At 45.1% G+C, this 70,976-nt stretch overlaps 1 protein-coding gene and 1 long non-coding RNA gene across 6 annotated transcripts; one reads left to right on the top strand and one right to left on the bottom strand.

The window, feature by feature from the left end:
- The first annotated feature begins 12,339 nt into the window (after positions 1-12,339).
- Kmt5b (lysine methyltransferase 5B) lies at positions 12,340-64,919 on the top strand. Of its 4 annotated transcripts, none has more exons than XM_059263633.1 (11): positions 12,340-12,781; positions 31,656-31,891; positions 39,162-39,309; positions 42,480-42,548; positions 48,515-48,680; positions 49,313-49,422; positions 51,008-51,174; positions 51,419-51,438; positions 51,520-51,656; positions 54,096-54,292; positions 60,755-64,919. In XM_059263633.1, the coding sequence occupies exons 2-11, from the start codon at positions 31,732-31,734 to the stop codon at positions 62,224-62,226; spliced, it is 2,646 nt and encodes an 881-aa protein (XP_059119616.1). In that variant the 5' UTR covers positions 12,340-12,781; positions 31,656-31,731; the 3' UTR covers positions 62,227-64,919. The 4 variants fall into 4 exon arrangements, with proteins under 4 accessions (XP_059119616.1, XP_059119644.1, XP_059119636.1 ...); XM_059263661.1 differs by lacking the exon at positions 60,755-64,919 and adding an exon at positions 55,265-55,494 and having other exon boundaries at positions 12,343-12,781; XM_059263653.1 differs by lacking the exon at positions 12,340-12,781 and adding an exon at positions 13,003-13,127.
- Positions 48,152-59,549, bottom strand: LOC131911528 (uncharacterized). 2 transcript variants are annotated; one of them, XR_009379389.1, is made up of 5 exons: positions 59,414-59,549; positions 58,470-58,546; positions 58,161-58,319; positions 56,440-56,537; positions 48,152-48,437 (listed from the first exon to the last, which is right to left on the bottom strand). It is a non-coding gene; the product is annotated as an uncharacterized LOC131911528 (long non-coding RNA). The 2 variants fall into 2 exon arrangements; XR_009379388.1 differs by lacking the exon at positions 58,470-58,546 and having other exon boundaries at positions 59,398-59,540.
- Positions 64,920-70,976: the final 6,057 nt, after the last annotated feature.

Raw genomic sequence — 70,976 nt, 5'->3', positions numbered from 1 at the left:
AGAGGGTGAGCCTGCTTTGAAATGCTGTGGAGCCTTTGGGAGGTGGGGCCTGGTTGGAGGAAGAAACCTTGGCGGGCAGCTCTTACCGCTCACGGTCCAGCCAGCTTCCTCTCCCCTCTCTGCCGCCCGATCCACCCAGACATGAACAAACAGCCTCATACTCCAGCTGCCACCGGCGAGAGCTGCTCTGCTGCCATGCCCTCCCCTATAATAGACGGGAGACTCTCAAACCTTGAGTGAAAAGAAATCCTTCCTCCCCAGGGTGCTTTTTATCAGGCATTTGGACACAGTAATGAAACAAGTAACCAATTCCCGGGCCCAAGCTGTAGGGACATAGCTGTCACGTGACGCTTAGATTCCCTTCCCCAACCTGAAGCCCTTGCATCGGCAGGAGCTGTAGGCAGCCCTGCTTCAGGTCACACACTCTGAGGGCCTGCACCTGATAACAGACTGGACCAGGATTTTCGGGGGGGGGGGGGGGGAGGCTCGGACCCCTTCCAGCTCCACAGCTTGTAGTGGAGACCTGATTCCTACCTCTGCCCTCATTGAACATCTCTTCCTTCCTCTCATCAGTCACTTGCCTGGAATCCAGCTTAAATCAAGCATGCCTGAACTAGGCAGAGTGGCAGCTACCCGAACAGAGCATCCGTCCTGTGTTCACGGGAAAGCTCTGAGCTTTGACTGCTCTGGAAGAATAGGGCTGAATGGGAGACGCGGGACCCATTTCCATGGGACACTTCCACTCTGCTGGATCCACCAGCTGTCCCCAGTGGGGCCACCCCAGTACCTGTGATTTCAATGGAGGCTTTCCTGTCCCTGGCGGCTGCAGCCAGGCAAGCAGACCATGCTGGGCGTTAGTGATAGATCAGCGCCCCAGCCCTTTGCTTCCTTGCTGGGACAACTCTACTCTGAGGTGTTTCCCCACTGACACCCAGATGCCTGGTAGCCCTGAACCACAGTTGCCCACAGACTTCCCCAAACCTTCCTACCAGCTTCTTGCTTCCTTCGCTGCTTCCCTGGATCCTCCATGCTGGAGCTTCCTGGGCTGGTCTCTAAAGTCTTTTTCTCAGGGACGACTGCTGGAGAACCCAGCCTGAGAGGGATGGTCTGGGATATGACTCCAAGAAGGAGCCTGTATCCGTCAGGGTTCTCTAGAGGGACTGAAGCAACATGGATATGCACCTTAAAGGGGGGTTATTAGATTGCCTTGCATGGTACAGACGAGGGCGTCCAACAACTGTCTGCACACTGCATTAGAGCCTAGTTCAGTCCGTAAAGCTGGACACCTCAGCAGTTCTAACTTGCCACTGAAGGCCTGGAAGATTCCTAGAGAGCCACTGGTTTCCATTTCAGGATGCAAGCTGAAGCAGCTGGGTTCCAATGCAGCAATGTCGGCAGGCAGCAACAGAGTAGATGTCCTCACCAGCAAGGGCGGACACAGGCAAAAAAAAAAAAAAATCTGGGCTGGTGAGAGGGCTCAGTAGGTAAAGCCACTTGCTGCCAAGTCTGAGAGCCTGAGTTCAATCCCTGGGACCTACATGGTGGAAGGAGAAAAATGGCTCCCACAAGTTGTCCTCTGGCCTCCACACCCGCACCATGGTATGCAAATGTGTGTTCATATGTGTACAAACACACACACATATACACACAAATGAATGTATGAAACAGGTAGGTTTTCTCTAAGGTTTCCTTCTATCTGGGCCATTGGTAGAAGGCATCAGTCACGCTGGGGCAAGGTCACCCTCCCTCAGTTAATCCGTCCAGGAAATAGTCTTACACACTTGCCTATAGGCATGTCTTTAATTAATTCCAGATCCAATCAAGTTGATAACTGTGGTGGTTTGAATAAGAACGACCTCTATAGACTCTCAGATTGGAATACTTGGTTAGAAGTTGATGGGACTGTTTGGGGTTAGGAGGTGTGGCCTTGGCAGAGGAGGTTTGTCACTCAGGGTAGGCTTTGAGGTTTTAAAAGCCCATGCCATTCCTAGTTAGCATGCTCTCTCTATGCCTTGTGCTTGAAGCTGAGTTGTAAGCTCTCAGCCAGTGCTCCGTTGCCATACCTGTGCCTGCGCCTGCACCTGCAAATGCATCTGCACCTGTGCCTGCACCTGCACCTGTACATGCACATGCACCTGCAAATGCACCTGCACCTGCACCTGTACATGCACCTGCACCTGTGCCTGCACCTGCACCTGTGCCTGCACCTGCACATGCACCTGCACCTGTGCCTGCACCTGCACCTGTACATGCACCTGCACCTGTACATGCAGCACACATGTGAGGTTGCACCTCTCCTCTCAAATACATACACATGCATATACAACACATACAAAACAAAAGAAAGGAAGGAAGGAAGGAAGGAAGAAAGAAAGAAAGAAAGGGAGGAAGCGAGGAAGGGGGGCATACTCAAACCAAGTGTAGAGATTCTTTCCCACTTGACAGCAACCAGCAGTTCCTTCCTTGTTTACAGAGGGTCTATCTCAGGACCAGCAGCTCCTCCCTTGTTTACAGATGGTCTATCTCAGGACCGCAGTTCCTCCCTTATTTATAGAGGGTCTATCCTTGAACCTAAAGTGGGTGCCTGAAACCTCTGCTAGTACCAAACCAAGATAGTATATACTTTGTCCTTCCTTCCTTCCTTCCTTCCTTCCTTCCTCTCTCTCTCTCTCTCTCTCTCTCTCTCTCTCTCTCTCTCTCAGGTTTATTTTGTTTTTATTGATGTGTATGTGTGCACATGCATATAGGCACCTGAGAGGCCAGAAGAAGAGAGTATCAGGTCCCCTGGAGCTGGAGTCACAGGCAGGTGTGAGCCACCTGACATGGGTGTTGAGAATTAATTATATTCCAGTCTTCTGGAAGAGCAGGAAGCATGCAGTCATCCATCTCTCCAGCCCCTAAAATGGAACAATTCAAATATACCAGACTCTCATAAAGGTGACCTAACATCCCATTTGTGCCCTCCATGGAGTAGATGATGTCGCTCACCCCAGGGAAGGTTGCTGTTGCTCTCTGTCCTCTGATTCACTGGCTTATCTCTTCTAGAAACATCCTCCACATGCACCAGGAAACAATGTTTATCCAGCTATCTGTGCACTCTGGGTCCAGTAAAGCTAACAAATGATATTGACCGTGGCATACAAAGGACAACTTAACCCTTCTTTCTGCCCTGGTGAGTCAACTCTTGACTCAGTGGTGATATATTGTGTACCCTAATAAACTTGCCTGAGGATCAGAGGACAGAGACAGCCACTAGATTAGACACAGAGCCAGGCAGTGGTGGCACACACCTTTAATCCTATCACTTGAGATCTCATGCCTTTGCTTGGGAAGCACACATGCCTTTAATCACAGGAAGTAATATGGCAGGGCAGAGAAAGCTATATAAGGCATGAGGAAACAGGAACTCACTCTCTTTAGGCTGAGGATTTCATAGAGGTAAGAACTAGTGTCTAGCTGTTCTGCTTCTCTGATCTTTCAGCTTTCACCCTGATATCTGGCTCTGGGTTTTCTATTAATAAGACCATCAAAGATTCGAACAACATGACTCCTTACCTGGGAAGTCATCTCCACTGGGGCCAGCGGGAAGCACTCTCTAACTTCTCAGAATATGATCAGGGGAAATCACTTCAGCTTCTGGTTCAGGAATCACCACTCCTTGGAATTCACCAAGAGACAAGCCGCCCACCTGATGTGTACCCCTATGAGGACGAGAGCAAAGGAGGATGGCACAATCCATCCTGGCCAGAGACTACCATGCTTAGCTCAGAAAAGGTAGAACTCTTAGTCCATGCAGCAGCAGGGAGGCAACTTAGGAAAGTCTCAAGTGTTTGTAGAAGAAGGTTCTAGAATAGTGTCCCTCCTCCTAAATGTCCCCCAGGAATAACTGGTATCAATAGTACCCTGGCAAAAGGAACTGGAATCTTCAGGTTTTACCTTGCACCTGGAGTCAGCCTGTGGACTTGGGTCAGTCCTGGAAGTAATGACAGGAAACACGTCAGAGGAAACTATACTGCAAAACTCTCTAGGTCAAAGACACACCATGGAAGACTGCAGATGTTTTTATTGAGTGGGGGCCAAACTCAATTAGGTTTTGGTTGTTGTTGTTTCTAGCTTCACCCTCTATTTTGAGTACATAATTTGCACAGAACTTAGATTTCAATTTTAGAATTTTCAAACATACTCTCCTGAATAACTGGACCCCAGAGATGCTTCCATCTGACCTAAAGTCTGGCATCTACATGAGTGAGCCACCTACCAGGGGACAAATGACTCTTTAGGTCTCTTCCTACTGAATAGGTTTTTAGTTCTAGGACACGATGTAATTTAAATAAAACTTTAAAAAAAAAACTGTGGCTCATGGCTTCTTTTTGTAAACATGATGTTTGTTGAGCTCACCCATGCTGTTTGTAATAGTAGCTCATTCCTTTGTGTCTGAGTGGCCCCATAGATAGACCACAATGGTCAGTCTGTTCATTATTTCATTGACTGGCATTTGGGTTCTGTTTGTTTGTTTGTTTTGAAATGAGGTTTCTCTGTGTAGCCCTGACTGTCCTAGAACTCTTTTTGTAGACCAGGTTGGCCTTGAACTTAGAGATCCTCCTGCCTCTGCTGGGATTAAAGGTGTGCACCACCGCTGCTTGGCTGGCATTTGGGTTCTTTACAGTTTTTGGCTAAAATAAATATAACCACAAATAAAGATGAATACAAAAAAAGAAAAAAGGCTAGACATGGTGCTCCATGTCTGTAATCCCACTTGGGAGGCTGGGGCAGGACAAGTGCATGTTCCGGCAGCTAGGCTGCATAGTAAGATACTACCAGAGAGAGAAGAGGGGAGGGAGGGGGAACAGCCGGGAGAGAAGGAAAACAGAAGAGAGGTTGAGAAGAGGGAAAGGAGATAGATAGAAAGGAAGGAGAGAGGAATTTGAGAAGAGGGATGACAGAGGGAGAGAGAGAAGGAAAGGGGGAGGGAGACAACTTAGCTTTCTGATACTATAACAAAATACCTGAGACATCCAAGAGAAAAGGTTGCTCACTTTTACAGTTTCCGTCCACCTTTGGTTATCCTGTTGCTTTTGGATCTGATGAGGCAGCATCAAGACCAGAAGTACTTGGTGGAGCAAAACCTCACTTACTCCATGGCAGGGAAGCAGATGAGAGGGAAGGAGAGGTCTTCAATCCCCTTCAAGGGAGTAACAATAATGCCCCATCTTTTAATACTTATTATTATTATTATTGTCATTATTTTTATTATTTTATTATTGGTTTTTCAAGACAGGGTTTCTTGTGTAGCCTTGGTTATTCTGGAACTCACTCTGTAGACCAGGCTACTCTTGAACTCACAGAGATCTGCCTGCCACTGGCTCCCAAGTGCTGGGGTTAAAGACGTGTGTTCCACCACCTGGCCATCTTTCAATAGTTCTACCACCTTCCAGCATCGCAAACCTGGAGACCAAAGTCTCACCACATTGCAGACCGGAAGAACAGGATATATAAATTATTACATCTGGGTGTGGTGGTGCACACCTTTAGTTCCAGTACTTGGGAGGCAGAAGCAGGCAGATATGTGTGCGTTCTTGGCCATCCTGGTCTACATAATGAAACCCTGTTTCAAAAACATAAAAATAAATAAATAGCCTAATGAGGAAAGGAACACTACCTCCTCCCAAGTTCCAAGCTCCTGAGACCTAAGAGGAAAAATAAATGATTTTCCAGGTGACATTGCATCAGGAAGAGACTCAACAGAACCAACCTCACCAGGAAGGGACAAGCTGAGGCCCTTTGCCAGCCTCCAGGATGCAACCAGAAGACATCACTTCTGAGACCTTTTGGCCAGAGATCCCTGACCTTGATCTCATCATGAGTAAACATGAGACACCCAAATTGAAGGGCATGCTTCAAGATGGCAGATGAGGTTGCTCAGGGGGTAAAAGCAGATCTGATTTCTATCCCTGGGAGCCACACGGTGGAAGGACAGAAACACCTCCTCAAGTCGTTCTCTGACCTCCACATGTGTGCCACAGCATGCACACATCCTCTTACGCTCATTGTACACACGCATGCACGCACACACGCACATATGCACCCAATAATAAAATAAAATGAAATGTGGAAAAATACAATGTCAAAGCTCTGTTTATTTTTCATTTGGTTGGTTGGTTCTTTTGAGACAATTGTCACACTGTATTGTGGACCAGGACTGACGGCAACCCTCTTGCTTCAGCCTCTTGAGTGTTGGGATTACAAGTGTGAGCCCCACGTTTAGCTCTGCTGGTCCTTGGGTGTTGTCCTCTGTTGCTGTGATAAAACACTGGCTAAGACAACTTGGGTGAGAAAGGATTTGTCTTACACTTCAAGGCAGAATGTTGAGAATGTGAAGGAGCGGAGGGGGGGGTTGGGGGGGATGGGGGCGGCGCTCGCCTTTAATCCCAGCACTAGGAAGGCAGAGCCAGGCAGATCTCTGTGAGTTTGAGGCCAGCCTGGGCTACAGAGCAAGTTTCAGGACAGGCGCCAAAGCTACATGGAGAAACCCTGTCTTGAAAAACAAACAAACAACAAAACAAAACAAACAAACAAACAAATAAAACAACAAAAAAAAAAAAAAAGGAAAGAAAATGTGAAAGAATGCTGCTAACTGGCTTGCTTCCAGGCTTGCTCAGTGTCCCTTCTTATACATCCCAGGGCCACCTGCCTAGGGGAGCACCACTCACAGTGGGCTGGTTCTTCTTACATCAATCATTAATCAAGAAAACGTCCCCACCGACATGCCCACAGGCCAAGGTATGCTTTATTGTTTCTGAGACAGGATTTCTCTGTGTAGCCCTAGCTGCCCTGGAACTGTCTTTATAGACCAGGCTGGCCTCGAACTCACAGAGAGTATGCCACCACTGCCCAGGAATCCCACAGGCCAATGTAATGGAAGCAGTTCCTCAGTTGAGGTTTCTCTTCCCAGGAGTGCCTAGGTTTGTGCTAACAAAATTGACAGGTATGTTTACCTGAGTCCATGCATTAGAAACTTAATCTTCAAGGTCACACTTTCACTGCATTGGGAGGTGTGGATTTGGGACAGTTAGGATTAGAAGAGGTCTATGATGACATGAGTGGCTGTTTTTGTTTGTTTGTTTGTTTCATTTTTTTAAGATTTATCTATTTATTATATATACAGTGTTCTGTCTGCATGTATCCCTGAAGGCCAGAAGAGGACACCAGATCTCATTATAGATGGTTGTGAGCCACCATGTGGGTGCTGGGAATTTAACTTAGGACCTCTGGAAGAACAGCCAATGCTCTTAACCACTGAGCCATCTCTCCAGCTCCGAGTGGCTGTTTTTGTGCATGTGTGTTTGCATGTGCATGTTTTTTGCATGTAGAGGACATTGACAATCTCAGGTGTCATTTTTCAGGAATTGTCCACTCTTTTTTTTTTTTTTTAAACAGGGTCTCACTATGTAGCTCTGGCTGTCCAGGAATTCACTATGATCAAATTTGGCCTAGAACTCATAGAGATCAATCAGCCTCTGCCTCTCAAGTGGTGGGACTAAAGGCATGTGCCACTAGGTCCAGCTTTTTTGTTTGTTCATTTGTTTGTTTTTGAGACAAGGTTTCTCTGTAGCTTTGGAGTCTGTCCTCGCTCTGTAGACCAGGCTGGCCTCGAACTCACAGAGATTCACCTGTCTCTACCTCCCGAGTGCTGGGATTAAAGGCGTGTGCCACCACGACCCCACTCCAGCTTTTTTTTTTTTTTTAAGATTTATTTTTATGTTTATGGGTGCTTTATTTGCATGTGTGTCTACGCATGACATGTGTGCAGGGCCTTCACATGAGTGAGGTCACAAGATGGCATCAGAGCCTCTAGAACTGGAGTTACAGATGGCTGTACACTGTCATGTGGGTGCTGGGAATCGAACTTGGGTCCTCTGGAAGAGCAGTCAGTGCTCTTAACTATTGAGCCATCTCTCCAGCCTCCATCTTGTTTTTTGAGCCAGAGTCTCTCACTGACCTGAGATCTGTTAAGTGGTCTACACTGGCCAGTTAGCTCCAAGGATTCCCCTGTTTCTGCCTCCCATCCATGGGGATTGCAATCCAATGACCATTCCTAGCCTTTCACACAGCTCCTGGAGGTTAAACTCGGGCTCCCATACTCCGTCGCGGGCATTTTACTGACAGGGCTTCTCTCCAGCCCATGAGGAGCTCTATAAAACGTGGATCAGAGGGGCTGGAGAACTGACTGAGTGGTTAAGATCACATATACTTTTCCAGAGGACCCAAGTTCAGTACCCAGTACCTGTCAGGTGGCTTACAACAGCCTGTTAACTGCCTCTAGAGATCTGGTTTCTTCTGGCCTCCAATGGCACATACTCACATGCACATACCCACAGAAGTGTTCACAATGAAAAGTCAATCTTGAACTAGCAGTGTTGTCCTGTTCTACTGAGTGAAGAGCCATCCAGAAGGCAGATACCAGATACTAACATCATGGTCTCAGATTTGCCAAACTCCAGAACCAGCTAATAAACTCTTATCCTTGTCCATGACCTAGATGCTTAGCCACAGATATTTTGTTATCATAACAAAAGAAGAATCAATAGAGCCCTCTGTGCTTACTTCTGGGTGTGTGAGCTAAAAAATTGATTCTTACTGAAAATAAATTCATAAATTTTGGAAATTAGTATGACAAATTGCTGCAAAGGGTCTAGATTTAACTGTGTGGGGACTGGGTGTAAAAGATGCTGTGTTGTGGGAGCCTTAAGAATGACATCTTTCAGCCACACTTAGTTTGGTGTCTGATTATCCCAGGTGGATGCCCTGAACAAAAAATCCAATGTTGCTCATTCGTTCCAAGCTCATGGGTGTGAAAAAGAAACGTCATCAACTGAACAACTTTGAACCCCAAGAGCTGGGAGAGGGGTCAGCAGCTGGGAGAGGGGTCAGCAGCCCTCTTCATCCTTGAAGCCCACCTTATCCCGAAGCAACTCTGGAAGGTTAAACAGCTTCTCCCCACTCCCTTCCAGAAGTCAGAATTGAAAGAGAGTCTGTCCTCCACATGGCTTTCCAGGGCGGCTTTAAAGGCTGGAGAGGCAGCAATGAAGAGGACAAGGTCCCTTCTCTGAGAGGACGTCCAAAAAGAGTGCCAGCTGACAGAGTAGTAAGTCAGAGAGGCAAGGCGCTGAGCCACTGCAGGCATCCAGGGAGGAAGAAAGGGGACAGTACTGGAGCTGAGAGACACCAGGGTCTGAGGGGAGCAGTCCAGGGAACTGGTGGTGCCCAGACCCATGACCAGGAAGCCAGCCAGTCACCCAGAGGGTCCCCAGAATGCCCAACTCTATCCTCCATTTCCCCTGCAGTTTCAGATACCTGCTTTCAGCAGAGTGGTCTCCTATTTGTTGGGAAAGAGGCTGGAGAGGTGGGTGGAAGCGTCCAAACACCCAGCTGGCGCATGCCTTTAATCCCGGCACTCAGGAGGCAGAGGCAGATGGATCTTTGAGTTCATGGCTAGCCTGGTCTACAGAGTGAGTTCCATCCAGGACAGCCAGGGCTGTTACACAGAGAAATCATGTCAAAAAAAAAAAAAAAAAAAAAGCCAGACATGTAAACTACTTTACAAGTAGATGTTGAGAAGTAACTCCCCCAACCTGAAATTCCAGGGTCAGCCCCATCCGCAAAGACTCTGAGGGAGTTCAGGGTCTCAGTGAGCAATCCCCTGCAGGCAACGGGGAACTAGTGAAGCTGACATTTGGAGAAGGGGTACCATGGGAGGTGGACCAGGCTGGGTGACTAGAATGCTCTCGGGCACACCAATCCCACCCTGCTGGGGCCACCGGAACTGACTTTGTGGCTTTGGCAATGTGCTGGCAAGGGTACAGCTTGCTTAGGGGACCTGTCAGTTGGGCTGTGGCTCCCACTGGTCAGCCTCAGGGTGCTTCTGATAGGGCTCACTGAGACCCTTCTGCCAACTCGGCCTTTCTTTAGAGTTGCTAAGCCTTCACAGCCAGCCAGTCTGGTGGGGGCCCAGGCTCTGTGGCTGGCTCTCCCAACATAGAGCATCCAGAGGCTTCACATTGTAAATGGCAAGGCTCCTGTCATGTGGGGGCCCAGCAGGTGCCTGGCCTTCTATTTCCTAACCCTACTCCTTGCCAGCTGGCAGGGGAGCCTCTATCTGGCCTCTCTCACTACAGGGAAGTCTAATTTCCAGTTTTCCCCAGGAGGGCAGCTCCCAGCTGTGGCAAGGGCCAGCTTGGCCATGACCTCCATAGACCAGGACTTCTAAAAGTCCCAAGCTTTCACCATGGCTCAACAAGGGTCCTGAGTCCAGCCCAGTTTCGCCAGTGATGGTCTGCCTAGACCTCACAGCTGCCACTGGAAGGGCAGCAGGTGTTAGGGACTTGGGGGACAACCCAGCACTGGAGAGACTGAAAGGCTGTGCTGGGCTCGTTCGTGTGTCTTCCATGCCAGGCTGGAATCCCGGCCCACTCCCTTGGAAGGCAATGCCCGTAATACCTGGCCTGGCATTTGGCAGGGAATAAATGGAAGCCTTGGCATTTTGGAAGGTTAGAGCCTTACAGAGTTGGGAGTTTTGTGAGCCTGGAGGGTCATGTACTGGGTTGGGGTGGAAAAGACACGGGCACTTGGGGCCAAGGGATCCTGAAGTTTAGCTGGACTTGGAATCTGAGCATCACACCTCTGAAAGCCAGCCTAGGGCCATAGGTGTCCATCGGAGGTAGATGGTGCCCCATGTGTGCTCACCTCCTTAGCATTCAACATCAAAGGTGGCAGAAGCAACCTCAGTGTCCCTGGCATGTATTTGGAGCCAAGTCCTACAGAAGTCTTAGGGGGAAACGTCTAGTAAGAAACTAGAAAAAAACAAAACAACTAAGATCAAAGGAATTGTTAGCTGTGTCAGCAAAAAGGGAACACAGCATGACAGATCTGATGCCACAGGTGACTGGCTGCACTTGGAATGACAGGGCAGGAAGTAGACCTGGGCGTGTCAAGACCTGCTTCCCCTGTGGCTGGTCCGGCTAGGCCCACTGCCCACTCCCAAGATGATCTGTAGAGTGAGTACAGTGCAGGAGTTCTGGTTCTGAAGAACTACACCCTCCCAGGTAGGTGTCCTCGGCAGGTCACCAAGCCTGTTTCCCATCTGTGGAAGGGGATAACAAACGTCTAGTCTACTACTCAAGATCAAAGAGGAAGCAATGGGAGGTTAGTTGGTATTGGCTGGACTTTAGGACCACGTCCCCCGCTGAGCTATCCTCTAGAAAATGCCTACTGTGCCACAGTATGTGAGCGGGCGCAGGGTTGGTGTTTGCAGGGGAACCAAGGCAGGCTGGTGCTCTCCTGGAATCGTCTCAGCTGCCTGCCCTGTCCGATGCGTCTGCGGGATCTGCATGCTTTCTTCTCTTCCACCGCTGGAACATTTTCGTACGTTTCCCTAACACCCTCCACCTCACTCAGAGGCGCTTGCTTCTGTATGCATGTGGCAACCTCAAACGTCTCCTTGCAGGTCCCAACCACCAGCTTCACTAATTTAAAGCCTGCGTTTTCGGCAGAGTAGTGTGTAAGAGGCTCCGGCTTCAGCCAGTTGAAAAGTCACCTAACCAGTCCGTGCCTCAATTTCCCTATGTGTAAATTAGGACCCACAACGCTCTCGATCCCTGGGGATTACCCCGAGGAGTAAAAAAGGCAGTGCACCAGCTCGCTGGAAACGATGCCTGGATGGGGATGAGGATGTGACCCTCGTTATTGTTGCGTGGCACCCCTTATCCGACTGCAAGATCCAAGGGGTGGGGCTTCGCCATACCCCAGGCGTGGGTGCAAGCCACTCCGGATCTTCCGCCCTAAGCTCCCAGAGGACCAAACCGCCTTCCTCGTGCCGGTAGAGCCCGAGGAGGGTGAGGAGTGGCCGCGTCGGGGAAAAGGTTGGCACTCAGTAGGTGCTCAAGGAGCAGCCGGTGACAGCACGGGCAACCCCACGCACACTCCCTCCCTGCCTCCCGCGTGGTAACGCTCCGGTGGCCCACATGGTCTTGAAGGGTGTTTCTGCTCCCAACGACACCCATCCCCACAACAAAGAAACTCGCCATCCCCGGCCGCCTCCCCTCGGTGCACCCCGGAGGCACAGCGGGCCCGGAGCGCCGCGCGCCGGTAGCTGCCCCCCGAGATCGCGGCTCGGGAGCTGTCCCTGGTAGGTGCAGGTGCGCGCGGGACGGGGGCGGGTGCCGACCCCGCGGGGCAGCGAGCGGCCGGCGAACTAGGAGGCGCCCGCCGGGCGCGCGGCGACGCCGCCTCCACCGAGATTTAAAGGGCAGCTGGGCGGAGGGATCTTCGAACGACGCTCGCTGCGATCCCTCCGCCTCGAGGCGCAGCGACGGCAACGACGCGGCTCCTTCTCGGGAAATCGCTCTTGTGCCTCCGCCGTCGGGTGGCGCGGAGGGGAACTCCATTCTCTCTGGCGTCTCTCCGCCTCCTCCCACAGAATTCCGTCGAAGCCATCGCGGCGACTGGCGCGGGGCAGAGGAGCGCGTACGCTCATAGCCTGCGTGGTGTCCCTCCGCCGTCAGCCGTGGACTTTTTTTCGTGTCCTTCCACCGAGCCCGGGCGGTGTCCGGGTGGCTCACCGGGGGCGGCGACGCGTCTGCGGCGCGGCAGCGAGGCTCGGGGGCTATGAGGTGAGGACGCCCGGGGACCGGAGGCGGCACCCGGCGCTGCGCGAGAACGCAGGACGCGAAGCCCCGAAGCCGGCGGATGCCTCCCAGACCCCGCGGCTGCGCGCGAGGCGGAGGTGAGGCCCGAGGTCTATGAGGTCGTGATGGCCCAGCGCTGCGAGCCAGGGCTCGGGGACCGGGGCTGGGCGCGGGGCGCGGTGGCGGCCGCGGCGGCAGGGTTGGGGGGGGGGCGCTCGGCGGACGCGGACTCCTTTCTCTCCCCCCCCCCCCCGTCAGCGGAGGCAGCGGGCGGTGCTACGTCCGTGCCGCCATATTGGATTTTACTCTCCAGTTTTTTTTCCGAGGAGATATTTTTTTGGTGATTAATTCTCTGGAGGGACGGGAAAGTGTAGCCAGACGCTTCGGGAGCCCGGTGGCGGGGTCTTGGAGGGGCCCGGTACGGGAAGGCTGGCCGTGCTGGCGGTGAGCCGCGGAGGGCGTGCGTGCGTGCGTGCTTGCGGGAACCGGGCCGCGGGGCGGGGCTGCGGGGCCGGGGCGGCCGGGCGAGCGAGCGAGCGAGCGCGGCCTGCAGTTGTGGCGGCGGCCGGAAGGGAGCGGTAGCGGTCGGCGGGGGCCGGGTCGCGGCCGCACGAGGGGAGCTGCCCGGCCGCTCGGGATTGGGGGACTGTGTTTTGCCTCTTCTCCAATGGGCGGCCGTGCAGCGTCTCGCCCAATCTGCTCGCGCCGCCGCGCCGAACTTTCGGTTGTTTTTGTTTTGGCCCGAGCCTCGTTTCCTGTCGCTCCAGGCTCAGCCTGTCGCTCTCCAGTACGCGCCCTCCTCCCCTCGGTGCTGTCCCGCGGCGTCGCGGGGCCGGCCCCGCACACGGGCCTGGCTCGGAGGCACTGGCGTCACCCGGTCTGTCATCCCGATCGTCGTCCGACCAGGGAGTAGGGAAACTTGTGAGAGGGAGACGGGAAGTTCGTTTCGAAGAACTTCCTGACGAGTTCCCTCTGAGAGAATCTTCTCTCCAGAGGAGCGGGCAAGATGAACCACCTGGATTGGTGAAGACTCTTTTAACCTGCTTTCTAGACTTAAAAACTGTTTGACACAGTGGCCTGAGGGGGTCGGAAGACAGCTGAGTGGATGGATTCCTTAGGGGAACGCGCTTCCCCTGTAACTGTTCCCCCGTTCTGGTTTTTTGTTTTGTTTTGTTTTGTTTTTAATTGACAGCAACGCCCGTCAATTTTGGTAATTAGTAGACAGAATGTAAACCCTTTCAGGGGCGAGGAAGAAGTTTTTTTTTTTTTTAATTTTATTATTTTATTTATTTATTTATTTTTTGCCTGAAAGTACCACAGGTGATTTGTAGGTGAAGTCCATGCCTGAAGAGTGAATTGCCAAAGACACACCTTTACTGTATAGATACAGGTTTGACCGAGTCCCTCCAAGGAGCTCTCTGTGGTCCAGGGTTAAAGTCTGCAAATGCCTTAATGTTGCACGTGGGGAAACACTAGGCAGTGTTGGAGTCTGAAGCCTCTCGACATTGTACATTCCACTCCCTCTCCCAGGCTCATCTGTGCTTTTTTCCCAAGCCCCTTCAATGCCAGCATATGCCCATCTTCAGAAAAGGCCCAGGAGAATGTAGCCTGCTGGAACAAGCTTCCTGACTGGCCTGCACAGAAAGCACGGTTCCTCTGTTCCCTGAGCTGTCTTTGCATGCTGTGTGAGATTGGCTGTACCCTTGCATACCCCTTAGCTGTCTTGTGAGCCTGTTGAGATTTATCTGGTCCACCTAGGGGCAGATGCTCAGTCACTTAATGAAAGAGATAATTTATTAATCTCCAACTTGTCCAGCTTGTTTGTAATTTTTCAAAATGTATCTAGTCAATGTCATTGAAAGTATTCCTTAAAATTGTGTTTAAAAACAACAACAAACCAGAAACAAAACCCTTACCTTCAGAGTATTCATACTTCAGTAGAATAGGACTCTATCCTTTCGCTGTGATTGAAACCAAACTGTTTCCAAGGACTCTTTCTTTTTCCTTTCCCTCCCAAGTGTTCTCTTAAAGGTGTTGGACTCACTATGATGACACTGGGCTGCTACTCTGAGCTCCCCACACTTGTAGAAGATACCAGTGGACCATGCCCAGGAAGGCTGGGTGGCAGAAATGTATGCAGATGAGAGGGGAGTGTCTTGGGAGTTTGTGTGGTTGAGCAGGGGTTTTATAGGTGGGTGGGGGCAGTCCGATTAAGTTTCCCTTTAGACCATCCTCTGATCTGAGTTCAGATGTGATTTTCTTCTCCATAGGTATTAACTTGTAGGTTTATAGGGCCAGCTATGTGGCTGGGTTGTATAACACTGTGTATAGATTCTGAGTAGCTCCCTGTCTTTAGGAGTACTTTTCCAGTGGCTTGCAGAGTAAATCCTCTTAGATAATCTCCACGATTCCATTATTTTGTGCTTTTGTCTATCACATGTGAACTTTACCTTCTCCTCATTCACCAAGACCCTTCTCTCTGGTCAGAAGGCCTAGGACTTTGTTAGCTCGAGAGCATTCTTTACTTGTAAAAACAAGGGACCATGTGTCATCCCTCTATGGGTCACATTATTGGCTATCTAGCATATATTGAGTAACTGTAGGGAGAGACAGCATGGGGTGGTTTTATCTCAGGTAGAGCTTGCTCTGTGTACTAGAGACTAGCTTTATGTATATGGTGTAACCTTTACTTTTTCTGCCTTATATTTTATTTTTAGTTTACCTCTTTGGGGAGTAGCTAAAACACTTGTTTTGCTGGCATGTTAATGTAGAAAGTGGATTTAGTTGTGGTAAGTCCACAAATCAAAGTTACTACAAGGTCAGATTTCTGACTAGCTGATGGACTTCGGTGCAGCAATTTGCAAAGTAACTGATTTCTTGGTTAAGCTGTCAGTTTTGAAATCTTAAAACATGGGGCTGTGCCAGGTGGTGGTGGCACTCTGGAGGCAGAGGCAGGTGGATCTCCCAGTGTGAGGCCAGCCTGGTCTATAGAGTGAGTTCCAAGACAGCTAGGGCTATGCAGAGAAACCCTGCCTGCCTCAGGAAAAAAAGCAAAACAAAAATGAACTATGGGGCTGAAGAGATGGCTCAGTGAGTTCTGCTCTTCCAGAGTTCCAGAATTCAGTTCCCAGAACCCACATCAGGTGGCTCACAACCACCTGTAACTTCAGCCCCAGGGAATCTGACACTTCTGGCCTCCCAAGAGCATCTGTATTCATGTATACATGACCACACACACACATAATTAAAAATAATAAAAAAGAAGGCTCTTAAGCTTGAAGTGTGAAGTAAAACCCCTGCAGATTTTAAGTATATTTTAAAGTTATATGTATGAGTTGTTTTGCCTGGATATGTGTGCCTGGTGTCTCCAGAGATCAAAGAGGGCATCCAGTACTTTAGAACTGGAGTTACAGATGGTTAGGAGCTGCTGTGTGGGTTCTGGGAACTGAACTTGGGTCCTTTGCAAGTATAACAAGTACACAATCATAACCACTGAGCCATCTCTCCAGCCCCGAAACTTAGCAGCTTTGAATGGCTGAATTCCATAAACTTACTGTACAAACAAGGGTTTCTAGTGAGCAAGTCAGAAGCTTTGCGGGGAGTGTGCTGCTTAACAGACAGCCTCCTTTAAAATCCATCCTCCATGTCTACATTCTTCCTCCTACTCTAATAGGAAATTGTTACAGATGTATTTTACATAGGTCTCATTGTAATCTCTACCCCCCAAGCAATTGCATGCTTCCTAAAGATTAGAAGTACCAATTGAGAGGAGAGGTGCCTCATCAACATCTAAACTATTTTTTGCCTATTAGTATGTTCTGAAATCCACTTGTTCCTAGTTATACACTTTCCAGAACTGAGCGTGGTGGCTGGAATGTATCAATAATCCTAGCCCTCTAGAGACTGAGTTAGGAGGCTCTCAAGTTGGAAGTCAGCCTGGACTACATGGTAAGACCCTGTTTCAAAAAGCCAAAACAAATAGTTTTCAGTTATAGATATAACTTGTTTTAGTCCCCAAATTTTAGTTATGTGCATATTATTTTAAATGTATTGCTGGGTTTTACCATTTTAAAGGCATGTTGTAGGGATTCTGTCTGTACAATAAAGAATCACCCTAGTCTATTTTTATAAATCTGTATTAACTTCTTTTTGTTTTGTTTTTTTACATAGTTTTCTCTGTATATCCCTGGTTGTCTTGGAACTCTCTCTGTAGGCCAGGCTGGCCTTGAACTCATAGATCCACCTTCCTCTGCCTCCCAAGTGCTAGGATTAAAGGCATATGCTATCACTGCCCAGCCAATCTGTATTAACTTCTAGTGGTAGATTTTTTTTTTTTAAACTTTCTTGGGGAGCAGAAAGTTAGAGTAGCTAAATTCTCTCATACCTGAAGCCTCTTACAGCCTAGTATCAGCCTTCATTACCTCTAAATAGGCTCACAAAGAGGGAAAATAGTGTCTGCACTCAGTGAGCCTCTTAAGGGACATTTTTCTTTGCCATTCTCTTCCATGGTGCCCAAGGACAGCCAAACCTGTTAGCATCTGTTGCCTCTGGCCTCATGCCCTGAGTTGGGGCTAGCTGGTGTGGGAATGGGACACCTTGTAATTCTAGGGTTGTGAATAAAATTGTGGTGCTGTTTATAAATCTAATTTAGGGACTAGTCAGAGTACTGTTGACGCAAGAGTCGGTGGCTGTGCTGTAGACTTTGCTGTCGCTATATTTAAGGCACTGATGGGGCCAAGTCTTTCTGTAAAGTGAGTAGACATTCTCAGTGAAGTTACTTGTAGTCCTAAATTCTACTTCATCTTTCCATATCTTCTAAGAACAATCGTATTTAACATCTCTAGTTGGTTTACTTAGCTCATCTGTAGGCTTCATGCGATTTTATGTCTTTTGAAGTGTCACAAGGGGCTTTACAGTCCAGGTGGTTTTTCAAATTGAGGTACTAGCATCTATCAGTGGTCTGAAAATCTTGATATTTAAGCCCCATATGGCTCTTACTGGCCAGTTACATCTCTGCAGCATCTCTTCATTTGTGTTTAGTAGGGCACACTAAACAAGTAAACAGGCCCAGGAGGCATTTGTCTGTGATTAGCTTCTTTAGGGTTTTGTGTGTGGCTCAGCCTGGACTAAATTTAGACAGGAGTTTGAGACCCAGCATTGCCACCTAAGAACAGCTTTATTTGAACAGCAAAATTCACTCCTGAGCCTTGTTTGTGATACTAATACCCACATAATAGGGTAGTTGAGCCATGAGTCCTCAGTCACACATACTAGTGTGAACACTACAGCACTTTGTACAGGTGTTAGGGTACCTACATTCTAACTGTGCCCCCACTCCATCCCCAAAGAAACCTGGTCAGCATTTTTCCTAGTCAGCATTTTCATTTTATTCTATTTATGTGTGCCTATGTGTGGATGTGTGCATGTGAGTGCAGGAGTTCATGGAGTCCAAAAAGAAGGCATTGGATCCACTGAAGCTAGAGTTACAGGAGGTTGTGAGCTGCCTGATAATGGTTGCTGGGAACTGAACTCAGGTTCTCTGAAAGAGCAGCAAGTGTTCTTAACCACTGAACCACCATCTTTTTAGCCTTTGGAGCTGTGGCTCTGTATGATTTCTTTCTGAAAGTGGAAGCTCTCGGGGGCCCTCTAGTGTTCAATGGCCACAATAGCTATTCCAGCACCACGAACAGTGCCTCAAGGCTCCCAGCAGGCTTGTGCATTGTTTGTGGAAGTGAGTGGATTCCAGGTCTGCGGAATGAATCATTTCATCTGATTTATAGGACTTGAAGGAGTATCTGATGTGTTTTAATGACTCAGTGATCTCTGAAGAGTATTTTTGTTTTCAAGGCAATGCTTATGTTGCATCATGGGGAGTATATATTTAACTCTTAGGAGTGGAGCCCACACACTGAGAACAAAGGGTCCTTGAGCCTTCAGCCAGTGAGCTTGTGGAGTCTGGGGGTAGAGAGGCCATAGGAAACCTCTCCCCTTCAAGAAAGAAGCAGAAGCAGGCCTCACTCGGGGTCCTAAAAAGTTCAGACAAAGTTAGTTGGCTCTTTTTTTTTTTTTTTTTAAGATTTATTTATTATGTATACAGTGTTTGCTTGCATGTATGTTTGCAGGCCAGAAGAGGGCACCAGATCTCATTACAGATGGTTGTGAGCCACCATGTGGTTGCTGGGAATTGAACTCAGGACCTTTGGAAGAGCAGCCAGTGCTCTTAACCACTGAGCCATCTCTCCAGCCCCGTTAGTTGGCTCTTAAAGGTGTTTGGTGGATGGACGTAAATAGCCAGAGTGCTTTCCCCACACCATGATCCTTTCTATGTTTTCATTTCTTTCTTTTCTTTCTTTTTCTTTTTCTTTCTTTCTTTTCTTTTTTTTCTTTTTTTTTGGAGACAGGGTTTCTCTGTGTAGTTTTGGTGCCTGTCCTGGGTCTCGCTCTGTAGATCAGGCTGGCCTCAAACTCACAGAGATCCGCCTGGCTCTGCCTCTCGAGTGCTGGGATTAAAGGTGTGCGCCACTGCCACCTGGCCATTTTTCTTTTTCTTTTTCTTTTTTTTTTTTTTTGTTTTTTGTTTTTCGAGACAGGGTTTCTCTGTGTAGCTTTGCGCCTTTCCTGGGACTCACTTGGTAGTCCAGGCTGGCCTCGAACTCACAGAGATCCGCCTGGCTCTGCCTCCCGAGTGCTGGGATTAAAGGCGTGCGCCACCACCGCCCGGCCATTTTTATTTTTCTTAATTAAAGTCTCTTAGTGTAGCTTTTGATTTACTCAAATCTTTGTCGCTCTTACCAGATTGTGCTTATTTAGATTCATTCCTACATGTGTAGTCTTTTCTTCCCACACTGAACTCAGCTCCATGAAGGCAGAAGACACTACCATTCTGTCCTAGAATCTTCACATATAGGACAAATATATCCAAGAATTGTTTGCATTGAGACTGTATTGTTTCTTTGTATGATACTAAGAGTGTATGGTTTTTCAGTCTGACCTTGGCTTAATCTTGCCTAATCCTGGCCTTGTTCTCTTTAGTACATTGGGGATGACAGTGGTAGCATTGTGCATGTGTTACAGGGTTGTACATGGACACATGATGTGCTGCCCAGTTCTTGGCACAGCTCCTTTTTTTTTAAAATTATTTTTTAAGGTTTTTTTTCACTTTTTAAAATTTATTTTCCTATTATCAGCTTGATACAGTATAAATTCTTATCCTAATTGTGAAATGTTTCATTGAAGTTTGCCCAGTAATTGAGTAAAACCAAAACTTATAAGCCACAGTCATCCTAGGGTCCCCCCTGCTATATAGCCTCCCTGGTTCTATGGGTTGCTGTCTGATTGTTCTTTGCTTTATATCTAGAATCCACTTATGAGTGAGTACATACCATGTTTGTCCTTCTGGGTTTGGGTTACCTCACTCAGGATGATATTTTCTAGTTCCATCCATTTGCCTGCAAATTTCATGCTGTCATTGTTTTTCTCTGCTGAGTAGTACTCCATTGTGTATATGTACCACATTTCCTTAATCCATTCTTCAGTTGACGGGCATCTAGATTGTTTCCAGGTTCTGGCTATTAGAAAAAGCTTGGCAGAGCTCTTGAGTCATAGTGACGCCATGGTGTGGAGTGCCCAGAGCACTAGTTAGAAGGTTACTTCTGTTGTGCCAAGACAGCCACATTCAGGTCTGCACTTTCACCTGGAGCTGATGGCTGCTTGTTGGACTTTGAACTAGATACTTAGGCACACAGTCCCTGTTCACTCACTGTAGATGGGGTGCTGCTTTGCAAGGCATGACTCCCTTGCCTTGTGCCCATGTGTCTTGTTCATCCTTATTCCCTCTCTTGTCATTGAACTTCCTGTGGTAAAACTTAGACTATTTTTGTTTTGTTGTGTGTTATGTATTATTGGATATGGTACTTTGTTGGAAGTGAATTACTTTAGTCAAATAACTTACTACTTAAGCCTGTTCAGGTTTTTCATTTATTTTATGAGAATATCTCACTAAGTAGTCTAGGTTAGCCTCAAACCCTAGGTATCCTTGCCTCAGCCTCCCAAGTAGTTGGGATTACAGATGTAGACTAGTATGCCCAGCTGAGCCTCTTTCTGTCTTTGGTTTTTATTTTTACTCGTGATTGTGTGAATTTATACTGTATCTGAGGGTGTTTGCAGAGGTCAGAATGGGGCATTGGATCCCCTGGAGCTTAAATTACAGTTAACCACCCAAAGTGGGTGCTGGAAACCAAACTCTCAGGTCTTCTGCAAGAGCCATCTCCCTAGCTCCTGAGCCTGAGACATTTTCAGTAGAGATGCTGAAATCTTTGTAGAGTAGAAAGTCTTTGTTTTTATTTAGTTAGTGGGGGTGGGAGGTGGGCATAGGTGTGTCATGTGGAGGTCAGAAGGTAACTTGCAGACCTTGGTTCTCTCCTTCCACCGTGTGAGCCCTGGAGTCAGGCTCAAGTTGTCAGAGAACTCATTGGCCAAATTTGTTCCTGTTAAAAACGAGTGACATGGTGTGGTTTTTATTTTTGTGGGAGAGGTAGGAAGATGGGGGCTCTATCTGGCCACCTTTGCTTTTGCCCTAGTTATTTGGAAAGAACAGTTGGGTGCTTTTATTAGTTATTTCTGCTCAGCCTATGTGCCAAACCTAGAAACTGGGCCTTTCATTTTACTTAGGTGTTAGTTAAATGACTTATGCTTGGTTACACTGTTAGTAAGCATGGGGTGAAGCCAGTGTGGACTCCAGTTGTTTTGACTTCAGAGCAGTCTCCTACCCACTGTGTGGGCAGCCTTTGGTAGAGCCCACCTTGGCGAACTCAAGCATAACCCTGAAAGTTCAGCCCAAGAACCACCCTTTTTGCTCAGTAGAAATTGAATACCATTTGGAGCTATGGGCTGTAGAGGCTGTACTTACAGGTATGCAGTGGTTGGTGGCATCTTTTTCTAGAAAGGTGACTGAAAATACAGCAAAAGAAATATTGGTTATATTGGGTGTTACTATTGAGTGAGCCCTGATCAGGTGGGAAGATGGAGACAGTGTGGGTTTTGTGTGTGTGTGTGTGTGTGTGTGTGTGTGTGTGTGTATGTGTTGTGTGTGTGTGAACTTGGATTTTGGTGGTTTGGTTTTGTGGAGTTTCTTTTTAAAAAAAAATTATTTAATTTTATTTTATGTGTATTGGTGTAAGGGTGTCAGATCCCCTGGAACTGGAGTTACAGACAGTTGTAAACTGCTGTGTGGGTGCTGGGAATTGAACCCGGGTCCTCTGGAAGAGTAGTCAGTGCTCTTAACCATCGAGCCATCTCTCCAGCCCCTTGTGAAGTTTCTTTAATAGCTAAAACCTCTATTTTAGAAATACCTGCTGAGGCTGTTAGAGTCAAGCAGTCTCTCTTACATAAATCATGGTCAAGCACTCAGATGTGGAGATAGAAGAAACTGTCAGTCAGTTTTCTCTGCTGAAGCATTTGAAGAGGACTGTATTTCAGATCCAACCTGTAGATCGGCAGCCGAGTACTATAGCTACCTGTTAGAACTTACCAGTAGAGGGGGTTTTATTGTTTAAAATGTTTTGATAAATCAAACTTTCTATCTAAATAGGCTTTCCATGAATAGGACAGTGTCAGTCATGACACTCTAAAGGAATTGTGGTTGTGTGGCTTAGCACACACCACTTCAGTACCTAGATGTGTGCTTGAGAAGCCAGCTGTAGTTACCTCATAAGCCTGTACCTGTGTCTCACACCTGTACTCACAGGGGACAATAACTTTGACGGTGTTTTCTGTCTGTTGTTCTGTAAGAACAGTCTCTGATCGTGGTGGGATTTTGTATGCTTCTAGTCTGATGACAAGAAGTTTTTACTTTGGTGTACTTTGTCGTGGTCTTTGTAGCAGCTTCCTGTGGCTGCTGCAACAAACTACTAGGCTCTTGGTGGCTTAAAGCAAGAGTGGTGTGTTGTGGTATCACCTGGCTCAAGCCAGGGTGTGGAGAAGAGCTAGCCTTAGCCTCTCCTCAGTCTCTCATTGAAGGACATCTCACTTGGGTGGTTCAGGATGAAACTTGTCATAAAGCTCTACATTCAATCTTCAGAGAACCTTTACCTCGTAACATTCACAAATTCCGGAGGGTAAACCGTTAACAAACATTGCATCCATGTTCAGTCCTCTCCCTTACTCTTTAGAGTAAATCACCCTCGCCAACTTACCACCGTCAGTGCTTTTCAAAACTAGCCTTGGTATTAGCTTGAAAAGGTGGTAGGTAAGGCTCTGCAGAGGAGTTCTTGGCCTCAGACCTGATTGATTCTTTTGGGTCCAGATGAGGATATGACATCTGAGGTACCTGGGGAGAGCTGTTGTCGGCAGAGATTGGTGCATCTGAGCTTAGTTGTACAGAAGTTAGAAACAGAAATTAGAAAGAAATTGCGTCCTGCTGGTGTGTGTGTATCTTGTCTTACATTTAGAGACATTTTAGAGATTCTTTGACTGTAGGTGTTGATAAACACTTGCGTGACAGTGCCACTGTAGGTGGAAGCATCCTGTGAGTTTACAGAAACAAGTATCTCCTAAGCTTCCTTCTTTGGTTTCCTAACACTCTTACCAAGTCACCTGGCTTCTCAAACAGGATGCTTTCCAACAATACAGTCACAGAAGCGAGAGTTGGCCATAAATTCAGAGTTGCTTCCTAGAAAATTGTCAACTGTATTTGTCCCGTCAAACTGTCTGAAGTCTCTATAAGAGCATCCAGTGCCCTTAACCTCTGAACCATTTCTCCACCCCTCTGCAGAATTTTTACAAGCAGTTTATGTAAAACATTAAACAAAAAACTCTACCATCTTGGAGTTAAAAAGAATTGGAAGCAGAGTCCTCCAAGACTGTCAGCTCAGGAGCACTGACCAGCACTATGCTTTCATCCAAAGACTGAGTGGGTCCAGTGTTGGTGGACATAGGGCACATACTTCCTGAACCAAGTACATTTCCTGAGACAGCTGTGCTTTCTTCTGAAACTGGCTAAACTATCAAAGCTTTGGTATTTTTCTGAATATAAGTAAATAGATTCATTACAGTTATTTAGGGAAAACAATCCCCCCTCCTCTAAAGGCAACTGTAGTGTTCTCTTGGGAGCGGCCTGTGGTAGTGGATGGGTGTTCTTTTCCTTAATGATGGTATAATACGATAGCATTACAAGTTTCCATTTCAATTCTTTTGGAAGGGTGGAATTATTTTATACTGTTTTTGAGGTGGGGTCTCACTATGTAGCTGGCCTCAAATTCATGATTTTTTGTTTAAGCCTCTAGAGTTCTGAGATTACACGTTGTCGTGCCTAGCCTTCCTTTTTTTTTTTTTTTTTTCCCTCCCAAGACAGGATTTCTCTGTGTAACCTTGGCTGGCCTAGATCTCGCTTTGTAGACCAGGCTGGCCTCAAACTCACAGAGCTCCACCTGCCTCTGCCTCCCAAGTGCTGGGATTAAAGGCGTGCGCTACCACCACCACCCTGGCAGCCTTCTTTTTAATTCCCTAAATACTTTCCTTATTTTAGCAGTTTTGTAATGTTTCACACTGGTCCTAAATAACCGCCCCCCCCCCCCCCAATCTGTTTCATCCTAGAAACTGAGAAACCTTCCCTCTTCTCCCAGTTGTTGATCCAGTCACTCTTTTTCCCTTAGTGTTGGTGAATCAGCCTCTGGGGAATGATGCTGCCCTTTCTAGTACAATCACTGTATGTTTCCTCAGAACCTAGTTGCATCATTTTTAGATGCAGGGTCACCTCTTGGGACTTCATCATCTTCCACTTAAATAAGCATGTCACTCTAGTCCAGAGAACTAACTTTTTAATAGCAAATTCTTGATGTATTCTTTGACAATATCATACACAGAAACAATGTATCTTGACCATGCCCCCAACTCCTCCCTCCACTCTTCCCAGCAACGGCAACACATCCTCTTTACTCCTTGTACCTCCCACAACACATCCTCTTTACTCCTTCTTGTACCTCCCACAACACATCCTCTTTATTTACTCCTTCTTGTACCTCCCTGTCTTTGTAACCCACTGAGTCTAGTTAGTATTGCCTATTACCTGCTGGAATATTGACTGCTGCTGCTGTCTTGAACTTGTCCAGACAACCACAACTATAGTGAGTTCATGAGAGAAGCAGCTCTATTATATCTAGAAGACAGCATTTCATGGCACTCCTCCCCATCATCCTGCTCTTTCGTTCTTTCCACCCTTCCTTCTGATGTTCTCTGAGCCTTCAAGGTCGGAGTAGAGTTTGATACAGCTGTCCCATTTTGGGCTGAACACTCAATAGTCACTTATTCTCAGCACTTTGACCAGTTTTGAATCTTCTGGATTAAGTGCTGACTGTTGCAGAGAGAAACTTCCCTGCCCAAGGTTGAGGGCAACACTGACCTGTGTGTATAAACATAAATATTTAGGAGGCATTTTGACATGCCTATTTAGCAAGTCACCAGTAGTCGGTTCCCCACCATTACCCTCCCCCCTTATTTCCTTTAGACAGGGTCTAATGTGTTCCAGACTGACCTCAAACTGAGGCTGGTGTTTTAACTACTGATCCTCCTGCCTCTGCATCACACGTTTTGGGATCATAGGCATCTATTACCATGCCCACCAGTTGTTAAAAAGTTTAACACAAGAGCTCAGCAGTGTAGAGTATTTATGCTTTTGCAGAGGGTCTCAGGGTTAAGTTCCTTCCCAGTATCCATGTAGCAATTACAACATTTTATAACTCCAGTTCCTGGTGATCCAGTACCTCAGGTAGCACACTCCCTGAAGCACTGTAAGAACCATTATGCAGCCAGGTGGTGGTGACCCCTGCCTTTAACCCTAGCACTCAGAAGAGATCCACCTTGCATCTGCCTTCAGCCTCCCAAATAAATAAATTTTAAGAATTAAACTCAGACCCTAAAAGCCATCTCAAATTAATCAGTCTATTTCTAGCATTCCTTAATCCTTGGATTTAATTTACATACATCTTCCCTAGCATTTGAGACTTTTCTTTTGCTAATCTTCTTCTTTGTCCTGCCATCTTTTTCAGTACATACTCTGTATTCCTCAGTGCATGTTAGAGACACAAATCCATGTGGGATGTTTATTTCTTAGCAGGGCTGTCATCAGTGGCCTGTCCTGACTTGCCTTCTGAATCTCTGCAGCCTCTACCCAAGATGACTCCTCCTTAAAGTGCTGTTCCTGGGTTGCTCTTTGTCCCTCCATCCTGCTCCTTGTCCCGGGGTGCTTTGTCCTCACCTTGACTCTTTTTTAAAAGATTTATTTATTTATTTATTATGTATACAGTGTTCTGCTTGCATGTATGCCTGCACACCAGAAGAGGGCACCAGATCTCATTACAGATGGTTGTGAGCCACCATGTGGTTGCTGGGAATAGAACTTGGGACCTCTGGAAGAGCTGCTAGTGCTCTTAACCTCTAGCCACCTCTCCAGCTCAACTTTTTTTTTTTTTTTTTTTTTAAGATTTGTTAATTTATTATGTATACAGTGTTCTGCTTGCATGTATGCCTGCACACCAGAAGAGGGCACCAGGTCTCATTATAGATGGTTGTGAGCCACCATGTGGTTGCTGGGAATTGAACTCAGGTCCTCTGGAAGAGCAGCCAGTGCTCTTAACTGCTGAGCCATCTCTCCAGCCCCAGCCCTTGACTTTTGATTATTAGCTGGTCTTCTCCGTTCTTAAACTTACTTTATCCACACCCAGGCCTAGAAAAATCTGGTTCTGTGTCTTGAATGAAGTACCATCAGCACCATGCCACCAGATGGTACCCCAGCCTGTTTCTCAGTCCTGTGTCAGTTGCTCTAGTCCACTTGGCTCTCCAGTCAGTAGTCAAGAAATGACCAAAGCCTGAATTCTTGTAGTCTTTGTCAACTGCCTCAGGAGTTTTCTTGTGGACTTAATGAATCCTCATTGTCTCACTTCCACATTTAGTTTCTCAGTAAGTGCAATCCATAAAACCTTCAGAGAAGACCCAGAAGCCAGCCAATTCTTGCTACCTATGCAAGCCAGTGGTTCATCTTTGCTTTTAATTTGTGAGCTCTTTACAGTGGTAACCTGCCAGCATGGTCCTTTAAAACTGAGGTGGATGCTAACACCGCTCTGCTCCCTCTGTTTCTGGAGGAATAAATGCTATCTCTTAGTGGCTTCTAAAGCCCACCTTCTGTTGCCTGTTCCTTTTAGCCTCTCTGCCTTGCCCTGCCCCTCTACCCTCTTGTCTGTCTGCTCAGGCCATACTAGGCTTTGAAGGTGTTTCTGCCCTGGGCTAGTGTTTGCTTTCTCTGTTCCTAGTACACCTTTGATTGCAGCTAGCTTCCTCTCTTCCCTCAGCTTTCTGAGAAAAAGTCATCACACCTGCTTGACCAGAAACACTCCTGCTTACACTTCTTTTCTGTTCTTTAAAAAGAATGTGCTGACTGACAATCTTTTTAAAACAATGCTGTTATGAACATCAGTGTACAGATATCTGTGTAATTCCTGCTTTCAGAGTTTTTTGTTTTGTTTTGTTTTGTTGTTTTTTGTTTGTTTGTTTGGTTTGGTTTGGTTTGGTTTGGTTTTTTGAGACAGGGTTTCTCCGTGTAGTTTTGGTACCTGTCCTGGATCTCACTCTAGACCAGGCTGGCCTCAAACACACAAGAGATCCACCTGGCTCTGCCTCCGGAGTGCTGGGATTAAAGGCGTGTACCACCACCACCCAGCTGAGGCTTTTTCTTAAAGATAAATTTATGTGTATGAGTTTTATGCATACATATGTCTGTGTACTATATGCAAGCCTGTTCTTGAGGCTAAAAGAGGGTATTGGATCCCTTGGAATTTGAGTTACAGACAATTCTGAGCCACCATGTGGGTGCTGGGAGTTGAACCTGGGTCCTCTGCAAGAGCAACAAGTGCTCTTAACTGCTGAGCCATTTCTTCAGCCTCATTGAGTTTTTTGTTTTTGTTTTTTTCAAATTTATTATTATGTATGTGCCATGATGCACATGTGCAGGTCAGGACAACTTCTGCCTTTATGTAGGTCCTAGGGATGGAACTCAGGTTGCCAGGCTTTTGAGGAAACCTCCTTACCTACTGAGCCATTTAAGTTTGCTTTGATTTATTTGTTTATTTGATTGTTTGTCATTTCCTGGTATGTATTTCCCACAGGTGGGATGGGGAGATGGATCAGTTGGTAAAGTGCCTCAGGAGCTGAGTTCAGATCCCTAGCACCCATATAAAAGCTGGATTTAGCAGTATATCATGAAATTAGATAGCAGACCAGCTGGCTGTGGTGGTTCATGCTTTTAATCGCATCTCTAGGGAGGCAGAGGCAGGAAGGTCTCTGTGAGTTTGAGGCCAGCCTTGTCTAGAGAGCAAGCTCCTATGCAAAATCCTTCAGTGACAACAGAGTCCCATTCAGGAGCATCTGCTGAGCTGGAGACAGATACAGACTGACACAAGTGCTTCCTATCCTGTGGACTGTTCAGACAGCAATGTTGGTTGACCACAGTGTACCAGCCCTGTTGTAGTTAGTTGTTCTTTGGCTGTTAACCTACATTCTGTCACAGCCATAGCAGCTTGCAGTGCTGGGATGATTTGCAGTGAGCTTTCCTAAAACTTAGGAAAGATTTCCTTGGTAGAATTTCTGGTAGGTTAAATTTCTGTGCCATTAGCTTTTTTTTTTTATTATTTTATTTATTTTTTTAAGGATTTATTTATTATGTATACAGTGTTGTGTTTGCATTATGCCTGCAGGCCAGAAGAGGGCACCAGATCTCATTATAGATGGTTGTGAGCCACCATGTGGTTGCTGGGAATTGAACTCAGGACCTCTGGACGAGCAGCCAGTGCTCTAAACCTCTGAGCCATCTCTCCAGCCCTCCATTAACTTTCTTAAAAAGAAAAGAAAGTTGTCCTCTCTTCTTTACCCTGGCAGATGGTAGAGTGAAAGAATGATTTAAAGCAATTGTCCTCACACTGACATGTGCACCACACAGAGGTGTTACCACAACTGGGGTTCTTCCTTTGAGTCCCCTGAGTGCAACTCTCAGTTGGAATTTAAAGATTCTGCATAGAGCAATTGCTGCCCTATTGGGACCCAAGTTCTGACCCAGCACCCAGGTCAGGCAGCTCTCAAATCTGTAACTCCAGCTCTAAGGAATATGATGCCCTCTTCTGGCCTCTGTGGGCACTGGCACAAGCATCACATAAATTAAGTCTTTAAAGCCGTATCTGTCAGTCCTGTTCTACAGTTACCCTTAAGGCTCCTAAAAACACATTCTTCAGTCATTATTCGTAAGTGGTGTGTCATATGGAACATCTTGGGACAGATTTCCAAAAGGACCAAAAGACCTTGAGGTTCTCTTTGTCTTTTTTCCTAGAGGTACAGAACTAAACTAAGTGCTGAGCCCAAAGCACAGTAGCAGGAGAAGTAGGGAGGTCATGGGTGGTAGCATCTGTGTGTCCTGATGTATGTATGCTTGAGCCTTAGCACTGGGGGTATCTAATAAAATTTAAAGAGGCCAGGCAGTAACTACTTCACAGTTCAAGACAGTATGAACATATTTTTGCAGTGCAGCAGTTTAGACTACAACATCTACTAATAGCTGAGGGTTCTAGTCCATTGTGTGTTGTCCCAGATGCTGGTGGTGGAGACAAGAAAACTGGATTCTGGGCTGGAAAAATGGTTCAGTGATTAAGAACACTGGCTGCTCTTACAGAGGACCAGAGTTTGATTCTCAGCATCCACATGGCAGCTCACAACCATCTATAACTCAGTTCCAAGGGATCTAAAACCCTCTTCTTCCTCTTTGGGCACCAGGCATGCACATGGTGCACAGACATGCATGCAGGCAAAACACCCATATACAGAAAGTAAAGATATTATTTAATTGGTCCTTTAATTTAAGAAACCTTTATTTGGCTGGGCGGTGGTGGTGCATACTTTTAATCCCAGCACTTGGGAGGCAGAAGCAGGTGGATCTCAGTGAGTTCAAGGCCAGCCTGGTCTACAAAGCAAGTTCTAGAACAACCAGGACTGTTACACAAAGAAACCCTGTCTTGAAAAAACAAAACAAAATAAATTTATTTGGGAGGGGAAATGGTCATGTGAAGCAGTGCTCATGTGGCAGTGAAAGTCATCTTGTTCTCTCCTTTTACTGTGTGGGTTTTGGGGATCAGACACATGTTGTCAGCCTTGGTGACAAGCAATCTCACTCACTGAGCCATCTTGTTGCTCTTATAGAGGACCTTAGTTTGGTTTCCAGCACCCACAACTGCTTGTTAACTCCTGCTTCAGACTATCCAACATCTTCCAAGGGCACTGCACACACATGACATACAGTAATGTAATTCTGTCTTTCTTCCCAAGCTTCAACATTGTACACAGTATTTGATCATCAGTAAAAGGTTACAAAATTCAAGACTGAAGAGGTGGTTTAGTGGGTAAGAGCATATACTGCTCTTGCAGAGGACCTGTGTTCAATTGCCAGCATCCACATCAAGCATCTCATAGCCCCCTGTAACTCCATCTTCCAAGGGCACCAGAAATCTTCAAAAAATTTAAGTTTTTAAACAAAATTTATTGTTTAGATAATATTTAGTTTATATCTGATGTAGTTTGAGCAGGAGCTTTTCTCTGAGTTTAATGAAGATCCTACAAGAACTGAAAGACAAGTACAATAAAAGTTAAACAATACCTGTAAATAGAAACAGACCCAGAGGAAAGTACCTGAGAGACTGTTGTTACCTCAATATCAGCCAGGCATCTTTTACCTTTGCCCGACCCCCCTTTTTCCCTCTTGTGAAGTCATCCACAGAGCTCTGAAGGTACATAGAAATGGATGTTTTGTGTTTGTATCGTTAAAGGTGTGCATTCCTTGATGGCCTTCAGAATTTATCATGAGCTAGGGTTGTGGTTCAGTGGTAGAATACATGTTTAGCCTGTGTGAGACCCTGGCTTTAGTCATAGCTCTCAACAATGGTTATCACTTGTAGTTTTCTATGCCTTTGTGAAGAGAAAGATCCATGTGTGTTATCAATATAGCAGGAGAGCCATGGCTGGAAGTGCTGAGTTGCATTGTTTCTGTAGCAGGCTAGTTGCAGCATTTCAGCTGTGCAGTGATGGGGTTGTGCAGTTACTCACAGACTCCCTTCAGTTTTGAGGTTCTACAGTTTTGCATGTTCTCACTTGTGCTCTTTATTCTGACTAAACTAAAGTGTCATTCTTAGTGAGGTGACATCACAACCAGCATTGTCAGTCATTCATTTAACAGCAGCAGAGGGACCTATCAGACCCTCAAATAAATCCCCTTCCCTAAACCCAGCTCATTAAGGTTCAGATAATGAAGAATACTGTGTACACATTGCTTCCCTCAATTTTCTTACCATTGTGAGGCACAGGAAGGCACATGTTTCCAAATGGGTATGACTCTGGTACTGGAATATGGGTCCTTAATTGCCTTCAATCAGCAGAAAGATAGGAAATTCATGTCATGAGTCTGGAGATCAGAGGACAACTTGGGAGAGCTGGGTCTTTCCTTTCAACCCATGGGGACCTGGGAATCAGGCTTGGTTCCGGTCGGTTTCTTACGCAGTAAGTAAAGAGTTAAAGGTTACAGTAGTCCCTTTGTGGGGTGGACAGAACTTCACCTAGATGCCTTTTCCTAAGCTTATCTAGAGACAAAGGAGATTAATTCTCTTGTAGTTCTCTAGAACTAACAGTTCCTAGAGGTTACCATTGTATTGTGCGTTCTTGAGCTATGCTCAGGTGATAATGGATCTCTGCTCTTGGTAACTGGAAAGGAAATGTTCATGGAGCTGGAAGCCGGCTGTGGGAAGTTTGGGGCACTCCTCTTGAGACTGACATGTGGTGGTGGAAGGGAGACAAGAGTGGTCTGTGTGTCTTTCTTACAGTCTGTTGACATGGTCTTTCATATATTTACCTCCCCGTTTTGTTTTGTTTTTCATGTTTTGTTTCTGTTAGGAGAGAACATTGAAATTATTCTCTAAGCTATCTGAAGAGAGTGACTAAATGCTCCTGGGTCAGGCTGTCTGTGGGTATGAAGTGGTTGGGAGACTCCAAGAACATGGTGGTGAATGGCAGGAGAAATGGAGGCAAGTTGTCTAATGACCATCAGCAGAATCAATCAAAATTACAGCACTCGGGCAAGGACACCCTGAAGACTGGCAGAAACGCCGTTGAGAGGCGGTCCAACAGATGTATGTACACGCTTCATCTCACTGTTTTGATTGTGGTGCGGCTTTGTTCCCTTCAGTGTCCATGTGCCTCTATTCTCACAGTCAGCAGCAGAGTCTTTGCATTCTCAGAAGCCCATTTTAATTCCTTTTTCTTTTCGTGTGTGTGTGTGTGTGTGTGTGTGTGTGTGTGTGTGTGTGTGTGTGTCCCATTATGTTGCCCGAGTTTGACTTAAACTCCTGGGCTCAAGTGATCCTCCTGCTTCAGCCTCCAAAGTAGTTGGGACTACAGATACAATGGCAGTTTTGATTCTTATCATGTAAAATATAAAACTTAAGTTTCTTGCTTTATGTAATATCTGTGTGATGCTCATAACTTGTAGAAGGGTTATCTGTTCTGTAGGAGTTTTAAAATGCTAGCTACTACTGAATTTCTTATATTTAAGTATAAAGAAATGCCTTGCTGTGACTTCCATAAATGCTTCATGGAGCAAGCTGGACCATACAGTCACCTCTTTTACATGAGGAGTGGATGGAGAAGAGATAGCCCTTAGGGTATCCTCATAGTCCTTGTCATCTGTTCAGATTTCATGGACTGCTGAGTTACAGGGTAATCCTATGATAAGAAGTTAATTCTGACTCTCTATGGTTCTTGGTGGGGAAGAGGCTACTTTTCTGAGAGTTGAAGAAATTGTAGGATGGTTCCCATTTCTTAGCTCTCCTCCACAATAAAATACCCTAGAACAAGCCTATGTCTGAGTGTTACAGGAATATTACTCAGAAGTATCTGCCCATGTTAAGGGTGACTCTTTAATTTCTGCTTTTCCTAACATCAGTCAGCCACTGTGGAAGTTCCTCAGTTGTGTTGGGGCTCTCCTGTTTTCTGTAGTTTCAAAAGATGGTGTGAGCTCTGTTGTGTTTTCTCCTTAGCTCTCAGAGTTGATGCTGTTCATTGGGCTCACGTGCCTTTACTCCTTCCAGATCTGTTCAGATCAGTGTTTCTGTGGAAAATTGGGCATAATTCCTGTTTGAAATTAAGAATGTGAGGGAGCTTAAAACTAACTAGCTCTTCCCTGCATGGTCACCAGCTCCCCCCAGGCATCTGTCAGCAGAGGCTGACAACTGTGCCCTCTCAGTGCCATTGCTCTGGTCAGAAAACTAGGCACTTTTGCAACTTACCAAGAAAATTGTTGGCCTCTGCTTATGCATAAAAGTTCTTAATAAAAGGTTTAGTTTAAGTTAAATTGTTCAAGATACAGAATGTGGAGAAGACAGCATCATGCTAAATGTTGTTGGGCAGGTTGAACAGTGCAGAGAGAGCCAGTGGCAGAGGAGAAGGAGCTCAAAGTGTTAGTATTAGAGATGGTCAGCCTGACTTAAAACCAGGGCCCACAACACACAAAGCTAACTGCTGACATGTTGCACTGACGAGAAAGTGGACATGCAGCAGGAAGTGGGGGGGCTAGAGCAATCCACTTTGAGCAGTGGGCCCAGCCATGGGCCAAAGGTAAACAGGCAAAGGGTAGATTTAAACAGCCCTGTTTAAATCTAGACCTATCAGATACTAGTAGAACATTCTGTTCACCAAACAGCATTATATTTATTATTCTCAAGTATACATGAAATATTCTCCAGGACACATCATATGCCAGGCCATGTAACAAAAGTAAGCAAACTTAAAAAGATTGAATTCATAAAAATTTCTACCATAGAGTGAAAATTAGAATCAATACAAATTTACTAGTGTACCCTCATAAATCAAAAAGGAAAGCAAGTTGAGTAAGGTGACACACACTTTAATCCCAGCACTTGGGAGGCAGAGGAAGGAGGATCTCTGTGAGTTCAAGGCCAGCCTGGGAGAAATAAACCCATATAAACTTTTAATAAGTAGTCATTTAAAATCAGCAGAGCCTACCCACAAAGAAAATCTCAGGCCCAGAAGGCTTCATTGGTGAATTCTCTGAGATGTCTCAAGAATTGATACCCATTCTTGAGAAAGTCTTAGGAATGCTTGTAACTCATTTTCTTACCCTGATGCCAAAACTAGATATCACAAGAAAAGTACAGACTACTATTGCTTCTGAATATGAACAAAAGTATCCTTCACAAAAATACTAGAAAACCAGTTTGAAGATGGAAACCAGCTGGTATAGCATTTATCTAGAATCCTATCTCCAAGGCCTTGGGATTTCATTCCCAAGCACTGAAGAAAATGTATGGGAGTGCATGTGCGTGCATTCATGTGTGCACACGGTCTTCTGTGTGCTTGCGCATGTGTGTATATGTTCCTTTAGGTGAGTGCACAAATGTATTCAAATATTCATGAATATGTGTGGAAGGCAGAAATAGATGTTGGGTGTCTTCTTCACTCTCCACTTTTTTTTAAAGGTGCGTGTGTGGTTGTGATTGAATGTGGATGTATAGGTCTAGAGGACAGAGGTTGACATATGCCTTCCTCTGTCACTGTATACTTTTGGAGACAGTGTTTTCACTGAACCTGGAGCTTGCTCTCTTTTGGCTAGACTGGCCAGCAAGCCCCTGGGTCAGTCTTTCTCTGTCCCCATGTCCCCAGCTCCCTCTGGTGCTGGAGTTATAGACACTACACTACACCATTGTACCCAACTTTTATATGGGTATAGAGGATCCAAAATCAACCTACTGAGCCATTTCCTTAGACCATACTTGTATTTGTTTTGATCATGTGGTATGTTTGCATGTGATACACATGTAGAAGCCAGAAGTCTTTTATCATTTTTTATAAGTTTTTAAAAATTTATTTAATGATTTAATGTATGTGTTTGTGTGTTGGTGTACATATGTGCAGTGTCATGCATGTGTAATAGTGTGCATGTAGAGGTCAGAAGACAACTCAGAAAAGTCAGTTCTCTCCAGAATGTAGATTCTGGGGATTGAACTCAGGTTAACCTATCAGGCTTGGTGGCAAATACCCATCTTTTTTTTTTTTTTTTTTTTTTTTTTTGAGACAGGGTCTCTTACTAAACCTGGAGCTCATCAATTTGGTTGACTAGACTGGATGCCCAGTGAGCTCCAGGGATTCTTCTAACTCCACCCCTTCAGCCTATCCAAATGTGTGATACCACCCCTGGCTTTTATGTAGGTGCAGGAGATCTGAATTTAGATCTTGATGCTTGCCCAGCATGCACTTCGCTTAATGAGCCATCTCCCTGACCCCTCAGAGTTAGTCTTTGAATGAGCCATTTAGAAATGAAGTTAATAGTGGCATATGCCTATAATTCTAGCCCTGGGAGATGAAGGCATGAAGATAGAGGTCATCCCAGCTACATAGTGAGTTCAAAACCATCCTGGACTACATGAAACCCTGCCTTCTATACCTTTGTATCCTGCACATACCCAGGGAGTCACTTAGAACAAGCACATTAGACATGTTATCTTACTCTCTCTGAACAGCAGCTGCAGAGTGAATTTAGAAAATTGTTTCATGCGTCAAAAATGAAGTGTGGGGCTGGAGAAAGAAAAATGTTTACTGTTCTTTCAGAGAACCTAAGTTTAGGGTCTAGACCCTCTTCTGGCCTTAGCAGGCTCCCACATGTATGTGGTTTACATAAACTCACACAGGCACACATACATATGTATGAAGTACAGAGCTGGGCATAGTGGCACATGCTTGTAATCTTAGTACCTGCCAAGGTGAGGCAGGAGGATTGCCTAAATTTGAAGTCAGCCTGTGCTATATAACAAGATTCTGTCTCAGAAAACAAGCCAGGCAGTGGTGGTGTACACCTTTAATCACAGCACCTTGGAGGCAGAGTTAAGTGAATCTCTTGAGTTCAAAGCCAACCTGGTCTGCAGATACAGAGTGAGTTCCAGGACAGTCAGGGCTACACAGAGAACCCCTGTCTTGAGGGGGGATGGGGAAGGAAAAGAAGGAAAAAGAAGACAACAGACAAAACATAGAGATAGAGTTAAGGAAATTTCATTTACTAATCCCAGCATTCTAAAGGGTGAGGCAGGGGAATTGCTAAAGTTCAAGACCAGCCTAGACTACATGGCAAGAACCTTGCTTAAAAAATCACAGCATTTGGAAGGCAGAGGCAGGCAGATCATGATGAGTTTGAAGCCAGCCAGGGCTACAAAGAGAAACTTGTCTTGAAAAACCATGGGGAGGTGGGAGAAAATTAAAAACTGAGGATGTAGGTTTGTGATAGAGTGATTCACCTGTCATGTAAGAAGCTCTGGGTTCAGCCCTGAGCACTACTAACAGAAACATCTCATTTACAGTGCCACCCCAAAATAGCAATAAGAGTCTACATAGTATTAAAGGTATAATCTGAAAACTGAAAAACATTGTTGAAAAAAATTGAAGACCAAATAGGCAGACTAACACTTTGCTTGTTCATTGATTAGAAAAGAAATGGGAATACTCTTCAGGTGTCACAATCCCACTGGCATATTTGAAAAAAATGACAAATCCTAAAACACAGAAATTCAAGGAACCCAGAATAGCAAACAATGTTTGGGGTTGGGGAAATGAAGTTAAGAAACTATGGTTCTTTTATTTCTTTTTTTTTTTTCTTTACCTTTTTAGAGCTTTATTAGAAGGAAGGAGAGAGAGAGACAGAGAGACCGTGTGCGCGGAGGGGAAGTACAGAGAGAATAGGAGCCTATGATTCTTCTATTTCAAAACTTCCTTAACAGGCTGGAGATGGCTCAGTGGTTAAGAGTACTGGCTGCTCTTCCAGAGGTTCTGAGTTCAATTCCCAGCAACCACATGGTGGCTCACAACCATCTATAATGAGGTCTGGTGCCCTCTTGTGGCATGCAGGCATAACACTGTATCCATAATAAATAAATAAATCTTTTTAAAAAACAAAACAAAACTTTCTAACTGCTGCAGTAATCAGCACAAGGATGATCCAGTGCATCTGTGGTCCTGGGGTAGTTTTGAGAACCAGAATAAACTGATCTGTCTGCGAAGGTAGGAGGCTTTGCTAGAACTAAAGCTCATGGTTTCTAGATAAGTGCCTCACCTCCCCATTGAGTTGCATCCCCAGCCCTGGTTTTTGTTTTTTAATAGAGGTCAGAAAAAATACAATGAAGGAGAATCAAATCTTTGTATCCAGAGTGAAGAGAACCTGGTACACTATGTGTGTGAAACGTTAAAAGTCCCAGGAGCAAACACAGGCAACATTTTCCTGACTTGACATTAGACAGTGTTCTTTTAAATAGGACATTAAAGACACAAGAAACAAGAAAGAAATTCAAAATCACAAACCACATGTTAAAGGAAATCACCAAAAAGTGATAAGACAACCACAAAGTAGGAGAACTAGTTCCAAATCATACATCTACAAATGACCATCTCCAGAATACACAAAGGTAAAAGACAAAGTCCAACTTTAAAATGGACTAAAGATCTGAGTAGATATGTTGCTCCAGAGATACACAAACAGCCAGTAGCATATTTATTTAGTCAGCACAGAATGCAAATCAAAACTCTGCAGTACCACTTCACTGCCACCTGGACAGCTAGAGTCAAGATGACAGGCAGTACCTGCTGTTGGCAAGGACTGGGAGCCTTTGACTCCCCAACTCTGGTAGAAATGAGATTCCCCACTGGGAGCACTTTGTGGACACATAGTATTTTTATACAGAGGTTTGTGGCAGCATTACCCATAATAGTCCCCAAATGGAAACAGGTCAGATGTATACCAGCTGCAGTGGAGTATTTGAACCATAAGGACAAAAATACTGATAAGCCAATCACAGAGGATCACACATACTTTGATTCCACTATGTGAAGTTTTCAGAACAGGCAAATCGAAAGAGACAAAGGAGATTAATGGTTGCTGCGGTCTGAGCAGTTGGGGAGGACAGTAAGGCTTCTTTTGGGTCAAGATGGGGAGATGGTGATGAGGGAACAATTCTGTGAATCTATTAACCATTGAATTGTTTGTTTCACCTGGTGAATTGTGTTGAAGATCAATTGTATTTCAATACAACTTTGAGAAAATGCAGCAGGTTTAGTCTTAAGGACATATATATCTCAGTGCTTACCTTGCATACATGAAGCCCTAGGTTTGACCCAGGCAACAATTTAGGTTGCTTTTTGTTGTTGTTTTGATTTTTATATGTATGGGTGTTTTGCCTGCCTGTATGTCTGTATATGTGCCTAGTGCCTTCAGAAATCAGATCTCGTGCCACGCAGTGATGGTGCACGCCTTTAATCCCAGCACTCAGGAGTCCCAAACTGAGTTTGAGACCAGCCTAGTTTACAGAGCTAGTTCCAGGACAGCCAGGGCTACACAGAGAAACCTTGTCTCAAAAAAAAAAAAAGAAAAAGAAAAAGAAAAAAAAAAGGGTAGTCATATCTCCTGGGACTGGTGTTACAGACAGTTGTGAGCTGTTGTATAGGTGCTGGGAATTGAACCCAAGTTCTCTGGGAGAGTATCCAGTGCTCTTAATGGCTGAGCCATCTCTCCAGCCTCTTAGATAACTTTTCACATGCCTACATGCAAATATTTTGATTGCAAAAGTCATGTACCTACTCCTTAGCAAGGACTCATGTGTTTATTTTGTGAAAGAATGGATGAAAAGGTTAAAGCTCCCACTGTGTCTCATTCTCCTCAGCACTTTGTAAATTACGTGCTAATTCCAGGAGCAGACTGAACACTGTACCCATCAGCCTTCAACGCTGATGAAGCTTTGTTCCTGGGCATGCCTTGTCTGCATTGCTTCTCGACAGTGAGAGCCAACCACTTACGTTATCCATTATGTTATCTCATTGAGAATTCTCTCAAACAGAAGTTAGGTAGAAATCAGCCTCTCTTTTCATTCCACTTCTTTCCTTGCATCTGTGTAACTCTTAATCCCAGGCAAGTTTTTTAACCTCTGGCTCTCAGTTGCCCATAAAAAGAGGATATTGACCAACTTAATTTCTTCAGACCCATTGGTTCCTGGGATCCATGTTTGTGGCCTTTCCTCATGACTGTCTGCATCCCTTTTGCTTCATTCTCCCTCAGCCCTGTCTGTAATGGCCTGGTGTGCTGCCTTTACTGTTTCTGGAGAGGAAAAGAAAGCCAGCTCTCAACTCCCTTGACCCTGTTCTTAGGAAACCTGATATTGTCAGCTGCCCACGTTCTCTCAGTGGTTGGATTTACTGCATCTGCTTTTCTGTTTTGATAAGGGATGCTGACTTCCTAATCACTAACAGTGATTGACGTAACTCCAGCTAACTATGCCAGTTTGGATGCAGTGGGGATTTTTAAGCAGATTGAGTAGTTTTCACCAAGTTTCTTTCTTTTGCTTTCCACAGGTCATGGTAACTCAGGATTTGAAGGGCAGAGTCGCTATGTGCCGTCCTCTGGAATGTCCGCCAAGGAGCTCTGTGAGAACGACGACTTAGCAACCAGTTTGGTTCTTGATCCCTATTTAGGTTTTCAGACACACAAAATGAATACTAGGTAATTGTAAGTCTTTTTCCTGCATAGAGCCAGTAATGATGTCAAACTTAAGAAAACAGGTGGTATATATATCTTACTTACATTCAGAATTATAAATGACAATAAAAGTAAAGTTCTTTGATACAGAACGGTTTCTTTGAGCCAAGAGAAGCAAGTGGAATCTGGAAAGGTGACCTCCTTTCCATCCTGTGTTGGTGGGTCAGTTCATGACTTACATATTCCATAAGCAGTTGGGAACCTGTTTAGAGTCTAAGATGTTCTGTCAGTCAGAAGCTACTGCAGCAGTCTTGGAATACCTCATCTTTAATATTGGAGTTGTGGGGTCGTGGGGCGGGGGAGAGGAGAGACTGATTCACTTTCTGAGTGCTAGGCGTGCATTACCATGCCCAGTTCTGGTTCTTGGCATCTGAAGTCTCTGACTTTACTCTAGTTCTCTTAAGTACCATCTCTCCTTGGAGAAGACACATCTTATAAGTTCTTTCTCTCTTTGCTTCTGTGGCAAAGGGTTTTGAATCTGATGGAAATGGTGCCACTGGGGATTTAAAGATGAGACGCAGACTAAGCCCATTCCTTCTCATCTCCATGACACACAGGCTTCTTGATGTCCATGACTATCCAGGAAGAATTGGAAAACCAGGTCAATGAGCTCTGATTGTCAGGGGAGACAGGAACTGCAAGGAAGCCTTGCATACCCTTTCCTCTTTAAGATTTGTCCCTTTCTAGGAACTGAAGTGAAACATTGGATTGGAGCTGAGGCTGTTAGCAAAACTGCACCCTGCTACCCACCTGTAGCCTTACTTACACTGCTTTGAGTCCAGTTCCTCCTCTTCTACTCAATGGTATTGGTCTCATTCTCCTGGAAAATGATGCTGATAGGATTTCAGTTACCCTCTAGTTATATCCCTGGCTCTCTTGTGTTTTTTTAAAATAAGTAGATTACTTAAGTTGTCTTACGTTGATAATTTCTTATATGTTGAGATACAGAGGCATATGAAACTTTTCGGAAGGTAATTCTATTAGAATCAGAACAAAAGTTTTAGTGGCTTATGGAAGAGTGTCTGTTCTGAACCCTAGGCTCTGTTCCAGAGGCCGAAGGGGTTATACCTACCACTGGCTCCCCAGTAGGAAATGTTGTGATTTCTTCTCAGCCTATGGATGGAAATTGGGATTCTGTATTTCTAACAAGCTTCTGGTCTGTATTTAGAGTGTTTTAGTCATAACCCAGGTTTCCTGAGGCTCACTTAAAACCATGTGGTCACAAAGTGAAGTTCAGAGTCGGGTGTGGCTCACTGGAGTGTTCACCTATCATGAGGGGAGTGGAGAGAGAAAGAGAAAGAAAATGGAAGGGAGGGAGAAAATCTCAGTATTGTCACAGTTATTAATACCCTTGACCTTGTATGAGAGTACTTCTGACTGAACTGTGTTCTGTTCCCATAGAAGATGAGTGCCTAGAGTCAGTGTTTTTCAGTGCAGCATTTAGTCCACTCAGCTGAGCCAACCTGGGGGAGTGGGCAGGCTTGCTCCACCCCCAACAGCATGCCCTTGGCCTTTCAGGGCTTCTTGTGCAGTTGCTGGCTTTCTCACACAGAGTTTCGCAGCTCCTTGCAAGCTGTGTTGAGGCATGCACTTTCTCTTGTCTCTCTGTCTCTCTTCAATGCATGCTGTGGTTCTGGGGATGACTGCACACTTGCTAACCTATAATCTCCGCTCTACTTCTCTTTCTTCTCCCATTTGCCTCCTCTCGTCATCTTTCTGGGTGCTTTCAGGAATGTGTTTTAAAGCAATAATATAAGTTTTATGATTTGAGAATTTACAAAGCCAGCTCTGGTTTGAATGCTTATGCTTTGACTTTTCATGTGTTGATTTTGGTTTTGCGGCAGGGTCTTGCTGTGTAGCCAAGGCTGGCCTCATATTCATAGTAATGCCTTGGCCCTGAGTGCTGTGTTAAAGGTGTGCAGCCCCATGCTTACTTAGCTCAAGTGCTGATGTTTTGATCTTAGTGTCCCAGCGTTTACCTACCAACGAAGCCAAGCTATATATCATGAGAGCATAGTAAATGTGAAATATGAATTCTCATTTGCTGGGATTTTTTGAATTGCTTCTTGTCAACTATGAAACTTATATTTTCTTTGTAACAGGAGACTAGGGCTGGAGAGATGGCTCAACAGTTAAGAGCTCTGGCTGCTCTTCCAGAGGGCCTGGGTTCAATTCCCAGCACCGGCATGGCAGCTCACAACTGTCTGTAACTCCAGTTCCAGGGGACCTGATACACATGACCAAATACCAATGCACATAAAATAAAAATAAATAAGATTTTAAAAAATTTAAAACAAGGGCTGGAGAGATGGCTCAGAGGTTAAGAGCACCGACTGTTCTTCCAGAGGACCTGAGTTCAACTCCCAGCAACCACATGGTGGCTCACAACCATCTGTAATGAGATCTGGTGCCCTCTTCTGGCACGCAGACAGAACACTGTATACATAATAAATAAATAAATCTTTAAAAAAAAATTTTAAATCAAAAATAAAAAAAATAACAGGAGACTAGAGTTGTGGGCAATACCTCTTAATTTTTTTAAAAAGGGGGTTGGGGCTGGACGGCAATGGTGCACACCTTTAATCCCAGTATAGGCAGGCAGATCTCTGAGTTCAAGGCCAGCCTGGTCTGCAGAGTGAGTTCCAGGACAGCCAGGGCTACACAGAGAAACCCTGTCTTGGGGGGTGAGGGAAGTCAGTCAGGTGTAGGTCAAAGAATTGATGAAATTGTTTATGAAGCAAGAATTATTTTCTGGGACTTTTCCGTATTTTTTCCCCCAGTCTGAAGCTGCCTTGCCGTCGTCACCTTCCATCATTCTAGCTGTGTAGTTGTAGCTGCTGTGTGTTTCCTTAGGCATGTCCTCTTCAGGATATGCATTTATAAATTAGGTTATCCTTTCAGAATTTGATGCTGACTAGGATATATAATAATAAAATTTCTAATCAATGGTAAAGTTGTATTATGGGAAGAAAAGATTTTAACAACCTGGCATTGCTATCTGTGGAATATCCCTGTGGATTCATAAAGTTTTAAATATTGGTGTTTTAAAGATTTGTGGTACAATGAATGTTTAGAAATGATGAATACGGATTGTACAAATAATCCTTACTGTTATTTGTTTTGCATTTGTATAGCGCCTTTCCTTCAAGGAGCTCGAGACATATTTCAAAAGCTGACAGTTTTTCTCACAACAACCCTGTAAGGTAGGTAGCTCGAATTTCAAACAAGCAAGGCACTAGCCTATGGTTCTGTCTTGAGTAATGTGCCTTAATGCTAAGCCATTTGCCATATCATTGAAATAGGACTTTTCAAAAATGATTTTGTTGTTGTTGTTGTTTTATGTGCATCGGTGTGTTGCCTGCATGTATGTGTCTCTGTGAGGGTGTTGGATTCCCTGGAACTGGAGTTACAGACAGTTATAAACTGCCATGTAGGTGCTGAGACTTGAACTCAGGTCCTCTGGAAGAGCAGCCAGGGCATTTAACTACTGAGCCATCTCTCCAGTCCCCAAAATAGGACTTTTAAAACCTTTTAAATAGTATAGTCTTGCTTGGAGGCAGAGTCAGACAGATCTCTGTGAGTTTGAGGCCAGCCTGGTCTTCTTAGCAAGTTCCATGCCAGTCAGGACTACATGATAAGACCTTGCCTTTAAAAGGGGTAGGGAGAGAGTCTAGTCTTAGTAATAGTAATTTAAACAAATTAAAAACACATATACATTGATGCACACCTTTAATCCCAGCACTCAGGAGGCAGAGACAGGGAGATCTCTTGTGTTCAAGGCCAGCCTGGTCTACAGAGTGAGTTCCAGGACAGCCAGGGCTACACAGAGAACCCCTGTTTTGAAAAAAAAAAAAAAAAAAAAAAAATGATGTGGGTGCTGGGAACAGAACTCAGGCCCCCCCAGGAAGAGCAACAAAGGGTCTGAAGTACTAATGCATCTCTCGAGCCCCATTAGGGAGAGCTTTTTAGCAATTAAAATTTTTATAATTATTAATATGTTGAGGCACAGTGTCTCATATAGCCCTGGCTGACCTGGAACAACTTCAATAGACTGGAAACCTAGCCAGCTATCCAGGGTTAGTAAAGTCATGGAGGTTGGTAGAGAACCCACCACTGCCACTTTACTAAAGCAGTACATTCCCTAACTGCATTCTAAATATGTGTCCTTACACCATAGGTAAGTGTAGTCCCTGTCTTTGAAACAGACAGAGCCCGTTACAGAAAAACCACAACTGATCAATGTAGAGCTGTGCAGCCTAGCCCCAACTAATACCTCTACAGCACAGCTCCTGCACCTGAGGCTCAAAGGTCACTGCGGAAGACGGACAGGAAGATTCTAAGAGCCAGAGGAGCAGAAAGTTTGCTGTGAGATTGTATCTCCTAGAAAAGTTAGAGAGGAACTTGATTGGCAGAGGCGGGCGCATCTCAGTCGAGGCCAGCCTGGTCTACATAGTGCATCTACATAATGGAGAGAATCTGTTTCAAAAAAAACCAAGAAGTTATAAGAAGTTATTCTCTTGTTTCTAAGGTCCTCAGTGGCTTTTGCTCTGCCTCTTAATAGTTGTTAACAGTTTTGTGTGATTGAGTAATTTTATCTTCCACAGTATTGCTGCAACAGGATTTGACTTAAGCTGTTTGGCCAGGTGATGTTAATATGTTTCTGCAGGGTCACTGAAACACTGTCTCCGCTACCTCTCTTTTCCTCGACCTCATTCATCCTTCTTTTTCCAGGCAGGGTTTCTCTGTGTAGCCCTGACCTTCCTGGAACTGGCTCTGTGGACCAGGCTGGCCTCTACCTCGGAGATTAACCTGCCTCTGCCTTCCAAGTGCTAGGATTAAAGGCGTGCACCACTATTGCCTGACGCTGTCATTCATTTTTACAGCAGTCAGCTTTGACAGTAAGTTTTCACACTTTGGAGATAGCATATTATTGTTTTGGGGTGGGTTTTTTTTTGTTTTGTTTTGGGTTTTTTGTTATTGTTGTTTTGATTTTTTTTTTTTTAAAGACAGGGTTTCTCTGTGTAGCCTTGGCTGATCTGGAGCTTGCTGTGTAGACCAGGCTGGCCACAAACTCAAAGTGAGACAAAGATTCTTGTTAGTGGATAATGAGTGATAATTTTGGGGGTTTTGTTTGTGAGGCAGTACAAGTCAGAAAATGAGAAACAGAGGTCATCTCAGGAGAGGGCAGACCCCAGAGAGAATATTTTAAATATTAGAGATTAAGTTATTAAATATTTAATTATTAATATTTTAATAATTAGTTATTTTGTATTGATTTTAGCTTTTAAATAGTTTGACATTGTGAATAATGAAAACTAGGGTGGTTAGAAGACATTTGAGATAGGAATGAACATGTTTCACAAAGCAAAGGACACACAAAGATTATTAAAATTGCCTACCTCAGGCAAATGAGATGGCTTGATAGATAGGTGAGGCGATTGCCACTAAGCCTAATAGCCTGGATTTGATGCCTGAGACCCACAGCATGGAAAGAGAAAGTTGTCCTCTGACCCCTATACACACATGTACATGTGCACCAATGTGCATGTGCGTACACACACACTAATTCACTCTTAAGTGTGTGTGTGTGTATGCACCTATCTCCATTTCAGGTCTGTAGCTTATTTTTCTGTATTTTTAAGTGAGTTTAGCCTTTTCTGTGATGCTGAGGATGGAACTGAGGACTTCACACGTTAGGCATATGTTCTACCCTGACCTACACCCCCTCTGCCACATTGTATCATTATTCTAAACAGAGTCACATTGGTTACTTCTACATTAGACACAGGAGGACAGCTATCTCTTCTGTAGTCTGAAGTCTTGCACTTCACATCATTCAGTGGGGAATGTTGCTTTTCTGATCACTGAACGAACAGAGTTAGTTATGTTTCCCACATTTCATCATTTGTACTGTTTGAAATGTGAGGCTGTGACCAACAGTGTTTCATTTGGCTGTCTGTGCTGATGTTATATGGTTTTTTAGACTGTACTGAATTGAACTATTCTTTGTATATGCTAAATGGGTGATTTACCACTGGTCTGTAGTCCCCTGCTTATCTGTTGTTCATACACTTATTAACCTGTAATGTAGGGTTGCAGCAAGAATGGTTTAGATTAGGTTTTTAGAGCTATGATCTTGACTAAATCCAAGTGATGGTTACAAATATGTAGTTTGATATGGTTTGGTGCTTCCCCAATCCTGCATACCTTTAGAATATCTGAATGGTGGACCTCAACTGGACTCAGAGTGTAAAGTTATTCTGAATTTTTCAGAAGACTCAAATTCACCAGTCTGTGAGAATGGCAAAGAAACATTTCCTCACTCATCTCTGGGGTGCATGTGAGTTTGAATTCTCAGATAGCTCCAGCATTATTAAAACTAAGTATATAAGCTGGGCAGTGGTGGTACATATCTTTAATCCCAGCACTCAGCAGGCAGAGGCAGGTGGATTTCTCTGAGTTCAAGGCTAGCCTGGTCTATATAATGAGTTCCATGACAGCCAGAGCCATCATAGTGAGAGAGACCCTCTCTCAAAAAAACAACAACAAACTGGGTGGTGGTGGCACACGCCTTTAATCCCAGCACTTGGGAGGCAGAGCTACACAGATCTCTGAGTTCCAAGCCAGCATGGTCTACAGATCAAGATCTGGGACAGAGGCAACAAAGCTACACAGAGGAACCCTGTCTCGGGGAAAAAAATATATATATACATTTTAGAAAAGTGACTACAGGGGCTGGAGAGATGGCTCAGTGGTTAAGAGCACACTGGTTGCTCTTCCAGAGAACCTGGGTTCAATTTCCAGCAACCACATTCAAATCACAACTGTCTGTAACTCCAACTCTAGGGAATCTAGCACCTGAACACAGACATACATGCAGGCATAACACCACCAATGCACATAAAAATAAATAAATCTGTACCACCCCAAAAAAATATAATAAATATAAATATACTTATTTATATTTAATAAATATAAATATATTTATAAATAAATATAAATATAGTATATATATATATATATATATATATATATATATATATATATATATATATACATACATACATACACACACACACAGAACAGTGGCTAGACCAGGTGGTGGCGCTCTCCTTTAATCCCAGCACTCAGGAGGCAGAGGCGCTGGATCTCTGAGTTAGAGGCCAGCCTGGTCCAAAGAACAAGTTCCAGAACAGCCTGAACTACATAGAAAAGCTATGTCTCAAAAAACCAAAGAAAAGAAAGAAAAACAAATAAGCCTTGATGAAATCTTATGATTTAAAATCTTACTGAAATGGTAGTGGACACTATACATAGCAGTGCACACTATAATCCCCCAGCACTTGGGAGATAGAGGCAAGAAAATTTGGCATTCAAGGCCATCCTCATCTATATTGAGAGATCAAGGGTGACAACCAGCCTGGATTACATGAGATCCTGTCTCCAAAAAGAGTTAATACATGTGGTAGCTTAATTTGAAGAATGTTATGTTGCATGCTGAACTTGGCTGGCGTCTGTCTAGATCTTATCTCATTGTGTTCAGACTCATAAGGTCAGCACTTTAAGATATTAATAAAGTACATAGTTTAAATATTTTTTCTCTTGAGCTACTGATACTTTTTCATGGGTTTTATTTGAACACCAATCCCTAATTCTGTTGAGTACTTTATTTATTGTTTTTAACATAAAACCTCTATTTGAAAAAAAATTAATCAAATGAAACTTGACATGCAAACAAATCGTTTTTGTTTGTTCGTTTGTTTTTCTTTTCTTTTTTGCCTTTTTTGTATTTTGAGAAAAGGTTTCTCTGTGTATCCCTGGCTGTCCTGGAACTCACTCTGTAGACCAGGCTGGCCTCGAACTCACAGAGATCTGCCTGCCTCTGCCTCCTGAGTGCTGGGATTAAAGTGGTGTGCCACCACTGCTTAGCAGGAAGAAATTCTTAAAATCAAGACCCAGATCTCTACTAGAAGCTCAGGCTTTGCTGAGTATGGCTCCAAAGGAAAGGACTCACAGAACCTATGTGGAACCTGACTGTGTCACGTGCTAACACTCTACAGCCATTATGGCTGATTTTACAAGCAAACTCTTTAAAATTCTGCCCCAGGAAATTTTGCCAATCTGACAGTCTCATTCCCTGAGTTATACTTTTGGAATTTTTCCTGTTCTCTGGATGAAATTGTCCAGCATCGCTTGTTATAGCTCGATTTTGTTGGTGTCGTCGTACCTCTGAACTCATTGCCTTGCACTCTTCTAGTGTGAGTCCACCTAAAACTCCTGCCCTTCTGACCTCTCCCTGGAATTTTTCTATTCTTTCTCCTTCATTTTGTGCCTGCCAAAGTAGATGACTAGTGGAAGTATGAGGCAGGCAGCTTTTGAGTCATCTCATTTCACAGTTAATGAGATAGCAGTTAAACAAAAACTTTAAAATACTGTTTGAGTGGGGGAAAAGGAAGTTAGGCCCTGGAGAGGTGGCTCACTGGGTTTACACATTTGCCATATGAGTTGAGGACTGGTGTTCTGATTCCCAAAACCCACATAAAAAGCCAAATAGATGAGGCAGCCTGCCTGTAATCCCCAATACTCATCCCTGGGACAAGGTGGCTAGCTGTACTAGCTGAATCAGCAAGCTCTGAGTTCAGCCAGAGACCCTACTTGAATACATAAAATGGAAAGCGGCAGAGAAAGGTACCCAATATCAACCTCTGGCATTCACATGCACACATATATGCATCTACACGTGCAAACACGCATGTATACCACATGCATACAGAGGAAAAGAAAAAAGGAAGATCTTTTCAGGTGATTGTTATAGTAATTGATGATTTAACCATCAAGTTTATTCTTGTTTCTTTAAGTCTTTGCTGTGATAACCATGCTAACTGTAGGATACCGGTTCCTTAAGATCTCTTCAGTTGGCTAAGTAGCTTAAGAATATGATGGAGGGCTGGAGGTGATGATGCTCACTGGTTAAAGTGCTGGCTCCTCCTGCCGAGAACCCACGTCAGTTCCCAGCACTCCCAACTGTCAGTTCAGCAGATCCGACAGCCTCTTGTGACTCTATACATGTGTGCTCATATATACTTGCAGGCCTGTAAACACATCAATTTTTAAAACATTTTAAAGACTTGTGATAGGTAATTAAACTTGCTATTTTTATTCTTTTCAGATTTCGGCCTATTAAGGGAAGGCAAGAAGAGCTAAAGGAAGTCATTGAACGCTTTAAGAAAGATGAGCACTTAGAGAAAGCCTTCAAATGTTTGACTTCAGGTGAATGGGCACGGCATTATTTTCTCAACAAAAACAAAATGCAGGAGAAATTATTCAAGGAACATGTAAGTTAAGTGCATTAATGCTCCTAACCTATATCCAGATAAGTAGGGACTAAGTGTGGTAGTTGAGGCAGGAAGATTGTCATAAATTTGAGGCCACCTGGGGCTACATAGTCAATTTGGGTCAGCTAGACTACAATGTGAGGCTCTATCTAAAAAAATGAACAACAACAACAAAAAAAAAAAAAACATAGATTTATAAGTAAACTGAAGCCTGAATATTTATGAGCACTGAGACTTTAAGTCTAATAGTGATGGTGGTGGTGGTTTACAGAGCTTCAGGTTGAACCCAGGGCCTTGCGCATGCTGGGCAAGTGCTCTGCCACTGGACTAGTCCCCAGCTCCTTGAGTTAGTTTTTCATCAAAGCACTGAATGTAAAGATCTATAATGCGGAAAGTGACGTGGCTGATATTCCGAGAAAAAAAATGTCCTCATCTAGGAGTGAAGTCCATTATGAACTTCTAGAGCAGCAGAGCCAAGCCATTAGGTGTTCACATGTGTGAAATGCTGAGACTAAAAGTAATTTTTCACTTCACTACCCAATAGTTTACATTGTTGCTGGTGGTATACTTTTATAATTTTGAGAAAGTCTAGCCGAATAGATAATCACTATCACATTTTTTCCATGCTTTAGGTCTTTATTTACTTGCGGATGTTTGCGACTGACAGTGGATTTGAAATATTGCCTTGTAATAGATATTCTTCAGAACAAAACGGAGCCAAGATAGTTGCAACAAAAGAGTGGTAATTATTACACTAGTCAAAACTCAGTGTTTCTGTTTAAAGATTCTGAAATTGTCTGTGAAGTACTTAAGAAGCCATGGTTGGCAAGAGCCAGTGCTTTCCTTGAGGAGCAGTGCAGTGCTCTGACCTTTGATTCAGGGGGTAGTAAAAGTCTGGATGGTCTGGTTGCATCTCTAAGCCACAGTGTGTTGAGTCTAAATGACTACTCCATGTTGGACTGCTGAAAGGTGGAGGATGCTTCCAGGGTCAGTCTGAAAGGTTGGGGATGAAATCTTAAATCTGAGGTGGGTTTACAGGTAGAAACATTTGAATGCGTTAGCCTGCTTAAAAACATGCATGCATGCCAGCTTAAATAAAAATAGTAATGACAATTTTTAATTCCAGCACTCAGGAGACAGAGACAAGCATATCTTTGTGAGTTCAAGGCCAGCCTAGTCTACATAGTGAGTTCCACAGTAAGACCCTATCTCAAAATCAAGCCTCAGTAAGAGGCTTAAAAGCCATAGAGGAGAAGGAAAGAGGAGAGAAAAAGTGTGGTTCTCTCTCCTGTTAATAATGCTTGTGCTCTTACCATATGTCCCAGGAGAAGCAGGCAGTCCCTCTGACAGTTACTTTGTTTGTTTGTTTTTTTGAGACAGGGTTTTTCTGTGCAGCTCTGGCTGTCCTGGAATTCACTCTGTAGCCCAGGCTGGCCTCAAACTCACAGAGATCTGCCTGCCCCTGCCTCCTGAGTGCTGGGATTACAGGAGTGAACCACCACCATCCAACTCTGACATTTCTTTAGAATTTCAATAGTAAAAATTTGAGGGGTCAGGTACCTTAAAATAGAATATGCAGAAGAGCATTATTCCCAAGTAAGCTCCTGGGGTGGGGTATATGTGAAGGTACTCTGCCTCAGATTGTGATTGAGCTGCTGACTAGATTTGGTGGCTCCTATGTTGCAGGTGGCAGGCTTGAGATTAGGGCTCAAGAGCTCACTTTGCAGTAAAGTAGCCCCTGGCCTCATGGCGTCCTGGAAATGTAGTCTGTCTCAATGAAGAGGTGCTATATGATAGCCCCACCAGAGTTCACGTTGTGTTCTCTTTCTCCTTCATGGTTCCCATAATGACTGCCTGCTGAAATAGTATTTGGGATATGTGGATTTAAAATACATTATTAAGAGGAATTTCACCTCTTCTTCCTTGATTAGGAAACTTAATCTTGTAGTTTGGGCTTGCAGAACATTTCTAGTGCATGGTGTATGCTACTGGATGATGACAAAGTTCTGGGCCCTCATAACCCCACTACTGTGGGACCCATTTGCAAATAATGTACTACTACTATACAGCGAGGAGTTGGCCTCTTGCCTCCCATGAGATGCTGATCCACTACAGGGTCTTGAGAGTGACAAGTGGCACAGTGCCTGGCCTGGAGGAGCTTCTGTTCTCTTGTGGGAGTAAGGTAGATAAGCAGTCAGACCATGGGGCTCCAGAGAGGATGCTCAGGTGGACTCCAAGTCAGTTTCTGCTATTTAGTGGGAAGGCTTATTTTATTAAAAGAAGCCTTATTATAATTACTAGTAATTTTTATCACATATTTTAAATAGGAAACGAAATGACAAAATAGAATTACTGGTGGGTTGTATTGCCGAACTTTCAGAAATTGAGGAGAACATGCTACTTAGACATGGAGAAAACGACTTCAGTGTCATGTATTCCACAAGGAAAAACTGTGCTCAACTCTGGCTCGGTCCTGCTGCATTTATAAATCATGGTAAGCTGCCTTCTGAGGCGTCTGCGCTGTGTGGGCTGGCTGCCCACGGCTAGTGTGGCCTGGCCATACTCAGGGGAGTTTGGAATGGCCATTGTCTTCAGATTTATTAAATATGCCCAGTGTAACTTGAGACTTAAACTGATGGAAATTGTGAAGTTGTCTGGAAAGCCTTTTCAGATTCTGTAACTTCGTGTTTCAGATCTTATCAGCAGTTAATTGACTTTCTCTTTTGGACATTTTTCAGATTGCAGACCTAACTGTAAGGTAAGCATAAAGAAAAACAAATAGCTCAGATTCTGTTTCTGCCTTGGGTGTGAGACTCTTAACAAGTTACTTCTGTTTCAGTTTGTGTCAACTGGTCGAGATACAGCATGTGTGAAGGCTCTGAGAGATATTGAACCTGGAGAAGAAATTTCTTGTTACTATGGAGATGGGTTTTTTGGAGAAAATAATGAGTTCTGCGAATGTTACACTTGTGAAAGGTAAAGGATCACATTTCCCACTTCAGCTTCATGATGACCTGTCCTGATGGTTATGGTGTTGACCCTACCAGACCAGCTACAGTCTGAGACACAGAAGCAGATGTGATGCAGTTGTTACTAGTGGTCATCATACATAAGTGCTCAGGAGAAAACAGTTAAGTGTGGTCTCTGAGGATGTGCAAAAGGAAAAACACGGTGATTATAGTAAATTTCTACATAAGTTATACAAACATCACTAGAGAAATTTTGGAAGATAAAATCTGATAATAGGGCCTCAAAAGATCTGAGTAAGCTGGGCGGTGGTGGTGGTGGCACACACCCTTAGTCTCAGCAATCGGGAGGCAGAGGCAGGGGGATCTCTGAGTTATCAGAGGCCAGCCTGATCTACAGAGTGAGTTCAGGACAGCCAGGGCTATACAATGAAACCCTGTCTCTGAAAACAAAGGAAGATCTGAGTAAACAGAACTGTGATGTTATCTGTGAAGATGTAGATATATCATTCTTTCATAATAATAAATTGTTTGAGACTTTATTTTTGGAATTGACCAAAACTATTTTAAAGCTTATAAAATAGTGTATCTGATGACAACCAAGAAAAAAAAAATCTAAAGAACATTAGGGGAAGCCAGGCATGGTAGCTTATTCTTGTAATCCCAGTACTTGGGAGGCTGAAGCAGATGCATTGGAGAAAGAAAGTTCAAAGTAAGCCTAAGCTAGATAGCAAGCTCTCTCTCAAAAACAAGCATGAAAGAAACCTAGTCCCCAACACCAAACACAGTAAAAACAAAGGTTAGGGGAAGGCTGAGGATGTAGTCCAGTTGGCACAGGGCTGTCTAAAGCACAGGAAATACTGGGAAGATCCCAGAGTTGTATTAGAGGCTGGTGTGGTGGCACATGCCTGTAATCTCAGCACTCAGAAGGAGCGGCAGGAAGATCAGAAGTTCTGGTCATTCTTGGTACATAGAGCATATGAGACCCTGTCTTAAAAAGAAAAAAATTAGGAGAGTTGCCTTAACAGATATTAAAGATGATTATTTATGAAGTAATTGTGATCAAACTTGGTATATTAGTTAGGAATAGACAGTAGCCAACAGTTCTAAAACAAGCAAATAGGTATGACATCTTAGTGCACATGGGAGGTGAGCACTGCCTGTCCTGGGGAAAAATAAGCTGGACTCCAAAATAAAGTTTAAAAACCATATAAATGATTAGGAAAGTATCTGCCTAGGGGCTTGAGAAACAGCTCAAAGTTCAAGAGCACTTACTGCTCTTCAGAGGACCCAGATTTAGTCCCTAACACCCATGTTGGCTGTTAGTTCCAGGGGAACTGACTCCCTCTTTTGTCCTCTGAGGGTATGTGCATCCATAATTAAAAAGAAAAGAAATCTTTACCAAAAAGTATCGGAGCCAGGCATAATGACACATGCTTTTAATCCCAGCACACAGAAGGCAGAGGCAGGCAGATCTCATGTGAGAGGCCAGCTGGTCTACATAGAGAGATCCTGTCTCAAAAACAAAAGTTTCTGCCTAACTTTAGGGTTTTGAAGATCTTCTTGATAACGTAAGTAGTAAATCCAAAAATGCTTGAATGACCAGATTCAAGTCAAAGGCAAATGAAGAGACATCTCAGCAGCAGAGCGCATACTGCTCTTTTCAAAGGACCCAAGTTCCAGTCCCAGCCCCTGTGTCAGGCAGCTCACAACCCTCAACTCTAGCTCCAGAGGATCTGATGCCACTTCTGGCCTCTCTAGGCACCTGTGTGAGCATGTACGTGATCGTAAGCACTTGCACGCACATACACATACATTAATTACCACAAAACATTGAAAACGTTCATGCATGTTTTATAGAAATGTGAGCTTTCAAAGTATGTGTTCATTGCAAGCTTACTGTCAGACAGACATGGTACAAGAAAATTAAGTGCGAGGTAAAATGGGTAATGTATTTAGTTTTGCTTGCTTGAAAAAAATGTAAATGAAGAATTGGCTACATAGTGTGTCAACAGATGCAGGTCCACAGGCAGCTAATGAATAATTGAGACAATCATTGTAAGTATAGTTTTAAAAGTGTTTTTTGGGATGCTGGAGAGATGGCTCAGCAGTTAAGAGCACTGACTACTCTTCCAGAAACCCAGGTTCAATTCCCAGCACCCACATGGCAGCTCACAGCTGTCTGTAACTGCAGTTCAAGGGGACCTGAAACCCATGGCAAAACACTAATGCACATAAAATAAAATTTTTAAAAATGTTTAAGTGGTTTTGGTAGATGCATGCTGGATCTATCTCCCTGCGAGCTCTACAACTGGCAGTGTCTAACTGTGATCGAGGTCTCATCAGTTCATCTCAGCCCTTGACCTGATGTGGTCAAGTACCCTCAGCAGCCAAGCTTGCTTTAAGTAATCTTCTCCATTTGTTTGACCTTTGCTGTTTTCTCTTTCAGACGGGGAACTGGTGCTTTTAAATCCAGAGTAGGACTGCCTGCGCCTGCTCCTGTTATTAATAGCAAATACGGACTCAGAGAAACAGATAAACGCTTAAATAGGCTTAAAAAGTTAGGTGACAGCAGCAAAAATTCAGACAGTCAGTCTGTCAGCTCTAACACTGACGCAGACACCACTCAGGAAAAAGACAATGCAAGTAAGTAAGGGAGCTTCCATAAGGTGCTGGTTACATTCTGTAGTGCTTACTAGGCTTGCTTCAGTAGTTTTGAAGCTCTGTATTTGATAGAAACTGGGAATTGAGGCTTCAGCTGCACTGCAGAGTACTAGAACTGCTTTGAGTCCGTCCATAGCAGTTTGTGTCCACTCCAAATTCAGAGCCAACCTCTATATGTAATTCTGAATACTTGGTAATTGGATGTTGAAATATTCAACATATGTTCCAGGACCATCATGTTTGAGGAAAATGTTTTCAAGTCATCGGTGATACTGTAATGGTGTTTTAGGCCCTGCAAGAGCTTGGCTAGTTATTCAGGCTGCTCATGTCCTTCCCCAGCCAGTCTAGGAACAGGGTGGACTCAGAGTTCCTTATGCTTCAAGGCCTCCATCTTTTTACTCCTTGCTTAGCATTTTTTGAAGTGAGTCAACGTGGTTCACTATGCTCAGAAGTGTGCCAGAGGAGTATCTGGATGTGGCTGTGTTGTGGGGTGTGTGATGACCACTACAGAAGGTAGCAAGCCGAATGAAAAGGAGAAGGAAGCAAGCTGGGAGCTGCCAGTTTTATGTTGGTGGACTATCTAATAGAAATTGGGGGTGGGGGTGGTGAATAAACAAAGAGAAAAGGAAGAAAAGAAACAGCACATAGGCCACAGGTAACACAGCAGTTGTGGAGCTTGAAGTGTGGGACATGTGTGGCTGCTGTCCTTCATCTGGGTAATACTAGTGTTCTCTAGATGCCACTACAGCAGCGGGTTCTCCTGTCTGACTTGTCTCCACCAGAGTCATCTGTGAGAATGGTTTGCCTTGGTTGCCTACAGAGTGCCTATTCCAGCACTCTGGTGTCCAGTGACTCTGAGCACTTAGGAGCCCCCTCAGGCACTGGGTGTTCCAGGATCTTCTCCATGCCTTCAGACGTTTTCAGCCCATCCACAGGTGCTCCCTTCCCTTACAGAAAATTTTGAAGAAAGGGGAAGGTGTCTCCATGATGGCAAATGCCACTACGTGGATATCTGAATCTACTTGCTACTTGAAGCCCAAGGCCAGGTGTGACCTCCAGTATAAAAGCAATAGTGTAGCTCACGTTCACACTTCTTAGCTGAGGCCCAGAGTGAACAAAGAGGAGGTGTTAGTCTCTCATTCACTGTTGACTGTTGGTGCTATTAATAAAGGCAGTGTAATGAACTTTGTTTTCTTGAGTCTGCTTCCTTGAAGACACTGGAGGCTTGTGAAGCCCATTTCATAAATACTTACATGGAAACACTGAGGTGTATGCTGCCATCCAGACAGCCACAGCTGCCCTCAGAGAATGACTCTGATGAAAAGAGAGAGTTCCTGTGTTTTTGTGAATGAACGTGATCACTAGAATATACATTATAAATTCAGTACACCACTTAGCCTAAGTACTTTTTAAGTATTTAAATACAAATAGTTTCTGGAGGTGTTGTGTGTCTAGTATGTTACAACATGGGAAATATTTATTACTAAATCCAGTTGTTTTTGGAGAAGTACCAAAATGTGGATGGTTCTGGACCCTCCTGGAGAGCTTATGCCTCAGCTCCAAGACGAGTGCAGTGTCACTGCGGAGCTGACTTTGACCCAGTTTTTTCTCAAGGGCAGAGAGAATGCATAGCACCTTTGAGCTGTCGTCTCAGCATCTTAGAATAGGAAGTTCACCCTTGCTAGTGGCTGCTTGTGTTGGGTGGTTGGTTATTCAGAATGCCTTTTTGCAACATGAATGTTAGAGTACGCCAAAGCTTACTGCCAATGATGTGTAGGCATGGCCCGGGGTTCAGAAGGAGCCATGGCTTGGGTATTCTTTTGCCACTCTCATGTCTGGCTATAAAGATGGTGCCACAGTGCCTTAGGATTTTGATGACATCTAGAAATGTATGTGTCAGCCACAACAGTGTGCGTTAAATCATGTTTATATGAGTTTCTTGCATACCCATGGCACATGTGTGGAGGTCAGAAGACAAGTCAGCCCTTTCCTTCCACTATGTTGGTCCCAGGAATAGAACTCAGGTCATTAGGCCTACCTGCAAGTGTATTTACCTATTCTGTGTTGTTTTTAAAAGACAAGGTCTTACTAGATAGTCCAAACCATACACTCAGGTCCTCCTGCCTCACCTTCTAAGTGTTAGGATTTACAGATGTTGGCCCTCACTTGCCTTCTGACATATTTTCTTCAAGGCTGTACTTTCTGGTGTTTGTGCTTCACCTTTACCCTGTAAAAACAGGAAGTGAGACGAAACAGGCGGAGAAAAGCTAGCGAGCCTAGTGTGTAGCCAGGGATTGCTTTTGCCCTGCCTGCTTCTCTTTCCCCTGCCTTCACTTGCAGTTCGGCAGCAGGTGGAGGCCCTGCTTTGAGAGGTATACAAGGCAACATTGCTACCTAGGCATGAGAAAAATGCTCTTCCTCGACACAAGACCTGAGAGATGATGTGCCAAGAACTTTAACTTGGCTTTCTGCTTTAGTACCCAGGAATAGAGGCAGCAAGAAATCCCATGTTTAAAGTGAGTCCTCCAGTCTGAGTCCCAGTGCCCTTTGGAAGGTCCCGGATTTCCAGGCCTTGGTGCCTCACTGTCTCCCACAGTTAGTGGTAAGGTGTGTGAAACATGAAGACTCAAGCAGCACCCATAGCTGTTGACAGTCAGTTACTCATATCATAAGCCAGTACAGGACGCAGCAGACACGGCCAGTAGAGTGAGTTAATGGGGACTAACGGAGCACCTGGCTGGGCATGGAGGCAGTGCTGCCCGTCTCTCACTGACTGATACTCCGGCCAGGCCTGCCTTTCCACACCCTTCCCACCGCTCTTTCCAGGTGGCCTTTGCCAGTAGGTCATGCAGGACCAAGGGACTTGTGCCTGGTAAACAGGAGACTTTCAAGTGCTACCGAGGGTTTTCTGGATTCTGACCTAGACATGGCCCTTTGTACAAACTTGATTCACATGCATTGCCAGCCTAGCTTGAGAGCTTAAGACGGCACTGATGTTCTTTTGTCATGCTTCTTTATGGTACACACTAAGTGTCATACTTACGGTTTAAATGACACCTCGGAACCACCACAGTCAGTAGTCGTACAGTGTCTCTTAAGTTTGAACTGAAGCCATAATACAGTCAGCATAACGATAATCAGGAACTCGGGGTCTAGAGCTCAAGTCCCACTTCCCAGCCGATAGATCTACGAGCCCATGTGAGCTTGGTTCCTTCATAGGTGTGGTAAGAGCCACTTTAGGTCATCATATGACTTATGCAATGCCTAGCATGTAGCAGTTGGGAGGAATGTATACCCCACCAAGGTACAATCCGGGTTATGCATTTGGTGTTTAGTGATCAAAAGAGAGTAGCTTCAACAAGGACAGCAGGGGCACTCCTGCCTCTATGGATCTCAGGACCCTGAGTCTTTACACTTAGAAGTGGTTAACTCAGTTTGTCATTGTGGCCACCAGCTTCCTCCTCTATCTAGACTTATCATCACTGAATCCCCACCCCCACCCCCACCACACACAAATGTGCTTAAAAGTCTGCATGATTGGCCCCTGGCACTAGGAGAGACTCAGTCACAGTTCTCTGTTCATTTCTCTCAGTGAACTTACCTTTTCACTGGACTTTGGATGAGATGGTACTTTTCAAACAAACCATGACAGACACATAAGGGCAATAACTACTGAAATAATGTGCCATCAAATGCAATCCATTTTGTGCTTGGTTCAGACCACAAACACAAGCACTTTGTCAGTGGTTCCCACTGCTACCAACAGGGGGCCTAAGGAAGGAGGAGGGGCTGGGAAAACCCAGAGTCAGAATCACCTTAAAATGGAATTCAGCCAATGGATTACACTTACTAGGGACTAAGTACAGAGAGAGAGCCTTGGGTGCCAAGCGAGTCCAATCAGAAGATGCTCCATAAAGGATGTGCTGGCCAGGTAACGCATGTCCACAGCAGAGGGACTTACATGCACATGCCCAAAAGTGGGGGGCATTAATCAGAAAGCCTGTTGCTTCTGTAGAGGGAGAGAATAAGGGATGTGACTTAGCTGAAGATTTCAGGCTTTATTCTCAGGGCACTGGGTCAGTAAAAAGGTTAGGTTCCAGACTGACATGAGATAGGACAAGTTATTCTGGCTTTGGAGGAATGAGAGACAGGGAAGTACCATGCATGATCTAGACAGGAGAAGCAGATGGATTCCAGTGACACTACAGGGGTAGATGCTGCAGAACAAGCAAGTGACTGTATGAGGCAGTTAAGGAAGAAGAGTCAAGGATGGTGAGCTTCCTATTTCAGCAGTGGGCAGATAGTAGGCATCTAGTGATGGGCAGAACTGAGGGAGAAGCTGCCAGAGCTCTAGGAGACAGTGCAAGCCTGTCAGCTCTAGAGCAACTTCGGTCAGTTGCTAGCCGACTGGATCTGTAGTCCAGAAGAGGGGCTAGATGCTTGGAAGTTGCCAGAGTCTGAATGGTGGTAACTGTGGACGGGTAATAACCTGTCACCTGGAAAATTATGTTCAAAGGGCTTGGGCTGACAGATGTGTGAAGAATGACAGGTGGGCTGCCAGGGCCAAAGGAAGACCATGAGCATATGCCCAGAGGAGATGAAAATGGTTACCCTAGTCCAGTCTCTAGAAATGAAAGAGAAAGGGGCAGAAAAGTGTACACTGGGTTTTATGCCATGGTCCATCTAGCAGAGGCTATCCCACCTGAGGGACAGAGTCCTGGCTACAGAGGGGTGCTGACAAAAGTCATCGTGTAGGTTGATTGCCTAAAGTGAAAAATGAGAGACTGCAGAGCCTGGAGTAGATCTGAAAGAAGCCTTGTTTGAGAAAGTATAGCAAAGGAGAGGTGCAGTCTGTTGGGTTGTGCCTGGAAGCAGCCAGAACATTAATGTGTTTATATGGCTTGTCGGAGCCATCCATTTGCTAAAGTATTCCCCAAATGCCCTATTTTTTAACACACACATATGTAAGAAAGAGCAAGTGTGCACAGTTCTAGGACTTTCAGGTCAATAAGTCACCCAGCCTTGAATCCCATCCAGACTTCACTACATAGCTCTAGAAATAAGTCGTATCCTTGGCAGTACCCCACACAGATAGGTGGATACTTGGTCCACTCAGCAGCTCTCATCGCTGTGGACTTGGCTGGTTTGGGTATTCTGTAGCTGCTGGCATGCCAGTGCCTGAAGTAGGTAGCCTTCTACCCCTGGTGGATTATCATTCCAGAACGCTTGTTATACATTCTCATACCTTTCTGTTGCTAAAGAGTGCTGCTAACTCCTTGTTTTCCTGTGTGAGAAGAAGGAACACGGCTGCCCCATGCTTCTTCCGGCTTTACCCTGGTCTTGTGTGAGGGTGCTGAGCACTTGGTCACCACAGCTTCTCTGCTGACTAGTTTTAATAAAGGACTTACTTTGTTTTTCAACTGTGGAACTGAGAGAATTGAGTAATTAAAAAACTGACTAGTGTCATTTGTCTTACTGTTGCTGTCATGCCGTCTGCGAAGCATCAGCTTGGGGATATAAATGTAGAGAAAAATTTAAGACAGCGGGGTAAGGGTAGACCACCATGGCAGCATGACCTTGGGCCACAGAGCCTCCTGAGAGGCACTCAGCTGTCACCTAAGGTTGTACAGCTTTTCTGTCTGGGAGGCAAGAAGTTAGATCTGTTGTCCTGAGTTACTTGTTGCCATCAGGGATGCACTGTAGGGCTGGCGCTGCAGCTCTTAAGCTAGTAGTCACTTAACTGTAGCTTCACATCCTAACGAGTGAGGGGAGCAAATAGCATATGATAGTGGCCTTCCTTACTGATGCATGAGTATTGGAGAAACCAACATATGATTCTTAGAATCTGACCTGTTTGAAACCATTGGAGAGAATGTGTCTCCTAAAGTCCACTTGGCTAATATTGTCTCATCTCCCTGTTCCTGTACTAAGTAACATACTTTGGGTAAATTTAAATAGTGATTAAGAGTTCAGGAGAGAAGCTGGGTATTGCATCACACACCTATGACCCCAGCACTTGAGAGCCAGAGGCAGGAGGATTACTGAGAGTTCAGGGCCAGCCTGGTCTATCAAATTCTAGGCCAGCCAAGATGTACATATGATACACACACACACACACACACACACACACACACACACACACACAAAATGAAGGTAGAAACTGATGTTTCATTTACCTTCCCTTCAAGAAGAACTACTTAGTCTGGACCAGTAAGCCCTGATATAAGAGATACCCAGAAGAAGCAGCCTGGGCCCTTGCCTTGAACCATGACAGAGGCAATGTAGGGAGGCTATGCGGGTGAGACTGCCTGAGTGCTGCCTTAGACACGTGTGTGTCAGCAGTTTGTAGCTGATGATTTGCTTTGGGGATTGTTTAACCATGTCACATTGCAGTACCGAGCTGGTTTAATTTTTTGTTGTTGTTGTTTTGTCTCAACTTCACAGCTTCTAACCGAAAATCTTCAGTTGGTGTGAAAAAGAGCAGCAAGAGCAGAGCACTGACCAGGCAGTCCATGCCAAGAGTCCCAGCTGCTTCCAACTCTACCTCACCTAAGCTAGCGCACATGAACAATTCCAGGGTACCAAAGAAACTAAGAAAGCCGGCAAAGCCTTTACTTTCCAAGATCAAACTGAGGAATCACTGCAAGCGGCTGGACCAGAAGAGCACATCACGGAAGCTCGAGATGGGCAGCTTAGTGCTTAAGGAGCCCAAAGTTGTGCTGTATAAAAGTTTGCCAATTAAGAAAGAGAAGGAGCTGGAGGGGCCAGTCCCTGCTGCAGTGGGGGGCGGGTGCTTGACCAGACATGCTGCCAGAGAACACAGGCAGAACCCTGGGAGAGGTGCTCACTCGCAGGGCGACAGCCTGCCCTGCACCTACACAACCCGGCGCTCCTTGAGGACAAGGACAGGTCTGAAGGAGACCACTGACATCAAGCTTGAACCAAGTCCCTTGGATGGCTATAAAAATGGCATTCTGGAACCTTGCCCGGACAGTGGCCAGCAGCTGACCCCAGAGGTGCTGGAAGAACTGGCTCCTGAGAGGGAGGAAGCTTCCCAGGAGTGTCCCAAGAGTGACCCGTGCTCGTCAAGAAAGAAATTTCGACAAGGGAAACCCATGAAACACTTAGCAAAGGCAGAGGACTGCAGTCTGGAGCATGGCTTCCCTGGGGAAGATGGGCTGCCAGATTTGCCAGGGCCCCATCCTGACCAGGGTGAGCCCAGTGGCACAGTTGGGGTGCCTGTGAGCTACCCAGACTCTGCTCCCTCCCCTGTAGGCTGTTCCATTGTCGCACCCGACAGCTTCACAACAAAAGACAGCTTCAGAACTGCACAAAGTAAAAAGAAGCGGCGGCGGGTCACCAGGTACGATGCACAGCTGATCCTGGAGAACAGCTCTGGGATCCCCAAGCTGACGCTTCGCAGACGGCATGACAGCAACAGCAAGACAAACGACCATGAGAGTGACGGTGTGAACTCCTCGAAGATCAGCATCAAGCTCAGCAAAGACCATGAGAGTGACAGCAACCTCTATGTCGCAAAGCTCAGTAACGGGGTTAGCTCGGGGCCAGGTGGCAGCTCTACCAAGCTCAAGATCCAGCTCAAGCGGGACGAGGAGAGCAGGGGGCCATATGCAGAGGGGCTTCACGAGAATGGAGTGTGCTGCAGCGACCCCCTCTCCCTGCTGGAGTCCCAGATGGAGGTGGACGACTACAGTCAGTACGAGGAGGACAGCACAGATGACTCCTCGTCTTCTGAGGGGGAAGAGGAAGAGGAGGACTGCGAGGACGACTTCGATGATGACTTCATCCCTCTTCCTCCCGCGAAGCGGCTGAGGCTAATTGTCGGCAAAGACTCCATAGATATCGACATTTCTTCAAGAAGAAGAGAAGATCAGTCTCTAAGGCTGAACGCATGAGCTCTCCCTCTTCAGGTGTCCTGGGGGACTAGAAAATAAAAATCCCAGCCACAGCTTCAGTGCAGCACTTCTGTGGTCTCACCTGTAGGCATAATACTGTAGAAAATGTACAGCATCCCGACTCTTAAGTCTGATTTGTGCAGATTTTTATCGTACTTTTTAAATAGCCTTCTTATGTGCAATTCCGAGTTAGAGGGAAAGCCCTGTTGTAAGATAGAGGAGGCTCCAGCAAGCTGTCCAGGGACAGCAGCTCTCCACACAGGACCATCAGACACTAATGTGGTTACACCATGTTGTCACCTGTGAGAGCAAATGCCAGCCTCTTCCATAGAGGACTAAGCTGTAGTTAGGGCGGAGCGGAGCAGCCTCGTGGGCAGGGTTTCCAGCATCCGCTCATATCACCAGCAACGACCTCTGGCTTTTGATTTATTTGCTAGATAATTTCCCCCTTGGAGTTGTGTCGGTTTCACACTGGTCACCAACCCAGGTGTCCTGTCCGTGGCCTTCATTATTGTAGAGACCATTGGCTGGAAGTCGGATTGATTTCTTTGAAGAAAAAAAATTAACTTAAAATGCAGTCTTCTGCGTGACAGCTCATTGCAGTACATTATATGTACGGGGCTGGTGGTGTGCAGGATGTTTTCAGAGCAGTTTATTTATTGCTTGTCATGTAAATTAAAGACCGTGTATTTAACACTTTCCAATCCTTTTAGATAAAATTGTTCTTTGCAAGAATGATTGGTGCTTATTTTTTCAAACTTTTGCTGTGAACAGCGTGGCAACAGCAAGCAGCGTTTGTCTGATGGACTCCAGCTATCTTAATTTGGGTCTTCAAGTTTCTGTTGCACTTGTAAAATGCTACAAGGAATATTAAAGAAATCTATTCACTTTAACTTATGATAGTTTATGAAATAAAAACATGAGTCACAGCTTTTGTTCTGTGGTAACCTATACAAACATTTGTCTTTGGGATTCAATGTAAAGAGCTGAAAACAATGTATATGTTGTAAATATTTGTGTGTTGTGAGAAATTTTTGTCATAAGAAATTAAAAGAACTTACCAGGAAGGTTTTTAAGTTTAGAAATATTCATGCCAATAAAATAGGAAATTATAAATATATAGTGGTAAGCACTGCATCAGTGGACGTTCTTGGCTTATGTTAGTTTATTATGAAAATATCAGATTTTTTTTGATTATATTATCAGTCAGACAAAAAGAGGAGTCAGATTTAATTTGTTTTTGAAGCACTTTGAGAAGAGAAATTAATTTTAAGTAACTTAATGAGCAATTTTTGATTACTGCTTTATGTTCAATACCAGGCTTGTTTGTTTCTCTGGATTACTTTACAAATCAAAGAATTTGAGACTCTCAGTTTGTAGCAGGTGTTTGACACCAGTGGGTCTCTTTATTTCCTGGGAAATGTGTCCTTTCAGATACACAGTGTTCCCAAACGACACAAGCCTGTCAGAGGGGACCTGCAGGGAGGGAAAGGTCCAACAGTGTCTCAGTGCTCCACATTGCTGATGACACCTACTAGTGTTTAGCTTGGGGCCACTTGGATCCTTAAGACTGTTGCCAGTAGGTTCCAGTTAGACGACAGTGAGATTCCTGAGTGTTTCTAGGATTCCAATGTCTTTGCTTCTGTGCACGGTAGAACCCCTGCAGTGGTCCTGTGCAGTCTCGTCCTTGTTACCATGCAGCCTGACCTTCGAGTGTCTCTCTCATTTGGAAGCAGGAGGGAGACTGCGTGCCTGTACACACAACCTTTTGCTAGCCACGAAGTAGGGCAGCCCTGTGTTTCCAGACCTCCTGGCCCAAGGCACCCAGAGCACCTTCTATGGTGCTCCCAGCCCTCATGGAGCCCCTATGCATAAGTGTGAGCCCCATGCCACCTCCAGGAAGCTGAAGGTGGGCTCAGGAGCCTGCACAGGGTAGCAGGTCACCTCGTTGCCATGTTCACTGGGGCTGTTTGGAGAGGCTCAGAGACTAAATCCTCCCATTTCTTCAAAATCCAACAATAGCCATTTCAGGAATTTCAATCTTAAGGAAAAAAGTAACAAAATAACACATTTCCCATTTCTCCATTTTTAAGCTTAATTTTAGTAACTTATTTATGATGTTTATTTTAGTTTTGTTGTGGCCTCGTCTTTGGAGGCCGACCTTCCCATGGGTCTAAGAGCAGTGACATCGTGAGGAGTTGCTGCCTCTCAGGAGTCGTATGCACAAGCATTCAGCAGCGCTGCTGATGCCTTCTAGGGAACCTTATTTCCGTTTCTCAAGGCAGGGGCCTCGGACTGTTCTCGATCTGCTGTAGAACTTCACTGTGGGGGTGCCAGAACCCACATTCTTGACCAGTCTGGAAGAGGTTACACTCAATAAAACTCTCAGCTTGAGCTTATGCAATGATTGGTAAAGTTTTTGGCAATTGTAAGAATTAGGAAATGATCCTAGAAATATATGTAAAGTATTCAATTTTCAATCATTTTTCAAATTACTGTTTTAAATTGTTTTGCTGAGTTGTAATACTTTTGAGATACAATGTATTCCTTGTACTGAAAGAATGAAAAAGGACTTTTTCAGCATTTGAGGTAAGTTCTTTAACGTTTCATTAAAAACATTTTTTACAAATATTTTGTACATGCACTTGCAGTATTGAGGTTAATCATTTTAATAAATTCGGAAATTAAAATGATCTGGTCAGTGTTCACTGTATCTTGAGAAGAAAAGTGAGTCTTCCACCAGATACTTACAGGAAGCAGTTTGTGAGTTGGAGAGAGCCTTTATAACTGGTGACTAGCCAGGCAGTGGTGACATACACCTTTAATCCCAGAACTTGGGAGGCAGATGCAGACAGATCTCTATGAGTTCGAGGCCAGCCTGGTCTACAAAGCGAGTTCCCGGACAGCCAAGACTGTTACACAGAGAAACCCTGTCTTGAAAAACCAAAAAATAATAAGTAACTCTGGTGGCCATGTGTGCACAGTGACTCACTCCCTCAGAGTGGAGGGAAGCCTGTCCTCCCCACAGAAAGGCTGCTTTCAGTATCCCAGACCTGTGAGGGCTCTGCCCACAGCAGTACTGGAGCCCTTCCACAGCCCAGTTAGCTTGCCAGGTTGCCTGGAAACCTTGTAACTCCCTTCTCACTTTGTCTCACCAGTGTGCAGTCCACTGCCAGATTGAGGTACAAAGACACTGCCAGGCTCTGGTACTTTTGTGGCCCCTGCAAGAGGGCAAGTGAGCTCTTGGCATGCATGAGAAGGCTCCAGCCTCCTTCCCTAGTGTCCCAGAGCATGTGGACGTTGGCTAGAAGTAGATCCCAGAAAGTAGAGCAGCCGAAGGCCAGCTATGCAAATGTCCACCCCTCTACCCACCTCTGCCACACTCAACTCTCCAAGATCATTAAGCTTATACATAACCCAAACTGCCAATCTGAGGACAGGTTAGAAGATGGCTTTCGACACACTATGAGATAGTTACTCTGTGTGTGTCACCAGATCTTCGAGTTTCCTGCTCAGACTCAGCCATGGTGGATGAGGGTGGCCCACCGCAGTCTGCTCTTCTGAAAAGCCATGCTTTGCTGGGCCACATAGGCAGGTGCCCCAGTCTGAGGCCTGAAAAGGCATGCCCGTCGTGGCAGGAGTGATGGCATCCTTTTCAAATGTGCTGAGCACCTATTAAGCATCTGAAGTTGGAGAGGTAGGATCTGAGTTAAGGCCGAGTGTCTCTTGAAGACAGACAGCCCGGGCCTCCTACACAGGGAGCGCCACACCCACGGCCATTTGGCCTCTGTGACCTTAGCAGCTGGGGGTCCCTTTAGGAGGAGCCAGGCTAGTGGGGGAGTAGAGAAGTCTAGCTGGGGAGACTACTGATTTTCTTAAAGGACAAGCAAGCTTAATCTAAGACACGGGAAGCTTCCACAGAGCTAAGAAAGGGGCTGGGAAGAGAGGAGTTACTTAGAGCTGAAGAATAAAGGACATATTAGGAATTATCTCCCTGGCTTGAAGATACAAAAGGAATCCACTGGGCTGAAGAAATGGCTCAGTTGTTAAGAGCACTTGTTCTTAGCATAGGACCCGGATTGGTTTCCAGCACCTATATGGTAGTTCACAACCTTCAGTAACTCCAGCTCCAGGGGATCCAATGCCCTCTTCTGGCCTCCGTGGACACCAGGAATACATGTGATGTACATACATACATACATACACACATGTAACTAAAACACCAATGTACATAAATAAACCTTTGAATTTATTTCATTATGGAAGTCAGTGTAGAGGCTTCTCTAAAAAGTAAGATTTGGGCCAGTGAGATGGCTCAGCAAATAAGATGCTTGACACTAACCCTGGTGAATTGAGTTCAATCCCCAGGGCTCATTCAGTGGAAGGAGAGAACCAACTCTCATAAACTGTCCTCTGACCTCCACACTGCCTGCACCATGCCATGAGCTCACTCACCCACATACATACCACACAGGCAGATGACAGTGGTGCACACCTTTAATCCCAGCACTCGGGAGGCAGAGCCAGGTCTGGTCTACAGACTGAGTTCCATGACAGGCATTAAAACTACACAGAGAAACCCTGTCTCAGAAAAACAAAAAAACAAACAAACAAAAACAACCACAAACCTAGCTAAGCCATCTGGCCGTTTACCTGGAGGACCCTCTGTCCCACTTCTGAGATACCTGCTCACCCATGTTCACTGCACTTTAGTCACATTAGCAAAAAATGGAATCAACTTTGATGTCAACTGAGGAATGAACAATGAAAACGGGCCATAGACACATGCAACTTTATTCATCCATAAACACAAGTGACATTTTCAGGAAGATAGATAACTAGAAAATATTAGACTAAGCCAGGTAATAATCCAGATTCAGAAAGACAGATAACAAAAATTCTCTGTCACGTGCAGATTCTAATGTCAAACTGTTATATATGTGTGTATAGAAGGGAATAAACGTGGGAAAAGGCCAGGAAACTAGGAAGGGGCCCATAGATTGGAAGTAATAGTCTTTAAGAGAGGTAGTTGGGGAAGACAATGGAACAAAGTAGAAACGAGGCAGACAAGCGTAAGAAACAGTTTGGCAGCGTGGGCCTCCACTTGGTGTGGGTTGTGCACATACCCACACCTCTTCTTAGCAATGCGCTTGCACTTGGCAGCTTGACTCTTTTTTGTTTTTGTTTTGTTTTTGAGACAAGGTTTTCTCTATGTAGCCCTGGTTGTCCTAGAACTCACTCTGTAGCCCAGGCTGGCCTCAAACTCAGAGATCCTCTGCCTCTGCCTCCCGAGTGCTGGGATTAAAGACCACCACCCACCAGGCTAGTTTTTATTCAGACCTACTCTATATATATCCAGGTGTAATGGAAAGGCCAATCTAGCCTAAACTGGTTCGGGATGTGTGTGCAAATAAGGCAAGTTGTGTCTAAGTGGACTTTTAAGGAGAACCTCTTATCAAGTTGTGCCTATGCATTAGGTGTGCATACACTTAAAAACAGATGCGTTATGGGAAGTGACACATGCAGTGAGCAAAGATCGACGTGGTAGAAGTCTGTCAATCAAAATGAAGAGCCACCCAAATATGTCTCCAGTAACCAAGCTCCTCCCCCTCTTGAACCCATAAAAGGAAGTCCCTAAAAAGAATTGCAGTCCTTGAGTGTCTTCACTTCGCGGCCACTGTTGCTTCAAAGCAGATTCTGATTTCTTCTCCTGCTTTGCAAACAGTGCAGGCTTCTCCTTTTTCCACTTTTCATTCATGTAAGCCCCAGGTTGCTGTCAGGAATCATCTTCCACTGCTCTTTCGCCTTACCCACTTTAGTCAGGGTCTCTCGGGCTAGCCAGCTTCCTCTGATGTTGTGTGACATCATTCCTGAGAAGCCAGGAGTAAAATGTCTGCTCACCCCAGATGTGAAATGACAACAGATCAAGGTAAGGGTGCTACCAAAGTCCACTTTGCTAAACCAGTGACGTTACTGGGGTTACTCACAGGAGATGGGTGAGGAGTTACTTACGGGAGCAGAATGACTCAAAGACAACTGCGTCACCAAAGTCCACTCCGGCATGGGTGACAGTTCATAAAGGCTAGAAACCTGTCACTGCACAGTCTGTAGGCAGCTCAACAAGTTGGAGAGTCTCAGTTTCAAGTGGCTAAGTAGTCAGCTTCTCTCCGGGGCAGCAAGGCTAGTCTGAGAGTGCCTCTCAGCAGCCCCTACTGTTGGGGAGGTGCCCAGGGGATCTGGTCAGTTTCAGGGACTTCCTGAAGTTAGTTGGATTTCATTGTTGTTACTGTTTTGAGACAAGGTCTCACTATGCATCCTTGGCTGGCCTGGAACTTTCTATGTAGTCCAAGCTGGTCTTGAACTCACAAAGATCTGCCTGCCTCTGCCTTCCAGAATGCTGAGATTAAAAGTGGGCACCACCATGCCAGGCTTCCTGAAGCTTTTGAGATGTTTACTTCTTGAGCTGAAGGATGGAATGCTCTACCTTCTTTTAGGACAAACTGTCTCAAAGAGTTTGATGAAAAGTTTTAATGAAACCTCTCAGATGAAAAGTTTTATCTCTGAGGAAATTGCTACACATCAGGGGTTCCCTGTCCCCACCTTCTGAGGCTGGAATTACAGAGGAGCCACCATGCTCACCAGGCATTATTTTCTGGGTTCCTTGAGGTCAAGAACCTAGAGTCATCTTGCCCAGACCTCGACCACCCAAAATAAAAGGGGAAATGGGAGAAGCATACTCTGGGGGAAAGAGGGACAAGCCTTTGTGAGAAGAGCTGGAGGGAAAAATGAACCAAAAGGAAGTATTATGAAGGTGATACACAGACACATGGAAACTCGCTACTTTGTAAGTGAATTTCAAAATAAAAACAATTTAAAAAAAAAATCATTGTTTTCCACTTGCCTTCCATGGGCCAGGGGCAGTTTGTCCAAAGGCCAGGGTGCAGATAAGCAGGGTTACCCACACCTGTCAGTCAAATACACCGAGGAACCTGGAAAGTGGGAGAGGCACACTGGTGCCCTTGGCATCTCCTGAGAGGCTGAGGCTGTGACTGCCCTTGAGGGGCGGGGACCCTTCTTTATCTGCCACCCCCTGGAACACCAGCAGCCCAGGGCCAGCACAGAGATGCAAGGGATGTGTACAAAGTTCTGGAGATAAGGAGGGACACGGTGTCCAGGAGAGAAGGTCAGCATGTGGAGGCCAGCTAGGGGCCCTCTGGGGACTGGGTAGGGTGACAGAGGGAAAGGCTACAAGGACCATGGTCAGGCATCCTGGAGGCACATGCCGTTCCAACATTCCCTAACACAGCACAGCTGTAGATTCCAGAGTGTGGGAGGGATGTGATGGCAGAACCCACTTACTGAGATTAAGTAAAACAGGGCTGGGGGCCGGGCGGTGGTGGCGCACGCCTTTAATCCCAGCACTCGGGAGGCAGAGCCAGGCGGATCTCTGTGAGTTCGAGGCCAGCCTGGTCTCCAAAGGGAGTTCCAGGAAAGGCGCAAAGCTACACAGAGAAACCCTGTCTCGAAAAACCAAAAAAAAAAAAAAAAAACAGGGCTGGGGGGATAGCTCCAGGGGCAAAGCCCTTGCCTAGGAAGAATCAGGGCCCAGGTCTGGGTCCCCAGAATCCACATAAAGCTGAACAATAGTTCGCATCTGTAATGGCGGGGCTCCTAACGTGAGATGGGAGGCTAAGAGAGGAGAAGCCCTGGAAGCTCACTGGCCAGTCACTCTGGCATATGCAGCAGCGAACAGAAGATCCTGTCTCAAACAAGTTAGAAAGGTAGACCATGAGGACCAACTCCTGAAGTTTCCCTCATCTGCACATACGCACAGCATGGAATGCACACAACCACATTCACACATTGAAATGGGCATGTGCACATACATACACAAAGATAAAAATTATTATTACTTTGTTATATATTTTATTTTTTATTATCTCATCTATTCTTATTTATTATATTTTAACTATATTATTGTTGCTGTTCAAGACCAGCCTAAACAATTTGAAACCCTGTCTCCAAAAGATAAAGTAAAAGCTAAGGGGTCTGGAGAGATGGCTCAGTGATTAAGAACACTGGCTTAAGTGTCTTGCAGAGGACCAGAGTTCGATTCCCAGAATCTACATGACCATTCACAACCACTTAGGACTTCAGCTCCAGAGGATCCATTGCCCTCTTTTGGTCTTTTCAGGCACTGCATGCATGTGACACATACATACCCAGATACAGGCAAAACACCCATCCACATACAATAAAAGTAAGTAAAACTTTAAGGAATAAATAAATAATACTTAAAAAACATAAACCCAGTGCACCAAACAAAGGAAAACAAACAAACTAACTAACAGCAGAAGGATGTGTGACTTTGTGTGCCCAGACAGGATAGGTGGTCACACAGCCTTTGTGATTCCCTGTGACCTAATCCCTGGGCCTATTCTCTGGTTTCACATAATTTGCCACCAGCCATGGGAGCCTGGTCCTGCCCTTGCCTGTCTCAGGGCGGAAGTGACTTAGGATGTCACCTTGGGTGAAGTGCTGCACACAGAAGTCCCCCCAGCCCAGGAGTCTACCCTCCCAGAGCCATCACAGTAGATGAGAGCAGAGAGGGCCAGGCAATTGGCTTGCTGAGGGCCTATGGCAATCGGGGGAAGAAGTGCTTGGGCTTGGATCCAGGCAGGACTTTCTCTTTCCTACCTGGCAGTCTGAGCCCCTCACCCTATGCCAACGTGGCAGGCAGTGCCAGGCAA

This window comes from Peromyscus eremicus, chromosome 1 (assembly GCF_949786415.1).
Source record: "Peromyscus eremicus chromosome 1, PerEre_H2_v1, whole genome shotgun sequence".
In the NCBI taxonomy this organism is placed as follows: domain Eukaryota; kingdom Metazoa; phylum Chordata; class Mammalia; order Rodentia; family Cricetidae; genus Peromyscus; species Peromyscus eremicus.
Note: the sequence above shows the minus strand (reverse complement) of the source record. Positions and strands in the feature narration are given on the sequence as shown.

Coding starts and splice junctions, on each gene's coding strand:
- Kmt5b (XM_059263633.1), top strand. CDS start 31,732: ATGAAGTGGTTGGGAGACTCCAAGAACATGGTGGTGAATGGCAGGAGA. Junction 51,175..51,418: donor TGCTGCATTTATAAATCATG/GTAAGCTGCCTT, acceptor GACATTTTTCAG/ATTGCAGACCTAACTGTAAG. Junction 54,293..60,754: donor TCAGGAAAAAGACAATGCAA/GTAAGTAAGGGA, acceptor TCAACTTCACAG/CTTCTAACCGAAAATCTTCA.